This window comes from Entelurus aequoreus, linkage group LG12 (genome assembly GCF_033978785.1).
Source record: "Entelurus aequoreus isolate RoL-2023_Sb linkage group LG12, RoL_Eaeq_v1.1, whole genome shotgun sequence".
NCBI lineage: Eukaryota > Metazoa > Chordata > Actinopteri > Syngnathiformes > Syngnathidae > Entelurus > Entelurus aequoreus.
In genome coordinates, this window is record NC_084742.1 from 30,246,036 (window position 1) to 30,318,124 (window position 72,089).

Sequence of the window (72,089 nt, forward strand, 5' to 3'; positions counted from 1 at the left end):
AACTGCTATGACGCTTCGGCATTAATTGAAAAAGTGACCAAAAAAAAAAAAAAAGATCTTTAGACACTATCTTTGGGGAAAATGTTTGGCGACAATATAAACTTGAATATTACTATCATTTTAAAAATTAAGTAGTAAATCTGTCACAACGTCAGCCTTTGGAACAATGCAAAGTTAGACATGAACCCTATGGGCTTTTGAATGGACATGGCCACGATGCTGCTAAACCAAACTAAAACTACAGTATATCGGGAAAGTATTCACAGCGCTTTCCACATTTTGTAATTTTACAGCCTTATTTCAAAATTAAATACATTCATTTTTGTCTTTAAAATTCTACACACAATACCCCAAAATGACAATGTAAAAAAAGTTTTTTTTGAAATCTTTGCAAATTTGTTAAAAATAAAAAATCACATGTACATAAGTATTTACAGCCTTTACCGTGAAGCTCAAAAGTGAGGTCAGGTGCATCCTGTTTCAACTGATCATCCTTGAGATGTTCCTACAGCTTAATTTGAGTCCACCTGTGGTAAATTCAGTTGGTTGGACATGATTTAGAAATACACACACCTGTCTACATATAATGTCCCACACTTTACAGTGCATGGGAGAACGCAAACCAAGCTTGAAGTCGAAGGAATTGTATCAAAACACGAAGGGTACAGAAAAATATCTGCTGCTTTAAAGGTTCCAATGAGCACAGCGTAAATGGAAGAAGTTTGTAACCACCAGGACTCTTCCCAGAGCTTTACGACCGTCTAAACTGATCAATCGGGAGAGAAGGGCCCTTGCCAGAGAGGTAACCAAGAACCCGATGGTCAATCTTTCAGCGCTACAGCATTCCTCTGTGGAGAGAGGAGAACCTTACAGAAGGACAACCATCCCTGCAGCAATCCACCAATCAGGCCTGAATGGTAGAGTGGCCAGACGGTAGCCATTCCTTTGTACTTTCAGACCATGAGAAACAAAGTTCTATGTTCTGATGAGACAAAGTTTGAATTCTTTGGTGTGAATTACAGGCATCATGTTTGGAGGAAACCAGCCACCGCTCAACACCAGGCCAATACCATCCCTACAGCGAATCATGGTGGTGGCAGCATCATGCCGTGGGGATGGTTTTCAGCGGCAGGAACTGGGAGACTAGTCAGGATAGAGAGAAAGACAAAAGTAGCAATGTACAGAGACATCCTGGATTAAAACCTGTTCAAGAGCAGTCTTGAGCTCAGACTGGGGCCACGGTTCATCTTTTAGCAAGAAAGGACTCAAATCACACAGCCAAGATATCTAAGGAATGGCTTCAGGACAACTCTGTAAATGTTCTTGAGGGGCCCAGCCAGAGCACATATGTAAACAACTGTTTTATGTCGGCACAGGGTTGTCTTCAACAGGATCTTCTCTATCAAAAGTACCGAAATAGTCATTAAGTGTATTTGGAATCAGCGGCAGGAACTGGGAGACTAGTCAGGATAGAGAGAAAGACAAAAGTAGCAATGTACAGAGACATCCTGGATTAAAACCTGTTCAAGAGCAGTCTTGAGCTCAGACTGGGGCCACGGTTCATCTTTTAGCAAGAAAGGACTCAAATCACACAGCCAAGATATCTAAGGAATGGCTTCAGGACAACTCTGTAAATGTTCTTGAGGGGCCCAGCCAGAGCACATATGTAAACAACTGTTTTATGTCGGCACAGGGTTGTCTTCAACAGGATCTTCTCTATCAAAAGTACCGAAATAGTCATTAAGTGTATTTGGAATCAGTAATCTGTGTTTGCGGACATTCTTGCAAGGATTCCCACATGATGTCATAGACTGACCATACCAACAACAGAAAAAGAAGCAAGAACAACAGCTGTGAAATCTTAGAGCAACTTTTATCATTTTCAGTAAACAAAAGAAAATATTCCAGGCACAGCTACAAAGTCAAAACACTGCTTTGATTTGAGTACAGTATGCCAGTGTGTCGTTTACAAACTTCATGAGATAACAAGAAATGCTTTGCTACAGCAACAATGACAGATTATTATAATACAGATCATGCAAACACGTTATTCATTGCACAAGTTAAATTCTTGAAGAACACTCACACAGTTAATGAACTGCACTGTAAAATTACATTTTTTGAAATGTTTGAATAACATACAGTATATTACAACAAAAATGAATACGCAGCCACGCACAGTCTGTCCTTGTGGATGTTCCAGCAGTGATCGCACCACATCCCAGATGACATCCCATGGGTCGAAGGTGAAATTCGGATGCAATCAGATTGATCAGTCAGACCAGCTTCCTAATTCTGAGGAACTTACAGTGCTGCAGCTCTAAAACATTTTCAAAAAAGCACACACATACACATGGATGTTATTCATATTGGTTCCATGTTCATGATGTTTTAGAACTGTTCTTTTCCCAGTATTAGATAACAACACATCTTCAATTGTTGATTGTAAGAGTCAAGAAATTTTGTAATTATTTTTAATTTTCTCTAATCGACAGTAAACATTTTCCTTACATTCTCTAAAACAGTGGTCCCCAACCTTTTTGTAGCTGCGGACCGGTCAACGCTTTAAAATTTGTCCCACGGACCGGGGGGCTGGGGGGGTATGGTATTTTTATTTTTATTTTTTTTTGGTCATTAAGAAATACAATCATGTGTGCTTACGGACTGTATCCCTGCAGACTGTATTGATCTATATTGATATATAATGTATATATTGTGTTTTTTTATGTTGATTTAATTTTAAAAAACATTTTTTTTCTCAGCACAGCACAGTGAAGGTATAGTTTATTTTGAACAACATTCTATGTTGCATTTAGGGATGGTACCAAATTTGGTACTTTTTATAGGTTACATTTACCTCGATTACATTTGTGTATGAAAAAAAATCTTCTCTCCACAAGACCCAGTGGTTAAGACTGTTGACTCAGATTGAAGGGTGCTGGGTTTGAATCCCGGTCAGGTTGACATGTAATTTACAAAACTGGCTGAAGGCTTCAAGGTGACATATATTGTGACTGTGTCACCTCTCCCATGTAGTGTTAAAACAATTATTTAATAAACTTTTTTTTATCCAATTACAATTAACCTATTTTATTTTAATTGTACCCAGAAGAGCTCATTGGTCAACGCTCTTTATTATTAACTTTATACTCCTATTCCCACCCACCTCAGGAATTACACTCACACACTCACACTCACAGGTAACCCCTGAGGTGTCATCATTGACTATTTGACAATTTATTTTTGATTATTATTATCTTTAGTGTTTACTTAATTTTTCAACTATGTTACTCAAACAACTAGCACATAACATTACTCTGTGTGGGGGAGAAAAAACACCCCACAATGTATGTCGTTTTGACGCCATACAACCAAATGACTGATTCCCTGTATGGGGTTTGAACTCAGCACCCCTGTACTAGTAGCCACAGTGTTGACCATTGAGCTATCCTGGGTCCCGTTAAGGCTTGGTTTTTGCACATATACCAATGTTATCAGTGATCTATGATCGAGGCGAAACAAAAAACAAAATCTTCCAAGTTATGGATTTGAACCCACTAATACAGAGTGAAAGGCAGCAGTCTTAACAATTGAGTTATCCCGAGTTCCATCAGCACATGATTTTCGCTCATATACAAATACAATCATTAAACTATGATAGGTTATTCCAAGTTATGGATTTGAACCCAGTTTTACTGACTGAGAGGCAGCAGTCTTAACCATTGAGCTATCCTGAGTATTCTTGTGTGTGTATTCTGGCTCATTCACTAATGTAATCGTGACATCTGTCACAGTAAACTACGATTGAGGTGGTACAAAATTTAGAACATAAGTTACTAATCAAACCAATTGGGATTCAAACCCAGTACTCCTGTATTGGGAGCCCACAGTGTTGACCATTGAGCTATCCCGGGTCCCTTCAAGACATGATTTTCGCTCATATACAAATGCAATCATTAAACAATGATAGAAGTGAAACAAAAACAAGATCTTCCAAGTTATGGATTTGAACCCTGTAATACAGGCTGAGAGGCAGCAGTCTTAACAATTGAGCTACCCTGAGGGCCATCAAGACCTGATTTTCGCTCATATACAAATGCAATCATTAAACTATGATGGATGAAACAAAAAACTACATCTTCCAAGTTACGGATTTGAACCCAGTAATAGAGAGTGAGAGGCAGCAGTCTTAACAATTTAGGCAAGGCAAGGCAAGGCAACTTTATTTGTATAGCGCTTTTCATACACAAGGCAGACTCAAAGTGCTTCACAGACAACAAAGTGAAATGAAAGAAAATAAAAGCAAAATTAAAATGCAGACAATAAAAATAAAAACAGTGCAGACGTTAAAAGTTAAAAGATTAAAAGATTTAGCTGAAAGCTAAGGTGAACATAAAAGTCTTCAGTCTAGTTTTAAAAGTAGTGAGAGTTGGGGAGAGTCTGACATCTTCAGGAAGTTTATTCCAGCTATTTGTTGCATAGTGACTGAATGATGATCTCCCTTGATTTGAGTTTACTCTTGGAACCGCTAACAGATTGGTCTCAGAAGATCTTAGTGATCTAGAGGGCGTATATAGTGGGAGCATATCAGTGATATACTTGGGCCCTAGACCATGTAGTGATTTATATGTGAGCAGGAGGATTTTGAAATCTATTCTCTGATGTACAGGGAGCCAATGTAAGGATTTAAGAATTGGTGTAATGTGCTCACATTTTTTGGTCTTTGTTAGAACTCTAGCAGCAGCGTTCTGAACAAGCTGTAGCTGCCTGACAGTTTTTTTGGGAAGACCTGCAAGGAGACCATTACAATAGTCTAGCCTACTGGTAATAAAGGCATGTACAAGTTTTTCTAAGTCTTGAGCTGACATGAGCCCTCTAAGTCTTTTTACATTTTTGAGGTGATAGTAGGCCGATTTTGTTACTGATTTGATGTGACTGTCGAAATGTAAATCAGAATCTAAAATAACCCCAAGATTTCTGGCTTTATTTGAGGTTTTCAGGGACAGTGATTGAAGGTGTTGGATGACTTTAAACCTTTCTTTTTTAGCACCAAAAACAATTATCTCAGTTTTATCTTCATTTAGTTGTAGGAAGTTTTGGCACATCCAGTGTTTGACTTGCTCAATGCACTGGCACAGAAGATCTATGGGGCGATAGTCATTTGGTGATAGCGCTACATAGATTTGGGTGTCATCGGCATAGCAATGATGGTCAATGTTATTATTTTGCATGATTTGTTCTAGTGGGAGCATATAGATGTTAAATAAAGTCGGCCCCAAGATTGAACCTTGGGGGACTCCACACGTTACGTTGGTTGGTTCTGATACAAAGTCACCAATGGAAACAAAATAGTTCCTATCTTGTAGATATGACTTGAACCAGCTTAAAACTGTGCCTGAGATCCCCACCCAGTTTTCCAACCTGTCCAAAAGTATTGAGTGGTCGACAGTGTCAAATGCAGCACTGAGGTCCAAAAGCATTAATACTGAAGTTTTGCCAGAGTCTGTGTTTAGACGGATGTCATTTATAACTTTAAGAAGGGCCGTCTCTGTGCTATGAAGAGGTCGAAATCCTGACTGGAAGTTGTTGTGGCAGCCAGTAGAAGCCAAGAAGTGATTTAGTTGTTGGAGGACAACTTTCTCAATTATTTTACTTATGAATGGTAGATTTGAAATTGGTCTGTAGTTGTTGATAACAGAGGCATCTAGGCTCTGCTTTTTTAGAAGAGGTTTAATGACTGCAGTTTTGAAAGCCTTCGGGAAATTGCCCGATTTAATAGAATTATTAACTATTTGCAAGATGTCTGTTGATAGGCAGTCAAAAACATTCTTAAAGAAGTTGGTAGGTAAAACATCAAGGCAGCAGGTGGATGACTTTAGAGCTGTCACCGTTTCCACTAGAGTTTTAGAGTCTATGGCATTAAAGCTTGCCATCATTGCTGTGTTACTTTTGCCTAAATGGGGTGGTGATCCAACTTTTTTACTTGAGATATTGATGGTGCGTCTGATGCCTTCAATTTTATCAGTATAAAAGAATGCAAAGTCATTGCATTTCTGCGTGGAATGGAGTTCGGCTGGTATTTGTGTTGGGGGTTTAGTCAGTCTGTCAACGATTGTGAATAGGGTTTTGGCCTTATTTGTGTTGCTGTTTATGATATTGGAGAAGAATGTTTCTCTAGCACTTTTTAAGACTAAATTGTAGGCCTGGAGGCTCTCTTTATAGATGTCATGGTGAATATGAAGTTTTGTATTCCGCCAGATTCGTTCAGCCTTCCTGCACTCTCTTCTCTGGGCTGTTACAGCAGCAGATTTTCTCCAGGGTGCCTTTTGCTTGCCAGAAATCGTTTTAACTGTAACAGGTGCAATGATATCTATGATATTCACAATTTTGGAATTAAAGTTGCTTACAAGATCATCAGCATGACATGGGTTTAGAGGTGGTAGTGAGGAGATGGCGTTTTTAAAGAGGACATTAGCATGTTCATTTATGTACCGCTTTTTGACATTCTTTGATTCTGTTTGTGTGTCCGGAATTACAGAAATATTAAAGAAAACACAGAAATGATCAGACAATGAAGGATCAATCACAAGAACATCAGAAACATTGAGACCTTTTGTGATAATCAGGTCCAGGGTGTGTCCCTTATAATGTGTAGCCTCTTTCACATGTTGAGACAGTTCAAATGTGTCTAAAATAGTAAAAAGTTCTTTTGCGCCCTTGTCATTTAAATCGTCAATATGAAAATTAAAATCACCAGTTATAACCAGGCAGTCAAAGTCAGTGGAGATGCTAGACAATAGTTCAGTAAAATCATCAAAAAAATTTGCAGAATATTTAGGTGGCCTGTAGATAATTAACAAGAGAATTTTGGGAGAGCATTTCAACACAGCACACAGGTATTCAAATGATGTAAACTCACCGAGTGACATCTGTTTCCCCTGAAACATGTTTTTAAATATAGCAGCAACCCCTCCACCTCTTTTCCCCGATCTACATATATCAATGAAGTTATAGTTGGGGGGTGCTGTCTCGATCAGAATGCTTGCACTGTTATTTTGTTCCAGCCATGTTTCAGTTAAAAACATAAAGTCAAGTTTAGAAGTGCTAATAAAATCATTGACTAAAAATGATTTGCTATTCAGAGACCTGACATTGAGCAGACCCATCCTGATGGTGTTATTGACAGGCTTCGATGTTGGCTTTGATTTGGAGATAATAGGAATGAGATTGTTTAGGTTAGCAGGGTGGCTAAGTTTCCCAATGTTTACTCTCTTGGTAGTCACAACAGGGATGTAGAAGGTGCCATGATTTGATGTAGGCAACCTTGGGCCCAGCTGATAATGTGGTCTACTGCTGAACCCTTTTCTGTATCAGAAATATTCAGGACTGCTGTCAGGGCGAGGCGGGGTTTGCCGTAAGGGGGAGGGGGAGTGAGCAGCGTCAGAGCTGGGACGAACTACTGAAGGTGGACGTTGAGGGCGTGTAAGGGGTTGGCGTGAGAAAGGTGAAGTATGGCTGGGGGGTTGTGGAGCACGCCTTCGTGGAGGGGGTGGTGGAGGTGAGCGATGATCTAGGGGGGTAAAAATCTGAGTAGGGTGGGGCGTGAGTGGGGGTAGCTCCCGGAACTCCAAGGGGGAGAAGGGGGGAGAAAGGTCTACTTGAGGGAGGGAGAAAGATGGAGACGTGGATGGCTTGGGGGATGTGGGGGAGGGATCTTCACATGCATTCAGAATGGAGGGAGGGGCGGTAGAGGAGGATAGACACCTCTCCTCTTTGCTCTGGTGTATCTCATGGTCGACGTTCTCCTTTTGCAGTGGCGGTCCTCCTTCGACGTTCCTGATTTAGCTATCTTGAGTCCCATCATCACATGATATTCGCTCATATACAAATGCAATCATTAAACTATGATAGGTGAAACAAAAAACTAGATCTTCCAAGTTATGGATTTGAACCCAGTAATACAGAGTGAATGGCAGCAGTTTTAACAAATTAGCTATCCTGGGTCCAAGCAAGACGTGATTTTTGCTCATATACAAATGCAATCATTAAACTATGATAGAGGTGAAACAAAAAAAACTAGATCTTCCAAGTTATGGATTTGAACCTAGTAGTACTGCGTGAGAGGCAGCAGTCTTAACCATTGATAGGGTCTCTGCAGGTTTCAACATGTCAAATTCAATATATTTTTTTAAGACCATCTACAAAATAATTTAAGACAATTTCACATCCATACGGACAAAAAATACAACAAAGTAAAATCAAGAGGTCCAGAATGAATTTTAAGTATATTAATTAATTCACTGCTCTTTCACATTGGAAAACAAAATGGTTAAACTAACTAAATACACCAGGAGCTTCTCTAGTGTAAACTAAGTGAACATATAAAAAACTTAGCATGTTAATGTTGGCATGCTAGCAGTTAGCATGTGTCACATTCCAAGTTATATGACCCTTAGGTGAATGGTTGTGGAATTAGAGGAAAAAAGTGTCAAATTAGCAAAAAAAAAATTTGCCCTTTAATGTTAGCATGCTAACATTAACATGCTAACAGTTAGCATGTGTCACATACCAAGTCATATGACTCTAAAATGTACGGCTGCGGAATTAGAGAAAAAAGTGTAAAATTAGTAGAAAAAGTTAGCATGCTAATGTGAGCATACTAGCATGCTAACGTTATAAAGCTAGCACCTGACTGGGTAAATGAAATACCAAAATGCAGTATTTGTTGGAGTATGCATAGAAAGTTGCAAAAAAGCTAGCATAAAACGTTAGCATGCTAATATAAGAGAAGCTAAGAAAAAACATTAGTATACTTGTGAGAATGGTCAATCCATTTTGTTTATTTGCTGCTAAACAGAAACTACAAGCTGCAGTCCATCACGATGACTACCGTAATCAAAGCATTGGTAACTGATGATCACTAACACCCTCGCCTTGCTCCTTACCACTGGCCTTTGGCGGCATTGCTCCTCCTCTGTTGTGAGATGTTGTAGATCTCCTGCAGCTGTGCCTTCTGGTCATCACTAAGGGGGGCTGTCAAACACTGGTACCAAGCGGCATCATTACTCTGGACCCCTGAAACAGTCAATAGTATAGTGCAATGTTACACAACATGTGTATTCTCATATACTAGTACTGGGTAAAAATGTAGTATCTTGGAGAACATCCTCATTGGACAGAACTTCAGTTCAATTCTGTTTTTCTCAGCTCACATTGAGGTTTCACCAGAAAAAATGTTGACTTACTGAGCAGCGCAGACGCAAAGAACTGATATTCATCTTCTCCATTGTCGTAATCAATAGGCGTGCTGTACTCTTCTAGAGGTGTTCCCTCAAAGGAATCATCGTCATCGTCATCGTCCCAATAGTCTTCGTCATTATTCCCATCTTCCAGGCCCATTGGCGTACTGGACTGTTGCTGCATCGTGTTGCTGTTCTCATTCGCCTCATCTTCATCACTGGGGATCTCCTCTATACACACACACACACAACATTAAAACTCACTAATGCAATGTTGCCATTCTCAGAATTATTTGTGTTTTCATTCTTCTCACCATTTTTCTCTTCTGCCAAAGTCCTGTTGTGTGCCAGCTGGTCTGGTTTATTGACGTGACGAGAGGTGTAAAGGTGTTTGAGGCCCAAGAAGAGCAGCAATATAGAAGGAATAATCTGGTTGGCGACTCCTTCCAGCACCGCCGGTCGGCTCGGAAGCTCCATCAGGACAGTCAGGCCGATGATGCACATCTTACGGTCATGGAGTCTGGTGAGTGCATCCCAAGGGAATGATAAGCAAATAAAAATGTATCAATAATACAGAAACTGATTTATGCACAGCGCATATTGACTACAATCAATGATTTTTACCTTTTTAACAAAAATCTTTTTTTTTGTTTGAACTAAAATGACCTGTGTGAACTCATCCTGGTACAAGACAATGGCTTTCTCATCCACTTACACAGAAAGCTCCTAACAACTTTTTTTAAGTGCCTTGTTTTATATATATTTGTTGTATATGCACTCTTGTAAAAAAAACATACAATTTGAATGTATTGCAATTGCTCCGCCGCGGTTTCACTTACAGTCACCCATTTTTTAATCACTGTTAATTGGTTCCGGACATGACAGCGATAAATTAACTTCCATGAAGTAGGAATCACTAATTATAAATCAAATATAATACCATAGCTAAAGCTTAAAAACCTGTAAACAATATTTTAAATAAATTTTTCAGCATTATGAGAGCCTTCTAGACATTAAATAACAGTAATTAATTAGTCACCTTTACACTCTTTAAATCAAATATACTAATGCTTGCAGAGGCTGAGCCAATCAGAAGCTACAATACTAAACAGCGTGGTTTAATTGGTTTGGTCTGTAGTATTGATATGTTTAGTTCATTTAGCCATGTTTATTCTTGAAAATGATTCATTTTGGACCAAAGAATGCAGAATATGCTTTAAAAAAAAGTTTTAAAAAAAAAATTTGGTGAAGCCTCAATGTCTGAATCACGTACTGAGGTACTCAATTGTAATACACTTTTCCACCACTTGTGGCAGTAATGAGAACCTCAAACCAGAGTATGCCCAACTCGCTTTCAGGCAATCTCAATGATTTGTCAAAAGGCACTCACGTGGGTGCCATGACTGCTACCAACTTTGAGCTGATGCAATGTGTTTGGGGCTCTTCTTCAGAATCAGAAATACTTCTTCTTTAGTTTTTCGACGTGTGAAAATGCCCTGCTGTGCTTTTACATCACTTTCCCTAACAATCATGAAAGAAAACAAGAATGGTAAGTTAAGGTTCACCATCAACACTGGAGGGCCACTGATTACAGCCTCTTGCGCGAGGTAATCATGTGACACAACGCCTGTGTTTTGTTCAGGAGAGAATACACGGAAGCTATTACAAATAATAACAGAATAAATTGATAAATTAAAGAGATGGTTTGACAAAAAACGACTATCTTTGAATCTCAGTAGAACTAAAATAATACAAAAAAGTAGCGCTAGAAGAGAAAGTCAAACACAAATACAAATAGACAAGACAGTGAAAGAGTAAAAGAAAACCAATTTGGGTGTAATAATTGATGAACATGTTCATTAGAAATCTCATAAAAATATACAACATAAAGTGGCAAGAAATACGTCAATAATGAATAAAGCAAAATATGTGACATGCACGTGGGGATAGGTTCATTGGCAACACTAAATTGTCCCCAGTGTGTGAATGTGAGTGTGAATGTTGTCTATCTGTGTTGGCCCTGTGATGAGGTGGCGACTTGTCCAGGGGGTACCCCACCTACCACTCGAATGCAGCTGGGATAGGCTCCAGTGACCCCGAAAGGGACAAGCGGTAGAAAATGGATGGCTGTTTTGTACCAAAAATCACTCCATATTCTGTACTGCTCGCCAGTGTTAACATATCTGAGTTATTGTACAGAAATATGGGGAAATAACTACAAAAGTACACTTACTCACTTAGCATGTTACAAAAAAGAAAGATCAGTTAGAATAATACATAGAGAGTTCCACATACAGTGATTACAAATACTACTCATAGTCAATACTGATTATTGACTATGAATAAAATCAAGAGTTTACAAATTCAGAGTTATTATTTGAATATAGGCCCAGGACCCCTCTGTAGTGAAAAAGTTAGGCCCCAAGGTCAAAAAGGTTAAGAACTTATGCTTGTGGTTTAACTTATGCGATTGCTCCACATGTGATAGGAGCAGAGAATAGTCTGTTGGCAGAGCTCACCTGTGACACCGTGTCACTGTGACCCTGAACAGGAGAAACAGTAAAAAATAAATGAATGAATATCATGTTATAATAACATGCATTTATATAGTGCCTTTCAAAGGACCCAACAACGCCTTAAACATCTTCATTGTATTGATGTATTAATGCCTGGTGATCTGATGTAGTAATTTAAGATAGTTTTTAAAGGTCCACTTGCATTTATTTTACTTGAAGCATTTTATTTGTTCAAACCAAAGCAATTTTTTTTTAAATGTTGTATATTTGTCGTATCATAAAAGAAAAGAAGTGGTTTAATAACGGTAATCAGATAAAAACTGTCTATGTCTCACCCGATGAAGAATTCTGTGTCGTTCATCCACTGGTTGATGAAGTGGGCGGTGATGGGCTGCGAGTTTTGGGGGAAGTGTGTGTTCTCCAAAGTGTGCATGAGCAGCGCAGGGTTGTAGTAAAGAGCAGCAATAGCTACCTCCAAGCACATGATCCTTAGCTCGTTGGATTTGACGCCTCGCATCAAACGCTCCAGGACTGTCTCCAAAAACAGAGGAATGCACTATAATTGAGAGAGAAACATCTGTGTAAACTTTTTTTTTTTTTAAATACACAGGTGGACAAATGTATTGGTCGCAGAAATAGCTTGACGGTGACAAAAGTAAAAAACCATAGTCTAAAACAATCAAAAAATGCTTGGACAAAAATGATAGCACGTGTAACCCCATTTTAAAAGGGAACTGCATGTTTTTAGGAATTTTGCCTGACATTCACAATCCTTATGAGAGCCATCAAAGAATACTTCGGGATAAATGATGAACCTTATATTTTTGAGCCTGAATATATAGAGACTGAGCTAAACAGATCCAGCTTCAGTGAAACAAGCATCATGTAGCAGTATTGCTAAGTGCTGAACAAGAAATACAAACCACAAAGTACAAACATTATAAAACAATGACTTACTTTACAATATCTGCTCTCACTAGGATGCCAACTGATGGAATGTTTATATTTTTCTGTTTGGATGAAAAATTCATCAACAAAAAAAAAGCTGGCCGCCAACGAGCGTTTAATTTGTGTCTTTCTCGCAATCTCTAGGTCTAAGTTGAATGTCAAAGTTGACAATTTTCTCGGTTTATGGCCACATCCTTCTACTATCCAGGTGAGAGGCATGATTTATCATCTAAAACAGGGCTGTTTAAACTAAGGCCCACGGGCCAGGTCAGCGCCTTCAGTTTGCTTTGACGTGCACACAGCGCAACATTCACTTATATGACCCAATCAAAACACCTCATGACCTCAGACTGGGCCGAAGGTTCACCTTCCAACAAGACAATGATCCTAAGCACACGGCTAAAATAACAAAGGAGTGGCTTCAGAACAACTCTGTGACCATTTCTGACAGACCCAGCAGGAGCCCTGACCTAATCCCAATTAAGCATCTCTGGAAAGACCTGAAAATGGCTGTCCACCAACATTTACCATCCAACTTGACAGAACTGGAGAGGATCTGCAAGGAAGAATTGCAGATGATCCCCAAATCCAGGTGTGTAAAACTTGTTGCATCATTCCCAAGAAGACTCATGACTGTACTTGCTTAAAAATGTGCTTTTATTGCTTCTAGTGCTCTAAATACTAGTTATGACCATGTGATGTTTACATTTTTATTTTTTCAATAATTTTGCAAAAACATTTCTACATTTCGGTTTTTTTCTGTCAAGATGGGGTGCTGAGTGTACATCGATGAGAAAGAAAATGCTAATTGGGGTCATAGTATTCACATGTGTTAGTGTTCAGTCAATAAGCAGCAACAGGAAGTGACATATTGGGAAATGCTCCATTGTGCTGTGTCAAGAGCTGGTTGAGCAGGATTGTCTATCCAAACTATTGTTTCCAAACCCTTTGAGTGGCAATATAAGTAAGTTTATTTTGTACATGAGTGTTAGATTCTGTATTTGTGATTATTATGACAGTTTAAACAAGTACATTAAATTTAAAGTATAACACAAGATGGTCTAATTTGAATTAGTGTTGATGTGTGTATGTCATACATTGCTCTGCTAAGCAAAATATGATTTTGATTGGCGACTGATTGTATTATTTGTATTTACAGTTACACATTTTGTTACATTCAATTCCTCATCCAACAATTCCCGTTCCTTAGACAACGTGATGTAATTAGGAGTTTAGCTGTGAATCCCAATATAGGACACAGGGTCACATTGGGTGTAACAGTACATCCTCCAGACGAGCTGTTAATAAATAGCACCAGGTGTGACATCAGCGGGTTATCTATATATGGTAGAGGATTGCCCAAAGTGCTTTGCGCACTGAAGTCAATAAAATCTCTATCCTGTTGTTGTGGGGCAGACTGGCTCATACATGCTGTTGCCATTTCAAATACAAAGTAATGCGTAGTTCTACCTTATATTGGTCAGGGGACTCCATATAGAAGCGCTAAAAACTAACATGGGTGACGGGGGGAAGCCACAGTCCAAGTGAAATCACATAAATAAGACCACCCACAAAACGGTGCATCCTGGAGAAAAGGTCAAAGCGGCGTGAGGCTACTATCAACCTGACTTACGGAAGCACCAAATGCTCGTTAAGACATTATCTGCATAGTTATACGTGCTTTTATCAGTCCAGATCATGCAAAAAAGTTGCTTTTGAGGAAAAAGAAAAATCACTAAGAGGGTTTGGAAAGTCGCTAGATTTACAAAAAAGTTGCCAAGTTAGCAACACTAGCGCAAGTGGCGGAAAAATGCATAGTCACCAATTGCTACACTAAGGACAAGTTCATTTTTACTCGTTAACTTTTTTCACTTCATTAAGTCTCTGAATCGGGAGGCATACTCTTATGATGGCAGTGCATTACAGTAAAGGATAGTGAAATGTTGACCTAGTTCAAAAAATTTAAAAAATTATGGCCAAGTCGCTAAAATGCTGCAAGCGTCATCAAGGGTCAAGATGGTATCTTTGAACTTTTTTTTATAAATGGTTGATTTATATAGGCCAGTAAGGTAAAGTTTTGTACCTGAAAAGTTTCGGCTACCTTGTTTCTGCAGCCTTCATCTTCAGCTTATCATATCTTTGAACGTTTGAAACATAGGTGACAAATTCAAGGCCCGGGGGCCAGATCTGGCTCACCACATTATTTTATAAGGCCTACGAAAACCTTAAAAATAAAATGCGTCAATAAAGTACTTAATCTTTCTTATAAAATGTATTCATTCTTTCCATTTTGACTGAAAAAAATGTATGTGGTGCTTGAAATTGCATGTTTTAAACTTTAATGTAATCATGCAACAAAATGTATCTACACTGTATTAGTTATCCATCAATTTGTATGTAAAAAAATAATAATCAAATGGATAGGCAATTGTGTAATCTAAGGATTTGCTCCTATAAAATACACCATGATAACTGAGCAGCGTAGTGGGCTCCCAATAAGCCTGTCTCTCCTTCCTAAACAATAAAACAACGGTAAAAAAGTAGAAAATAAATTTTGATAACTGACATTTTCAGCACAGTTTATCGATAAAGTATAAATGATTATTTGTAAAGCAGGCTCTGATTCTGACCTGATCAATTCCCCTGCCTTTGCACTGCAGGATGATGACCTCCAATAGTTTGGCAGCGTGACATTCTGCATCCTCACCTGAATCTGTAATCAGCACCTATAGGACAGATTTGGAAAAAAATGTTGGCAATGAGTCAGGACTAAGCAGCAAAGCTTGAATTCCCACAGGAATAATGACCTTTTTGCACATGCTGTAGATGATCTCCACGTGCTTGGGGTTGGACAGGAAGACATCAGTGTCCACGGTCACATAGTTGTGCAAAAGTGGCAACATGTCTGTAACACAAATTTTACATCACAGATCACAGAAGGCTAATTCATCTATTTGATTAGTGTTTGGGAGAATTCTAACCCCCACAAAATGGTTAAGTTTAATTACACAAAACATACCACCAAGGCTACAAAGAAGGGGCTCAAGAACATCAAGATCATGCAGTGGCCTTAATTAGTCCCATAGCAAATCTTTAGAAGGAGCTGAAACCTGTGAGTCGTAACCCTTAGTGTCTGTCTCAAAAAGATTATTTGTCTTCTTGTTAATTGTGTGAATGCTAAAAAGCATTTTCAGTTTCTTCTAGTCCAAAACGATTTCGATAAAACTGATGGAGTAATTTTACCTCGGCATGTTTTCGACTGTTGTTTGCAGTCTTCCTCAGAAGGGTCACCTGACCACTGTGACGTGTTGCCTCTCAGCTGTTCTTATAGGCCTGGCCAACCAGGTAGACCTGTCAGACCTCCCCAGCCCCTTTTTGTGTGAGGTTTAAATGCCCCCCTACCTTGTCAAAACCTCCCCAAATCTTTGTGCTAAAAAATTGTTTTGTCTGTTATAGTTTTTAAGTTAACGTTTTATGTTAATAACATAATCATTAATCATTATTAATCATAACTAGACCCTCAACTATGTCAAATTCTCCCCAAACTTGTCCCCTTCGTTTGGGCAACATTTGTACTGCAAACATTTTTGTTTGTGCCATTTTGTTTTTTAAGTTATTAAGGTTTCATTGTTATAAATGTGGTATTATTCATAACTATCCCTCCAACCATGTCAAAATCTCCCCAAACATGTCACAATCGTTTGTGCTACGTTTGTGTTGCAAGATTGTTTTGGTCTAACTATTGTAGTTTTTAAGTTAACAAATTATGATCACTGTGGATGTGAATAATAAAAGGTTAATACCACCACAAACAATTGGGACTGGATTGGGGAGATTTTGACATGGTTGGAGGGCTGGTTATGAATAATAAATAATAAATATAATAATAAACGTTAATACGATAAAAACCAGAAAATGCTAAATAAATTTTAAAAAACTAACAGCAAAAATGTAGCACAAACGATGGGGACAAGTTTGGGGAGATTTGGACCAGGTGGTGTTCCCCTTTTTTGATGCTCCAGGTTGGATAGTGTCAGTTTCTTAATGTGTTTCTCCACCCTCTGTTATGATGTTGGCACATTCATAGTGTCCTCACTACTGATAGTTTGTGTGCTGTGGGATGTTCTCATGTGCAGGTGGGAACCAGGTAGATCTAAATGGCCTACCTGGTTGGCCTTGCATATAAGAACAGCTAATCGGTGACGCGTCACAGTTGTCAGACAATAGTCTAAACATGTTTATGTAAAATATTCCATCTATTTACTGAAATGTCGTCTGATTAGAAAAACTAGTGCCTGTTGCCAAGAAATGTCATGAACATCTGTTCTGGCCAACAAGAATATTTCCATCAAATCTTAGAGCCAGTTTTGCACACACTTCAAGAGGAATTTTAATCCGCTCTCTCTGTATATAAGATGTATTCCCCAAATCCTGAGGTTTCTTTTTCGAAGTCGTTACTTGGCAACATTCACAGATTTTCTTTGCTTTTATTTATTTTATTTTTTTTTACTTATAGTCCCTCTGTGGAAACATTTTCCTGATTCACACCCTCTGCCAGAGCTATTTAACTGAGGGGAAAATCCGGCCGAGGAATGACGCCATACCGGCCCCCGAGTTTAGGTTAAACTTTGGAGACATTTTTTGCAGCAAATTCCTAAAAACACTAGAGTGCTATTTTATTGAGAAACTTGGACCAGTGTAAACGCATTCGCAGATCCTTGCAGTGACATTTTAACCTTGCTAACAAACATGGAACACTAAGGTCCAGAGATGTGATTTACATCGACACCCCTTTAAGTCCTCTCCTTTTTAGCAGTTACACATTTGTTTTCCTTCAGATGCAGTCAGTAGTCATTTGTTTAACTTCTTCAGTTGTACTAGTAGTGTTCTGTTTTAGGTCCTCTCTTTTTCATCATTTGGGCTATTTAACCGGTGGCCCGTCAGTTCAGTCAAAAACACTTGACTCAGACTTATATATTTGCAGAAGGTCCTTAAAATCAGCAGAGCCCTCCTATAACCCAGACAAAATACATAGACCAAAACCAGATACAGTATCTACTGTAAACTACGCTGGTTCTTTGCAAAATATAAAATAAGAATAGTGAAGAGAAGTCCAGCTTCCGTGTCCGCCAACCTAACTTTTTGGCAAAGCTTATTGCACGTCCTTGTTGTGTTATTCTACAGTATCTACACCAAAATTCATCCATATTGTTCTTCTTTAGCGCTTTTCGTCCACCTCTAACTCCCAAACCATTCATCCGATTGATCCTGTTCAAGTGTCAAAACGTTCAGCGCATTCAGGACATGCGTCCTTATTCAAAAACATTCCCCAATATTACCGGTTTTAGAGTAAGTCATAACTTTCATGTTTTTTACCCTTTTTTCTTTCGACCACTCCTCCCACATTTTTCCAATTACTATTACACCATTAAAAAATCGTCTTGACTAAGACAATACAACTTGCCGTTTATTTTAACCTAAAAAATTCCCAATTTTTACAGTATTTATGTTTTTCCGAAATATTGGACAATTTAATTGGCACTCATCCCACCATTCTCACTTACGGTTACCATTTTTTCCCCGCCTAAAAATAACCTTGACTCCAAGTAGATATTTCACACAATCAAAAAATAAATTTGTTGTAGTATAAAAACATTAATTTAGTCTGAAATTAGCAAAAAAGCAATACTTTTGCTGAATTTCTCCCTTTAACATTTAAAGTTGGACATGAATTTGACAGATAAGGCAGTTTTGCTGAGAGGATAACACACTTGCCTTTCCTCCCACTGATGTGCGTTCAAACCCCGGATGGGACCAAAAAAACAGATCTTTCTCTAAAAAACGTTTACGTCTATGAGTCATATAAATGAAAAAATATTGATTTATACCCGTAATTAGCCAAAAGACAGTCCTGTCGCACACGTCTTTTTTTAACTAAAGCGGCAAACTGTTTTGAAAGCCTTGCTGTTTAGTACAGAGGTTAATATGATCGACTGTCAAGCAGGAGGACCTAGTTCCAATTCCTGAAAGCATGGACTGACCCACGAGGGTTAATTTAGTAAGTTCATTCTGGGATGCATACTTCCTTGCCTAATTTTGCAGTATGTCTCATAGTTTAATTCCAACTATTATGACATACATTTTTCATTTGTAAATTCATAGTACGCTGCAGTACAGTTTCCTATCTTCAACATTAAAATTTTTACTACAATCACAGTATTTCTACATTCAAACCATATCACAGTTTAACTGTTTCCACCTTTTCATATACATTGCTCTCGCATTTAAACAAGTATTCTTCAATATTCAAACCATTCTTACTGTACATTCAAACAAATTATTACAATACTCTTCATTCCTTCTGCATTTCAGTTCAGCTCCAGCATTGGGCATTCACACACAATTCCTGCCGGAATTGTATTTCCTACTTAAATATGTACCAGGCTTACGCTTACTCGCTCTCCCTGTAACTGTTCACATCCACAGAGAATGTTGTTCTTTCTGTTATTGTTTACATCCAAATGTAAGTCACTGTATATGAATGTATATAGTAACATGTGCGGGTGATATTATCGGACAGAAATGGTGAGACAAAAATCATTATGTTTATGAAAGGAAGTACCGGTAAACAGCAAATACAAATCGGCACGGGATCATATAATTTTTTTCCCACAGTAAAGTTAGACCAACCAGTGAAGTAGTCAAAGCAGTCATGCTGAAAGACTTCATACAAGACACTCAGGAGCTGCCACATCTGGGGGGAGATGGTTTGGCATGTAAGTCCGAATGCCAGAGACAGGATCTCCTCATAGAACTCTGCGGATGACAGCAAACTTATAAATATAACTGCAGGATTTCCCAAAATGCTCACAGCTGCAGTCATGTTGTTTTATCCAAAAACAACAAAGCAATTTGTTTTAAAAGGAGTCAATAATCCTGTGAGAGTTATTTATTAATATGAAGGGAATGTCACTGCAAGTGTGTGCACTTCTTTTAGTGGACAATCTTACACATGATTGGACCACCAGCGCCAGCAAAAACCAAATGCAGTGGGGAAAAAATGCTTAATTTGCTCTCAGGCAAAATACATCCTGTTAAGCTTTTAATGGCCCACTAGTCAAAAATGTGTGGGTGCTCAAAAATATCAATTCACATCCATATCGCCCTTTCTATCTATTCCAATTATAAATCGATTCATAATTTTCAAGGAATCCATTTCTTTTATTATTTAGAATACATTTTAGGATTTGTTCTTACTTTTTATTAAGAATAAATATTTTGATTAAAAACATTAAACAACTATTACTGATATAATAATTATTGTTATTATAATTGCAACTGTAGCTTCTAAAAAAAATTGTTTTCCTTTTTTTAGTATGGTATTTGTACGTCTTCTCAATTCAAATTTCTATCATAAGTATATTGTAAAGCTGGGAGTGGGTTGGAGTTGCTCTATTTTCTTTTATTAGATTGATTAACATTATGTGATTTTTGTAAATAAAAACAACAAGTTTTTGAAAATAAGTGTTTTAGGCAAACACTTTTTGTGTAAGTCGTACGTCAGCAGCCAAGAAGAGCTTTTGTAAAATGTAACCGGTTTTGAATGGTTTTCTTATCATTTATTTACTAAATAATATATCACGAGAATCGTATTGAATCGAGTATCGATTCTGAATCGAATAGTAAGATGCTTAAAGATTTCTAACGCCTGGTTTAGATGTTGAAAAACAAATCTCTAGTTCTTCAGCTTCCAGAAATAAAATAAAATAAAAATCATATTTCGATATATTTAGTGTAGAAAATGTATCAATCATTTAGTATATTTCACATTGTTTCAAAAACCTCTGGTACAAAAAGCAGCCCATTTTTTTTACATTCTGTATTTAGATATTCAAAAGTCAGAAAATAACTAAAAACGGAAAGGTCTGAATAAGAGAAACTGGGGGTTTACCAAAAGGCTGCCTATGCACACACACACCTGCCATACCTATGATTGGCTTCTGCAACACCAGACCGATCACCTGCAAACAGATCCCCTCCAGCTGTTGAGTGACCTGAGGAGGAAGATATCACAGTGTAGTTTTAGTAAAACGATATAGATTTTTTTTCATACTAACTTGGCTTCAGCGATAGACTTATGTGAGTACAGTATTTCTTGACTTACCTCTTTGTGATCCTCCATTACTGTAAGAATGGTGTCGATGGTGCTAAGGACACCAAGGGCCATGACAGTCTTGTCTTCATTCTCCTCATATTCCTCACTCTGAAGGACTCTGGCAAAGATCTCTGCCTGTGAAGTACACTACAAGGTTAAACACACCTGGATGTAGATCCTCCTTAGGACCAGTGTCCTCTGCAGTAGACATTTGTTTGGTTTGCTAAACAAAAATGTTCACTGTGGTCAGGAGGATGTTTTCATATTGTGTCCATACAGCGTATATCTTTATTGCTCACCAGGCTCTGTGTCATGTCAACAGCAATTGCTGCAACTTCTTCATTGTACTCGCAGATCATCTTTTGAATGACATTTGTCAAATCGTCGTTTTCAGTCTCTTTGACCACATGCAGCAGCTCTTGCATAACCGGTCGGATGAACGGCCGGATATACAGCTTTGCTACACACACAAGCACAAATGAAGAAAATCATTCATTAACGAAAGGGAATCTCTAGGAATTGTGTGTGAATGCTGAAGAGTTGAGAAGTGGGAGTCCATGCAGTGTGGAAAATTGTCAGTTTGAATGTTTTGATGGCACAGTGGTTTAAATCGGTTAAAATATGAAAAAATTATATTAATTCAATTAGGGAATTTTTGAAAGAAATAGTGGAATACCAGGATTTTTTTTAATGTTGCAAATAAACTTAGGGTTCGGACGGCAGACCGGTTTGAGTCAGTTGTGAAATGTGAAACGTGAACGCCCACTTTTATCTCCAAAATATAAGCAGGCCTGTGTTGTACCGAAATCTGTTAACCATCGGAATTTGTAACTCCAGGGAGCGATGTTCCCATGGCGTTTGTTTGATGGTTAAACGGCAAGCCCAAGGAGGAGGAGAAGAAGAATGCTTGCGTAAATGGCGTAAACTATCCTTGATGCTGAAACGTCAGTTGTCAGAATTTCAGCATTAATAAATTACACATAAAGGATAGTTTACGCCATTTACGCAAGCGCTCTTCTTCTCCTCCTCTTTGGGCTTGCCGTTTAACCATCAAACAAACGCCATGGGAACATCGCCCCCTGGAGTTACAAATTCCGATGGGTATCAGATTTCGGTACAACACCTGCATCAGCATGCTGACGTCAACTACAGAAGACTGGAGGCAATTTCATATTGGGTAATATGTAGAGATGTCCGATAATATCGGACATTTAAAATGTAATATCAGAAATTATCGGTATCCTTTTTTTTTTTTATCGGTATCGTTTTTTGTTTTTTTTTATTAAATCAACATAAAAAACACAAGATACACTTACAACTAGTGCACCAACCCAAAAAACCTCCCTCCCCCATTTACACTCATTCACACAAAAGGGTTGTTTCTTTCTGTTATTAATATTCTGGTTCCTACATTATTTATCAATATTTATCAATACAGTCTGCAAGGGATACAGTCTGTAAGCACACATGATTGTGCATGCTGCTGGTCCACTAATAGTACTAACCTTTAACAGTTAATTTTACTCATTTTCATTAATTACTAGTTTCTATGTAACTGTTTTTGTATTGTTTTACTTTCTTTTTTGTTCAAGAAAATGTTTTTAATTTATTTATCTTATTTTATTAATTTTTTTTAAAAAGGACCTCATCTTCACCATACCTGGTTGTCCAAATTAGGCATAATAATGTGTTAATTCCACGACTGTATATATCGGTATTGGTTGATATCGGTATCTGTAATTAAGAGTTGGACAATATCGGATATCGGCAAAAAAGCCATTATCGGACATCCCTAGTAATATGTGTTTTGGTAGCATCTTCATCCCGAATCATGTTATTTTCACACATCATTTGCAGGAATGATCAAGTATTCTGCCAGATGCATTAAAGACAGGGTAAGCCCGCATTCATTTCCAAATGATTGGAATATGAGTAAAGTATGGACCTCTCCAGTCAAATTGACTCACGCAAAATGGGACTGACCAAGCGAGAAGTGAGTAATTTGCAGCCATCATTTTGGTCAGAGTTTGGATGAAAACAAATTTAATGACTCAAGCCCAAAAATTAATAGCACCCTAGAAGAGACAAAAAATGAGTCAGAACCTGTGGAAAAACTAAGAAAAGAAGAGCAGACTCAGTGATCAAAAACAAGGTAAGCCACTAGTAATCCGTTTTCAATGCACATCCTGCACACGCGAGACATTTAAAAAATATATAATATATTGTATCGTCTTTATGTTGATGATACACAGATCTATGTCCCTCTGAAAAGGAAAAGTGATACGTGTTTACAATCACTTTTAAATTGTTTTGAGGACATAAAAGCATGGTTGGTGGTAAATTTCATAAATTTAAATTAAATAAGACCAAGACTGAAATTATTTTATTTGACTCAAAAGTAAACCAGAATGCTGACCCCAGTGGCCTGGACACCCTGATGCGTGCTTTTCAGAATCAGAATCAGAATAGTTTTATTGCCATTGTTTGAGAACGGGTTCACAAACTAGGAATTTTTCTTGGTGCAAACGTGCGACATAAAACACATATAACACATATTTGGTAATAAAAAGAGCTGTAACTGATAGGCCAGTGACAATGCCCCTCAAAATTTGAGATACCCCTACCGGAGGTAGAACAAAATCTAACAATGTTTTTCCTCATCTCTAAGGTCTCCCATATATGAAATAGGTTCTTAGGTTAAAATATTTTACTGCAAACATTGTTAAATTGATACATATTGTCATACACCCCAAACTTAAAAAAGAACAAAAATACAGCCTGGCCGTATGGGAGTTAAGCCATATAAACTTATGTAGATTAATAACACAAGCTCTGACAGCTTTGAAACTTGGCATAATTGTGGTCAGGAAGTTGCTTTACCTATTAGAAAAAACTGGATGTGAATATCTTGATGTGTGTAACATATAGAGACCTATGAACACTTGCCTAAAATAAGCGGACATACAAAAAATGAATATGTATGCAGAATATTCTCATTTACTTTGTATTTGCTTTGACAGGGATTGTCATAAACACACACATCATGGCTTTTTGGAAAGATGGGGCTGTGCTGAATCCAGTGATACCAAATATATGAATATAGCATGTATAGTCAGTGTGTTACATCACTGAGTGTATGAGGTCTCCCAAATGAAAGAAAGTGAAACATTGACACATGGTTGTGATGAATCCAGCAATGCCAAATATGTAAATAGTATGCATAACCATTCATCACTAAATATATAAACTGTCCCAAATAAAAGAATATGTTGCATTGCATAACAATATATTGTACTGTACCGTTTGACATCACCGGGGGATGAGGCACACAGCTCAGCAATAGCACACAAAGGAGACAGGTGACAGGATTGTAGTTTGGATGATCTTTTTATAACTATAACTTAACTTCACACAGTACAAATTAAATTACTGTTTCAAATCAAACAAATGTTCATCAAACAAAACACTCTGAGGAGGAATGAGCCCTCTCCTCACGTTAAATCAAACAAATGTTCATCAAACAAAACAATCTGAGGAGGAATGAGCCCTCTCCTCACGTTAAACTCCCCAGCTCTTTGGCTGGTGTTCTTCATGGGCTGTTTTTGGTAGCCATCCCTGTCACTCATCCACATTATCATCAGTGACAAAGTGGGTCATATTTGGGCACTCTGGGAAAGAGCAAGAGCAAAACTCAGTGCAAGTCAAGCCCACTGAAAGACACTGGCATTTGCTGGTTTCATTGCATTTTCCATCTTTACAGTACAGGTGGGTGATGTCTCGAACTTCTTTAGGTGCTGGTGCCTTCTGAAACATGATAGGTTCAATGGACCATCCTGTCTGAGCCTCCATCCTCTACCAACTGGGTTCCAGAGATGAGGCTTGGCCTGATGGCTGTGACGCCAAACTGCTGTTTGGTATAAGGCTTTGAACACATGTTGCTCAAAGGCGTCTTCTGTTGGGGGTAGATTTGCTGCTGAAGAATCTGTGGTAGATGCTAGTGTGTACCTCAGCTCATCTAGGTTGGTACAAGGACAGCCATTCTCCTTTTTCTTTTGGCCATACAGGAGGAGGGCATATTTTCTTGCCATAGGCAAAAGCTTCGTCTAGATTTCCAGACAGTCCAAACTTGGCCATTTCCTTTACGTCAGTCAGATGGGTCTTCAGTCTTGTGAAAGCAGTGGTCTTTCCAATTCTGTACAAGCTGCTTGTACTATCGCAACCCGTGAGGGCGTGGCATGCAGGTAAACACTCACAAAGAGCTGCTCCAAGACTCTGAGCAATTGAACAAACTGGGACAAATCTTTCCTTTAGGCCATGTCCAGAATGCATGAAGACTTGTGAGGATCCAAACATCCCTTTGCTTGCATAGTACACAAGCAGAACCAGTACATCTGTATCGTCACATTTGACAATGCGACGAGAATAGGACTCCACAAGGTGTATTGCATGTAACACCAGCCTTGTGTCAGCCTCCTCCTGGTCACTGTAAAGATCTTTCAAACAGTCAACACCTCACTTCCTAACCCTCTTCACCTCCTCACCATTGTCAAAGCCACCTGCCAATATGACTGTGTTCTCTGACGAGATTCTCTCTGGCCCAGCCTTCATTATGTAATTGCTGACAAAGCTACATAAAGCAGCCTTGTTCCCACTGATCCTCAGGAATTTCCTGTAGTTTGGAACGCGTGCTTGTCCTGTGATAATATGTGTCCTGCTGGTTTGGATGGTACCTCTTCTTTGTCTTTCAAGGTCTTTGACCGAGTGTTGATGATCATATCTGTCAAACACTAAAACAACACAGCTGATGCCTTCCTTTCCCATTAACATTTTGATCTTATTCCAGATACATTCACCAAGATCGTTGAAGGTCTGGAAGCTTGGATCATGGAGACTCTGCAGAAGAGCCATGCCATCGATGAGATATGCTGATGGTTCTTTAACACTGGGCAGCTGCTGTGTCTCTTCAACGACAGACTCCAGTTTCTTAGCAAGGTCAGCTTTTGTGGTCTTCCTCATGCTTCCATCATCATAAAACAAAGATGGTGGGACAGCAGCAAGTTCGTGAGACATCACAGTCTCCATGGACACCTCTCTTTGTTTGGAAACAGCAAGTAACCTTCGAAAGAGCACATCTGAGTCCATGTGAACCTGTCTAGATACACTAACTCCAGCTGATGTTTTCATGTCCTTGAAGGTTGCACATTGGTTTTCTTTTCTTTTTCTTTTCTTTTTCTCTTTGTTCTTTTTGATTTTGTCAGACGTTGTTCAATAAAGACAGCATTCTGCTTTGCACCATCTTGGAGGAAGTTTGAGAGTTTGAGAGAGAGGTCCTTTTCACATGACATAGTATTTGCAATAACCTGTCAGGTTAGGAAAATATACATGAAGACAATGATGTAGATAGCTACAGCTGGATCCACCCAGGAGGAGTAGCCTAGCCAGTTCACTGTAGACCACTGTAGAACACCACCAAGGGAGTGAAGTAAGCAGTGCAGGCAATACTGCCCTCTACTGGTTTGGACAACTAACACTATTATGTTCCATTATGCAGTAATGACTTGACCAAAAATAAATTCAAGTGGTTGTAGATATTTTTTTAAGGTGTTCTATTTAAATTTAAACTGATTCTACTGGATATTTTTTTCCATATTAACTGTATATGGTATCATGTGAAATATACTATTATTTAATGCATCATAAATAAAGAGTAGCGCTTACCTCTAGTGACTTACTTTGCAGTAACACTGAATCGGTCAACATTCTTGTCACCATTGATAATGGGCTGTGGAGACTTGATTATGTTGAGTATGAGCTGTGTGCCCCATCCCCCGGTGATGTCAAACGGTACAGTACAATACATTGTTATGCAATGCAACATATTCTTTTATTTGGGACAGTTTATATATTTAGTGATAAATGATAATGCATAGTATTTACATATTTGGCATTGCTGGATTCATCACAACCATGTGTCAATGTTTCACTTTCTTTCATTTGGGAGACCTCATACACTTAGTGATGTAACACACTGACTATACATGCTATATTCATATATTTGGTATCACTGGATTCAGCACAGCCCCATCTTTCCAAAAAGCCATGATGTGTGTGTTTATGACAATCCCTGGCAAAGCAACTACAAAGTAAATGAGAATATTCTGCATAGATATTCATTTTTTGTATGTCCGCTTATTTTAGGCAAGTGTTCAAAGGTCTCTATATGTTACACACATCAAGATATTCACATCCAGTTTTTTCTAATAGGTAAAGCAACTTCCTGACCACACAATTATGTCAAGTTTCAAAGCTGTCAGAGCTTGTGTTATTAATCTACATGAGTTTATATGGCTTAACTCCCATACGGCCAGGCTGTATTTTTGTTCTTTTTTAAGTTTGGGGTGTATGACAATATGTATCAATTTAACAATGTTTGCAGTAAAATATTTTAACCTAAGAACCCATTTCATATATGGGAGACCTTAGAGATGAGGAAAAACATTGTTAGATCTTGTTCTACCTCCGGTAGGGGTATCTCAAAAACTAAAGCCCTTTTTGACAGTTAGTCACTAGCCTATGAGCTATCAGATAGACTTAGAAGGAATTTAAGGAATTCAAGGAGCTGCTGTTAGGAGTTATTGTTCATTTGCCTGATGGCCGAGGGGAAAAAACTGTTCAGGTGGCGGGAGGTGTGGGTCTGGATGGAGCGTAGTCTCCTGCCTGAGGGGAGAGGGGAGAATAGTGTGTGTCCAGGGTGAGAAGAGTCAGCTGTGATCCGACCCCCACGCCTCCTGGTCCTGGAGGAGAACAAGTCCTGGAGGGATGGGAGCTTGCAGCCAATCACCTTCTCAGCAGCATGTACGATGCGCTGCAGTCTATTCTTATCCTGGACTGTGGCGCCGGACTGTGGCGCCGGGGAACCACACTCTGATGGAGGAGGTCAGGATGGACTCTATGATGGCTGAGTAAAACTGCACCAGCATCTCGGTCGGCACCTTAAGTTTCCTCAGCTGCCGCAGGAAGTACATCCTCTGCTGGGCCTTCTTGATGAGGGAGCTGATGGTCAGCTCCCACTTGAGGTCTTGGGTGATGGTGGTGCCCAAGAAACGGAAGGAGTCCACAATGGGGACGGGGGTGGGAGAGTCAATCAGGGTGAGGGGGGATGGTGGGGCTGTGACTTTCCTGAAGTCCATGATCATCTCTACTGTTTTCTGGGCGTTCAGCTCCAGGTTGTTGAGGCTGCACCAGGACGTCAGCCGGTCCACCTCTCTCCTGTAGGCGGACTCATCGCCATTCGAAATGAGCCCGATAAAGGTGGTGTCATCCGCAAACTTGAGCAGTTTTACGGATTGGTGACTGGAGGTGCAGCAGTTTGTATACAGGGAGAAGAGCCAGGGGAGAGTAAACAGCCCTGAGGAGTACCAGTGTTTGTGGTTCGACTGTCCGAGACAATCTTCCCCAGCCGTACGTGCTGTCTTCGGTCTGACTTTTAAAGCTATAGTCTCAAACCTCGGTTTTAAGTTTGACACTGATTTTAAATTGGAACAGCAGATTAACGCTGTTGTTTGATCCAGTTTTAATCATCGGAGACTTTTAGCAAAAATTAAATCAGTTTTATCTTTTAATGACTTTGAGCACGTAACCCCTGCTTTTATTTCATCAGGTTCGGACTACTGCAACTTACTCTATGTTGGAATGAACCAGGCCTCAGTTACTCAATTGCAGCTAGTCCAAAATACTGCTGCTTGCCTTTTAACTGGCCCAAATAAAACATGAGCACATTCCCCCCATTTTAGCATCCCTTCACTGGCTCCGAGTTCATTTTAGAATTAATTTTAAAATGGTATTGTTAATTTTTACATCCCTTAACGCACCAAAATATATGTTAGACGTTTTAAAAATCTACACCCCCACGAGGTCTTTTAGGTCAGCTGATCAATTTCTCCTTGTTGTCCCAAAAACCTGGTTAAAATCCAGAGGGGATCGTGCATTTTCTGCTGTGGCTCCAAAACTCTTGCTGTACGGACGGCTCCCTCTTTAATGAAATTTAAATCACGTTTTAAAACGTATTTTTACTTCTTGTCTTTTAAACCAGGATGAGAGTTGTGTGATTTTAGTCTATTTTCGTTTCTTTTATGTATTTATTCTCTGTCCTTAGTTTCATCTTGCTTCTAAATGTGTGTTAACTCCTGTGCAGCATTTTGTGAAACTTTTGTTTTTTTAAATGTGCCATATAAATTAAGTAGATTGGATTAGATAAGCTATTTTGCATCCTCTTCTACTGATGATTTCCTCAAAATGCTTGAGGAAATGTTGAAAGAGCATGGGGAAACACAAGCAGAGGAGATGGAAGAGCAGGGAAGTCTGGAAATGGCATTTATGTTATACTTTTTTGCTCATAATATTAACTACATCCGTTTTGAAGTAATCGTGGATCAGGGTACCAAAAAGTTATCAAAATAATATGCCTTCAAATGTGCTCTACTTATGTAGATTATGTCTGCGCATATCAAGTCTGCAGATGGAAAGGGGGCGTTCCAAGTAGATATGTCCGATAATGGCTTTTTTACCGATATCCGATATTCCGATATTGTCCAACTCTTAATTGCAGATACCGATATCAACCGATACCGATATATACAGTCGTGGGATTAATACATTATTATGCCTAATTTTGTTGTGATGCCCCGCTGGATGCATTAAACAATGCAAAAAGGATTTCCAAAATAAATCAACTTAAGTTATGGAAAAAAATGCCAACATGGCACTGCCATATTTATTATTGAAGCCACAAAGTGCATTATTTTTTTTAACATGCCTCAAAACAGCAGCTTGGAATTTGGGACATGTTCTCCCTGAGAGAGACTATGTGGAGGTTGAGGTGGGCGTGGTTGGGGGCGGGGGGTATATTGTAGCGTCCCGGAAGAGTTAGTGCTGCAAGGGGTTCTGGGTATTTGTTCTGTTGTGTTTATGTTGTGTTACGGTGCGGATGTTCTCCCGAAATGTGTTTGTCATTCTTGTTTGGTGTGGATTCACAGTGTGGCGCATATTTGTAACAGTGTTAAAGTTGTTTATACAGTCACCATCAGTGTGACTTGTATGGCTGTTGAACAAGTATGCCTTGCATTAACTTGTGAATGTGAAAAGCCGTAGATATTATGTGACTGGGCCGGCACACAAAGGAAGTGCCTTTAAGGTTTATTAACGCTCTGTACCTCTCCCTACGTCCGTGTGCACAGCGGAGTTTTGAAAGTCGTACATTTTACTTTTTGAAACCGATACCGATAATTATGAAACCGATACCGATAATTTCCGATATTACATTTTAAAGCATTTATCGGCCGATAATATCGGCAGTCCGATATTATCGGACATCCCTAGTTCCAAGTACAGTTAGTTATCTACACATCACTCAAAAACAAATTTCTATTATATGAAAAGGACTACCAGATTCACTTTCAGGATGTAAATAAAGTAATAATACATAATGAGAACTTACTGAAACTTTGGTCATCTGGACGCTATGGGTCCTTTAAGATCAAAGGACATTTGTGTCTGCAAAACGTGGAATTTACATAAAAGTGGGAATTTGTGAGTGTGGAAAATGAATAGCCCAAATAAGTTAAAGGTTTGGACTTTGTAATAGTTTGAATCGGTTTAGAAAATTTAGTAGTAAGAATACTCCAAACCAAGGAATATTCTAGGAAAAGTGAGCGTATTAGTGATGTTGACAATTATAAAGAATGAGCTGAATGTTTTCAATGTTGGATTATTTTCATGGGTTGAGAAATGTGTGAAATGTGAAACTTTCAAAAATTGTCCATTCATTTTCCATGTGGATTTTGATGCGCTAAATGTAAAATTATGGGAAAAGCAGCAAAAAATGTAATAATATGTGTGAATGTTTGTCAATATTCACACAATTTGACTGCAGAGCTACAAGATCCCTAGAAGTCATTCTTGTTAAGTGCCTGAAGAAGACGTGTTAACTTTTCCCAACATACCTTCTTTTTGATTGCTGACCAAGGTTTGTAATGCAATGGCTGCCTCCACCTTGACAGGCATCTCATTGTCATCAACCAGGTCTTTTTTCACCAATTCCACCGCATTCCTCAGAGCCATCACGTTGCGGAAAGTGAGCTGGCCGAAGCAGTGCAGGACCCAGCATGACTGACAAAAATAATAATACAAATTAATACACTGATTGGCCTGTTATTACAGTGAACTGAGTACAATTATTCAGGTCCTTCACATCTGTAAAGTGAAATATAACTAAGTACTTGGCACGACCTTTTGTAGTTGGTCACTCGTGTTGCATCTCAGAAGGGATTTTGGTCCACTTTTCCTTAAAAGGACAGTGGAACCTCGATTCACAAACGCCTCTATTTGCGTTCTTTTCAGTTTACGAACGCGCCAAACCTGCCTCTGTGTGCGGACCATGTCTCGGCGTGCGTCTATTTCTTTTTTTCTTAAATTAATTTTATGTTGCTGCTGGAAGCCCTTTGAGGGCTGCCATTTTGATGAGATCACTTCCTTTAACCGCGGGCACAGCCGTTTTGAAGAGGCAGGGGCCCCTACGTCACATCCGGTTTACATCCCATACACACCGGCGTGACCAATTTTGAAGTGCTTTGAACCTAGCGGCACTTCCGGTGGCCATGGATGAAGTGCTGACTGTCCAGAGTCGGGACCCGGGGTGGACCGCTCGCCTGTGCATCGGTTGAGGACATCTCTGCGCTGCTGACCCATCTCCGCTCGGGATGGTTTCCTGCTGGCCCCCCTATGGACTGGACTCTCACTATTATGTTAGATCCACTATGATTGATTGAGCTGTGTGATCAGAAACGCTTCAAATGTGTCCAAACTCTCACAGTCTTGCTGTATTGGTTCGGGTTGCTGGACAACCACTGAGCTAGCATTTTAGCTGCGTAGTTAGCCTGCGGCTTGCGACCCCTTCACTTTGAGGATTTTATCAGCGAAATGGGTTTTGTTCATTAGCAAGTCTTTGATTGCATTGAGAACAAAAAAGATTCCAAAGCAGACCTTTGTTACAGCGAAGGAGAAGGCACTGCCTGGACAAAAGCCGATGAAAGATTGCCTCACAGTGCTAGTTTGTGCTACCATTAGCGGTGACTACAGAAAGCCACTGCTCGTTTATAACTCGGAAACTCCCAGAGTATTCATCAACGCCACACATATTCCCAGACACAAGGTAAAATAATTTTCAATTTTTTTGTATATTGGTTTTTGAGCACACCAACGAGACTTGTGTGTGTGTGTTCGTGTTTAGTGTTGACATTTATGATTGCTGTAATGTTGTGTTTGGATAAAAAAAGAGATGAAGAATTATTCATAATCCTACCACAGGTTAAAAAAAAAAAAGTTTTTAAGTTCACGCAAATGAGTGTCTTTTTGTGTCTTTCTCGCCATCTTCCGGTTCAAGTTGAAAGTCATAGTTGACTAAATTGTCAGTTTATGGCCGCAACCTTCTACTATCTAGGTGAGAGGCATGATTTTTGATCTAATATTAATTTTCACTAAGTCAGAGGCGATGCAGGTGCAGCTCAGAATGTCAATAGCTGCATAAGCTAGTGATCACGGCGCCACTAAAAATAGTTTGTCTGCGTTAGCGCTTATACTAACAATATCACAACTACTTGGTTAAAAGTCAGGTCCCGAGATGTAAATAAAGTATTGTTGGTGTTTTTTGGATGTTTTTTTAGAGGGCTTTATAGTTGCAATAAAGTACTCCAATTAGCTGCATTGTTAGCGACCTTGTACTTGCCATATATTACAAATTAGAATGTACAAAAAAAGAAAAACATGAGTGCTTATCTTACATAGGGATTGTGAATGATAGGCAAAAATCCCCCAAAAAGTGCAGTTACCCTTGAACAAAGAAACTGCCTCAAAGCTAAATATTTCCACCTCCCCATTAGATGGAGAGGGTGGTGATCCTGGGGTCATAGTCAGCATTTGTCCAGTTGATGCAAAAAAGCTCTATTTTGGCCAGGTCTAACCACGTCACATTCTTCTCTGAACATACAGTAAAGCATTCTTGTGAAGTCTTACGCTAATAAAACTTCAAATCTGACATTCTTCATTGCGGTCTGCCCAAGCTGATAATTGCATTCATGAATCACAACTTTGGTGTGGGAAGGGACCATGTTTCATAGTGATATATTTGTTTTGTACAGTGGAGTTTGTAACGTCTTCTTACCCTCGCTCGCAAGTAACCCAACGGAGAGTTGAGCAAAGGGAAGACAAAGTTTTGAAGCAGCAACTCCATCTGCTCCACGTAAATCTGCTTCTGTAAAACACACACAGCATCATTGTTGAAAACTTTCCATTTGACTTTCACTGCATAGAACTTAATTATATTATGTCAAGCTACAGAAAAGTGGCTCTAAAAGGAGTACAACTTAAGTAACTAAAGTGACTCGCTTTGGCTCCAAAAAAAAGTTGACATGGACTTTCCTGACATTTGCAACTTGAAAAAAAAAAATTGCTACTTAAAATTTAAATGCTTATTGTTTGAGGCAAACACAGAAAACATCAAGCAACCATAACAATATGACCACTTGGCCAACAGAACTATCAAAGAAATGTGTGGTCATTATCCCATGCTTCAACTAGTACTGTCTAAATGTGCATGTTGCATGTTAAAATGTTGCTGTTTTCAATTAAATTCAATAGGAGACATTGATTTGATATACAAGTGTTTTGAGTTAAGAGCTCCATCACAGAACCAGTTAAGCCTAGAGCTGAAGTACTACTGTACAAACATATTGCCTATATAATAGGAATACTACTAATAATAGTACAGTTGACATTATTTCTTCTTGCATACAGTGGGGAAACAATTGTTTGAACCCCTGCTTATAAGTTTACCTCCTTACAAAAACATGAACAGGTCATAATTTTTTTTAAATGGATAAAACTTCATAAGCATTTGATTCCAATGCAAAAATGAATCAGTACATTGTAGAGAAACTCTTGTTGGCAGACGTTTATTGTGGTTGGTGCAGATTTGCACAAATCTCAGGACGGATTTTTTTTTTAGATACTTTGGAAATTCTGAAGGTTTTAAAGCAGTGCAGTTGCTTTACTTGAAATTTGAAGTTTCAACTCCCTCTGCGGATGTTCGTTTTGTCCCACAAGTCCTATTTTTCCTCCTTTATTGAAAAAATTACTTTATATTGTTGGGTCACAAGTTGTTGTTTGCTCTGTTTTTTATTAAAGCAGTTCAAAGTGTATCAGATTTGTGAATATACGGTATTTGTGATTTTAAAAGATGTTCTTTGTAACCTCCGTTATGTATCATCCTATCTGCCTTATTTATTACCCAGTCGGTTATTCTTTCCTCCATAGTTCCACAATATAAATCAGGTATGCTACACCAGTAACCAGTGGAGTATGATGTAATTATTGGTTTATTCAGTATTCAAGTGTTTCTTGTGACTTAATGTTTTGAACAGACGGCAGCAACCAGCATGTGCCTCCTTGCTGTGGCTCCCTTTGAACAAGAGACTCTAGAGTGGCGGAAATGTCAATTTTTTGAAGAGTTGTATCATTTCCGACTGTCTGTGAGGTAATGAATGTGTCCTGACTGGACAAGCCGACATTTAAACCTATTTTATGATAACTATTTTATTATAACTGTCGCTATAATGCTTGTGTTTTTATCTATTTTTAAATCGTATTGTGCTGTTGTGTCAATCGGTTTTCATGTTGAGGGTCTGTGGATGGAAATAATATAATCCGGCATATTTAATCAACATCCAATGTCTTATTGTGTTCAGCCACGTGCATTGTCCCTTTAAATAGATAAATAAATGAACAAATTGGATTGTCGCCAGGAAGGATTTTGTGTGGGCTGAGAGAAGTCTTCTTAAGTGTGCGAACTCAGCGATAAACAAACCATGAATACATAGAGAGTTGAATTCTGCATGGACTGATTCCCTTAACTGTAAAATTGAGAGAAGATTCAAATTTTTAAAAGTGTATATACTGTGTTGTTTTGTGGCTCCAGACACTTTTTTAATGTTTCTTTTGGCAGTTAAGGTTGCCGGTCCTTGGTCTATCTATGACACCTACACATGAGTTTTGATGCACGTTGTCAAAGTCTACACCAGCGGTCTTCAAACGGGGTCCGCAAAATTCTTGGTTGATTTTTTAAAAATATATTTCTTGCTATTTCCCCCCACTTTTTTTCCACGAATATAAATGTATTTAAATACACATGAACAACGAGCCAACACACTGTAATGTAGTTGAATGTGAATAAAACAATTTTGCATGAATAAATGGCTATATTATTATATTCATGTCAGCATTTAAGATAGCTTGCGATTAGAGTTCTAGTTGCCAGCTGGCAAATAGCGCTTTAGCTGTCAGCTTTCAACTTGCATTCTAGTTGTCAGCTTGCGATTTGCGCTTTATTTGCCAGCTTGCAATTAGCGCTTTAGCTGTCAGCTTGCGATTAGCGCTTTAGCTGTCAGCTTGCGATTAGCACTCTAGTTGTCAGCTTGCAACTTGCGCTTTAGTTGCCAGCTTGCAATTAGCGCTTTAGCTGTCATCTTGCAATTTGCACTCTAGTTGTCATCTTGCAATTTGCGCTCTAGTTGTCAGCCAACAATTTGCACTTTAGTTGCCAGCTAGCAATTAGTGCTTTAGTTGCCGGCTAGCAATTAGCGCACTAGTTGTCAGCTAGCGATTAACGTTCTTGTTGCCAGCTAGCGATTGACGTGCTAGTTGCCAGCTACAGATTAGCATGTTACCTGTCAACTAGTGATTAGCACTGTTAGTTGCCAGCTAAAAATTAGAATGCTAGTCGCTAGCTAGAGATTAGGACGCTAGTTGCCAGCTGGCAATTAGCTGCACAATACGGTTACTATTTGAATATTGTTAGTATTGCACAATAAGAAGATACCTTTAGGACCAGTTTAATGTAAAATACAACCATAAATTAATTCAAGATATATAGATAAGGGGTCCCTGCTCCTTCTCTCCATTGAGGGTCCTTGGCCTGAAAATATCTTTGAAGACCACTGGTCTACACCAACTATAAGTACAGTATTTGAGTATCTTTTCTACAACTTGCCAGTTAGCAATATTTTATTTAATTTTCAGTTTCTTTTTCAATACCGTTGTTTTTACATGTTAAATGCAAGCTGTAAAATCATTTGTCCACAAAAAGCCAACACTTTACAGGTGTGTATACACTTATGCCTCCGTAATATACCTTAAGCAGTAGCTCAGCCAGTGCACCAATGCAATGCAATGCCCCATCCTTCCTGTGAGAGTCACATGTGGGATCCATCAGTATTTGATGACAGAACTCCATCATTTGGGGCATAACCTTGGGAGAGAAAAGCTTATTAAAGGTTACGTACTATATATGTTTTTATCAAACAATCCATTGTGTATCATTTATAATCCAAATAAACAGGCTTATATTAAATGCATCGGCAAGGCAACTGCCATAGCTACAATAGAGCAAGGGCGTTCAAAGTGCGGCACGCAGCTAATTTTTTATTGGCTCGCAACACTTTCTACAAAATAAACAGGTGCTGGATTAGAACTTTACACAAAAATAAACAAAGAAAAAACAAAACAAAATAAACTATAAATAATGAGACAGTTCCTGCAAAGTGTAATGTAAAAAAAAAAACACTAATTGCACTTATCGATTCCTCACCCCCTTTCTCTTCCGTGCAGCATTACACAAAAGGCTCTGGGCAGCGGTGGTTGGAAGGGCGTGATCGTCATAGAGGTCTGTAACAAAATGTGTAAAAAAATTAAATTAAATTTGATAAAATAAAAAATCATATAAAAACAACCAAAGAAAAATTGGATCATTGGACATACATACTGAAAGGGGAACTGGAATGTTGCCTATAATTCAAAATCCTTATGAGAGACAAGAACACATATGTCTTTTTTTTATGCATTCTAATTTGTAAATAAATGTCCTTTGGAGCCAATGGGAGCCATGACCTCACTGCGTCTATTGCGTTTATTCCCAGCATGAAACCCAATTAAAAAAACTATCTAAAAAGCGCCAACATATAATAATACCCAAATATTAGCAATATTGTTCTTATAAGCGCTAACGTTAAGGACCTATAATTAGCGGCACATAGATCAGAGAGAGGCAACTTCCTTATGCAGCTATGTAGACATCATGAGCTGGTGAGTTGCTATGCCGAGAAATTAACGCGGGTTTACACTATCCCTTTTTTTTAACCCTCCACGAGGATTATGAGTCATTCTTTAACTGAACGGTAATATCCTAACAGTCGGCATCCTAGTGACAGCAGATGTTGTTGGTAAATTATGTAAATATTACATCTTGTAATGAGTGAGTGTGAGTGAATTATATTCATATAGCGCTTTTCTCGAGACTCAAAGCGCTTTACATTGTGAAACCCATTATCTACATCTTTAAACTACATTTAAACCAGTGTGGGTGGCACTGGGAGCAGGTGGGTAAAGTGTCTTGCCCAAGGACACAAAGGCAGTGAGTAGGATGGGGAAAGCGGGGATCGAACCTGGAACCCTCAATTTGCTGGCACAGTCGCTCAACCAACCGAGCCACGTTGCCCCCAAATATGAATGTGCCTGTTACTACATTACATATATAATTACAGCATTTATATAAAATCTTAATGGAGGTGTTTGGATGTTTTTTAAGGGCTTCATAGGCAGAATAGAGCTACTACCATATAGGCTCATTTGTAAGCGGAGTTATGCTCACATTTATTTACTAGTTAAAATGAAAAACATATGTTCAGTTCACCAACTATAGGCCTATTTCTCTACTCTCGCAATTTTCAAAAGTCCTTGAAAAATTATTTGTGTCAAGATTAGACAGTTTTATTGATAAGCATCACTTGCTAAGTGAACACCAATACGGTTTTCGATCAAACAAGTCCACTTCCATGGCAGTGATGGAACTAGTTGAGGAGGTAACCACTGCAATTGATAAGAGGGAGTTTGCTGTTGGCGTTTTTATTGACCTGAGCAAGGCCTCTGACACCATCGATCACACATTACTTTTAAACAAAATGCAGAGGTATGGTGTCAGAGGTCTTGCTCATGATTGGTTGAAAAGTTATCTTGGTGGCAGAGAACAGTATGTGCATATGAACAATGTAGATTCAGATAAAAAGATTATAACACATGGAGTACCCCAAGGTTCTGTACTGGGACCAAAATTGTTTTATTGTATATTACTGATATCTGTAAAATCTTTAAAAAACTCAACTGTATTCTCTTTGCTGATGATACAAGTCTGTACTGTTCTGGGCAAGACCTTGGCCAACTCTTAGAGACTGCAAGGAGTGAACTCCACATACTAAAGCAATGGTTTGATGCCAATAAACTGTCAACCAACCTAAATAAAACAAAATATATAATTTTTGGAAATAGGAAAAATACAGTGTCATATAAGAATTGATGATATGGAGATAGAAAGGGTGTATTCAACAACATTTTTGGGAATCTATATAGATGATACATTAAATTGGAAACTGTACATAAATATACTTAAGACAATGATGGCAAAAATTATTGCTATGTTACATAAAATTAAAAACTCTGTAAATCAAAAGGCTCTTAACATGTTATATAATTATTTCGTACTCCCATATCTTAATTATTGTGTTGAAATCTGGGGTAACAATTACAAATCAAACATCAACTCTATGTTCTTGCTTCAAAAGAAAGCGATTAGAATTGTAAATTATGCGGATTATCATGACCATACCAATGCTCTGTTTATTAAATTAAAAACATTAAAACTGCACGATCTTGTTGACCTCAACACTGCTATTGTGACGTACAAAGCTCATAACCACATGCTGCCTCTGTGTCTACAGGAGAGGTTCAAACCCAGAGAGAGTACCTATGACCTCAGAGGTTCAGCTGTCTTTCAGCTTAAAAAGTAGATGTGTTTCTGTCAGGGGGGTTCAACTGTGGAACAGCTTGGATGATTCCTTAAAATGTTCCAGTTCCATTCACACATTTAAAAAACACTTTAAGACCAATGTCTTGAAAAAATATTAATATATCACTCTTGACTCAATACTGTAGTTAATACTATGATTAATGTTAATTGTAAGGAAGGGATAGTAGTTCTTTTAGAGTTGGGACCCGATGGACAGATTCCGGCCAGAGAATCCTTTAATCATCTTTATTGCTGAAAGGTAGATGTGAATGTGTGTGGTTTTGTGTGTGTGTGTGTGTGTGGTCTAAACAAATAAAGAAAAGAGGAAAAATTACAATCCAATTATATACTCATGGATATGCATACATAATATAACATAATATAATATAATATAAAGGTGTGCATAACAACAACATATATACTGCATTTAACTATGTATGAACTTCCAACAAGTTTCTAAGCTTCAGAGCCATACATGGCGATTATGTGGTCTCTGTCGCCATCTAAAGGCCAAACTCCGCCACCGCAGTTGCAATGACGTTAAATAAACTACACGTGAATGTAAACGCCGTCAACGAGACTAATTATCTCTCAATCGACCCAAAAACAACTGATCTTAGCATACAATGCACCAAACATTTGCAGAAGTAGCAAGTAGTGATGGGTCCGGCAACACCGATGCATCGGCGCATGCGTCGAGCTCATAGAGCGATACCCTGTGTCGGTGCGCGTATCGCTTTTAGAAAGTCACGTGACCGAACACGAGCTGTTTTGGTCACGTGACCGCTCATGAGCTGTTCTGGTCACGTGACCGCTCATGAACTGTATCGCACTGACGCCTGCGCACCAAACTGTGTTTATTAGGAAGCGGCGCAATGCGTGTTGTTGACGAACACCGTTAGGGCCGCTTGTTGTCACTGTCACTCAAAGTTGCATTTCAAAATTACACAGAATAAATGTGTTTATTTTGTTTAGAATTCAGATGGGTTTGATTTGGTGCGCGGCATATATTGGCTGTGCCGCGCACGGTGTGCGCGGAGGACGCTTGAGCACTGCGCAATTGCGCAGGCGCGCACCTTAGAGGGAACGTTGCTCACAGGGCACAGAGGAGGCGTCAGTGCGATACAGTTCGCGTATCGGTCACGTGACCAAAGCAGCTCATGATCGGTCACGTGACTTTCTAAAAGCGGTACGCGCACCGAAACAGGGTTTCGCTCTACGAGCTCGACGCATGCGCCGATGCATCTGTGTTGTAGGACCCATCACTACTGTTACTAGAGAAGATACAGGAATGACGGCATGGCGAAGTTGGTAGAGTGGCCGTGCCAGCAATCGGAGGGTTGCTGGTTACTGGGGTTCAATCCCCACCTTCTGCCATCCTAGTCACGATACATGTTCACATTATTTGACTGTATCTAAAAAAGATAAAAATATATTTTTATTTAAATGAAGATATGAAATAATCCTAAATGAAATACAATGACTTGGTTTATATTATTGTATATACTAAGTCATAAAATCAGTGTCAGTTGAGTCGGTCCATAGGTTGCCTGTAGGGATTTTTAATGTCCAGCAGATGTCAGTATTTAGTGACACAGTATCGACACAGTATCAATACAGTTTTGCAATGTGTCGAAATGCTTCATGAGGCCTCATCAACCCAACACTAGTAGCAAGGCACGACATTCAGTTCAAATGCTGTAACAGTATGTGACAAAACTTACATTTAGTCGTCAACGCACACAAGGCCGGCTGCCACCACTGATTGAAACCGGCTATTCTGACAAAGACGTGCTTTAAAGGGGAAATGACGTCACAGATTGACCTATCAACTTAAAGGCATAGGAACATTACAAAACTGGTTAAAGGCACACAATAGGCTTTCGTACATTAATTAAAAACTAAATGTAGGATATAAATAATAATGGAAGTATAATTGTTTGTATGTAGTATATAATTGGTGCAAAGGTTTAACATGTGTACGAGGATATTTCACATGCCTTTACTGTGTATATAATTGAACTGTGTTCAGGTTGTGTATAATGTGTATTTATAATATGTTGTACAAAGGACATTTCATAATTTTCGGAAGTTCATCTTGTACTTGACATTGTTTATAGGGTTAGGCGCAATAAGTGTTCAACTTCAGCCTAAACCCTTTCAGTCTGCAACATTTTCATTTTCAATCTATGAATGTACAACTGTTTGTTTATTTTGTTGACCATTGACCGAAGAATAATAAACTAAACTAAAACAAACATATGTGTGCTTGTTTTACATAAATATTGTGAATGATAGGCAGAATTCCCCAAAAAATGCAGTTCCCCTTTAAAGGTGCCATGTGTAATAATTTCATGTCAAGTCATCATTAAATGGCCCTGATGTGTCAAAAGGCATTAATAAATCATGTTCTTTTCGAATACCTTTATAACTGATAACGGTAGTTCAGCTGGGATATGCTCATTTCAAAATTAGATTTACATGTCCGAAATATTGTTATTGTTTTCATTTCGATGGCTTCGGATTCGGCTGCGTATCTGGCAACCTCAGTCATGGAGAGTGGGAGGGGACTACAAAATTTTGACGGTGAGTGCGGTACCATTTCTAGCCACATTACTACATATGGCACCTTTAGATCCTGTCAGGTAAAATTTGAATAGTTTTGTAAACATTGCCCTTACTTTTCCCCTTTGTGCTTGGGAATAATTCAAGCAATGATCTCAACTGTTTTCTTGATGACGAGAACCGGTAGACATCGAACACTAATGAAAAGTACTGGTATGTGCAGTACACGTCATATATAGGAGGACTATTTGATTTAAGTACTTACTAAACTTCATGTGGATGTATTCAAATGGGTCTTCCTGCCACAGCCTCTCATCCTCTTCTTTGTAACACATGAGAGGGAAGATCACCTCCTGACAAATAGTCTGTCAGAGATGAAAGACTTCATGAAATAACTAACAAATAAATGCCCTTACTGAAATCTATACTTGATTGTCCTAAATGGAGTATACATGTGCGAATAAATGCATTGGATACAGTTCAATGTTAAACGTCACACATCCTGGAGTACCTGCATGTGCGGCTTCATTTGTTTCCACGTCAGTGAGTGAGAGATGCCCTGGTTGAGATAGTTGAGACACTGCTGCAGAACGCGAGGAGCAACGTACTGCTTCTGTCGGTGTTGGTCGACCACCTTCAGCAAGACCTGGACAAGGGGTAACAACCGGGATGTAAACAAAATCATTAGTCAAAGCAACAAATACTGTAAGTACATTTTAAACCAAGGGAAATACGTACTTGCTGTATACCCACTGCATAAGTCTTCAAGAAGTAGTCTGCAAACTCAGTATACTCCTTTGTGACATTGCCAGGGCTTCCATACCTAGGAGAATGTACCAAGAAGCATTACCACGTATGTATGATTTTTTAATGTTACCACCTTACAAAGATATTAACAGTCCAGGAAATTGATTGAAGTTTTGTTGTAACAGAAACACAGAAGACCTAATCTACTAAAATCCAAATAACACTTGCTAAAAAGCATGTGCATACTATAAAAGTGTGTGTACTATTAATGGGCATGTTGAGGGTGATCTACTAATACTAAGACTAGGAAGTACAAAAGTGGTGTAGACCGCCCTGTTTGAATGAGGATTTTGCGTGTATTACCAGCTGTCACCACGGAGACACTCATTTTCCTCATATGTCAAGCTTTTTAACATGTAGTGTTTTGCTATGTTGTTGAACATGCAGTACACAAAAATAATCTGTACCGCCCTTTTTGCAATACAGAATCTAAATTTTGGCACAACACTGGCAATAACTGCGATGGTGCACTGGAATAATCTAAAAGCAAGAAAACAGATATTGCAAGTTTTTTTTATATGGGAGATATATTAGTAATACTGGATATGTATTAACAAAATATCTCCTATATTTAAATATAAAACGCCAGCAGACATTGTTTTGGTGTTTTGTCCCCAAATCAGCCCTTAAATCATTTATCAGCTCAAAGATGGAATTGCTGCACAGATCATATGTCTAATTACAGTAGGCCTTATGATGGCATTGTGTTTATATTTATGAGTGCACATGTGTACCTTGTTTAAGTGTTAAAAATGAAATTGTGTTTAGTAGCTACTAGTGAAAAAGCTAAGCGTACAGCACTGTTGCGCTAACAAATTCTCACCCAATTGCTTGTTAATGGTCTTGTCCTCCAGTCCAGTCTTGTGCAGGTTTACAATTGTGTCTCTGAGGACAGCTTAATGTGTGTGAAACATTAATATATTGTTTTTCTATTTTAAGTAGGCTGTTAATGATTGTTGTTTTTATTGTATATAGTTTGCTGCTGGTGATCTACATCTTGCCTATGGACTATGGTTGGAAACTAGCTTAGTAGCTCAAACTTGCACATTTACAACAATGTTGATTGATGTGCCTGGTCCCTGTTGAAATAAACTAACAAAATGAAAAAACCTTCATATCTGCTTGTCACCTTGACTTGTGTTGTCGAAACAGGTTTTCCATCGGTTTGTTGGTAAACAATGATAATAATCAAATGAAGGAGCAAGTGTTGAATGTCATGAGGCGATTACATTCTACATTTGTATGGTTTTACAGTATTATATATGTTTCGCAGTTACAAGCAGCCCTCTGAAGTTTGATACTCAATATGTCATATTGAGTATATTGCAGATAATCAACATAATGCTTGCTGGTATGTGGCAGCTCAAATACTTATATCCTCAATCAAAATAAATATAAATTAATTCATAATCCTAATTGAATTTTTTTAATTTGTTTTTTTAACACACAGTGAACCAAGTTTAAACATGCAAAAGTTAGAGTGTGAATGAACTATCAGTAAAAGACAGATTAAATATTGGTATAAGCTTTGCTTCTTCCTACTCCTTTTCAGATATGTTGAAATGTGCAAATGTAACCGCATGAAGTCCCTTAATGAAACTTGTAACAAATAAATCATAACCATAACCATCCAGTCTCTTTATGATAAACGTTCTGGACTGTTCATATATTTGTATGGAATCAAATACCTAACTGCTAAAAATGTTCACGGTGTTGAAAAAAAAATACTAAGTCTCACCTCTTGAACAGTCGTGTGATGACACGCAATGCCCATTTCTTACACTTCCACCATGGTAACACAGGACGGTCATCTTCATCCACGTTCAAAGTCTGCAAACAAATGCAAAGATTGCGTCATTAAACCAGACTTGTCCTGGCAAGTGTACCTTGCTTAAGTATGGCATTAAGATCTTGCACTCGTCAAAACTTTTGGACTGTATGTGTGTCTACGTGCCCTGGTACACTGCACGGACTATCAATAAAAACTCATAGGGCCTGATTTACTAAAGGTTGCGTGTACTAAAACACGTGCAAACCTGATGGCACATGCACAGTTGATCTACTAAACGTGTGCAAAGTGCATTGCATCTGTAAAGTAATCAGAATTAGGCATGCAATACATTTTGCGTCTCTGTCTTCATTAATATGCAAAATACATGCTGATCATAAAAACACCCACAATACTGGGAGGAGAAAATGCAGCTATAATTATTTAGCACATGCAATGCGACTTATCAACACTCATCACTATTGTGGGGGCACTATTTTGTGTTTTATTTAGCACGTTTGAAAAGGACGTGTAAACTGACATAGTTCCACACACGGCTGCAGGTTCAGTGCTCGTGCTGCACAGACAGACGATGTACAGATGATAATCCCCTGTCCTACGTGTGTGTGTGTGTGTGTGTGTGTGTGTGTGTGTGTGTGTGTGTGTGTGTGTGTGTGTGTGTGTGTGTGTGTGTGTGTGTGTGTGTGTGTGTGTGTGTGTGTGTGTGTGTGTGTGTGTGTGTGTGTGTGTGTGTGTGTGTGTGTGTGTGTGTGTGTGAACATTTTGGATAGTCAGAAATTAAAAATAGACATATCGTCAGTCAATTTTGTACAAACCCTGTTTCCATATGAGTTGGGAAATTGTGTTAGATGTAAATACCTGTATAAACGGAATACAATGATTTGCAAATCCATTTCAACCCATATTCAATTGAATGCACTACAAAGACAAGATATTTGATGTTCAAACTCATAAACTTTTTTTTTTTTTTTTGCAAATAATAATTAACTTAGAATTTCATGGCTGCAACACGTGCCAAAGTACAGTAGTTGGGAAAGGGCATGTTCACCACTGTGTTACATGGCCTTTACACTAAGTAAACGTTTGGGAACTGAGGAGATACATTTTTTAAGCTTCTCAGGTGGAATTCTTTCCCATTCTTGCTTGATGTACAGCTTCAGTTGTTCAACAGTCCGGGGGTCTCCGTTGCGGTATTTTAGGCTTCATAATGCGCCACACAATTTCAATGGGAGACAGGTCTGGACTACAGGCAGGCCAGTCTAGTACCCGCACTCTTTTACTATGAAGCCACGTTGATGTAACACGTGGCTTGGCATTGTCTTGCTGAAATAAGCAGGGGCGTCCATGGTAACGTTGCTTGGATGGCAACATATGTTGCTCCAAAACCTGTATGTACCTTTCAGCATTAATGACGCCTTCACAGATGTGTAAGTTACCCATGTCTTGGGAACTAATACACCCCATAACATCACAGATGCTGGCTTTTCAACTTTGCGCCTATAACAATCCGGATGGTTCTTTTCCTCTTTGGTCCGGAGTACACAACGTCCACAGTTTCCAAAAACAATTTGAAATGTGGACTCGTCAGACCACAGAACACTTTTCCACTTTGTATCAGTCCATCTTAGATGAGCTCAGGCCCAGCAAAGCCTACGCTGTTTCTGGGTGTTGTTGATAAACGGTTTTCGCCTTGCATAGGAGAGTTTTAACTTGCACTTACAGATGTAGCGACCAACTGTAGTTACTTACAGTGGGTTTCTGAAGTGTTCCTGAGCCCATGTGGTGATATCCTTTACACACTGATGTCGCTTGTTGATGCAGTACAGCCTGAGGGATCGAAGGTCACGGGCTTAGCTGCTTTCTCCAGATTCTCTGAACCCTTTGATGATATTACAGACCGTAGATGGTGAAATCCCTAAATTCCTTGCAATAGCTGGTAGAGAAAGGTTTTTCTTAAACTGTTCAACAATTTGCTCACGCATTTGTTGACAAAGTGGTGACCCTCGCTCCATCCTTGTTTGTGAATGACTGAGCATTTCATGGAATCTACTTTTATACCCAATCATGGCACTCACCTGTTCCCAATTTGCCTGTTCACCTGTGGGATGTTCCAAATAAGTGTTTGATGAGCATTCCTCAACTTTATCAGTATTTATTGCCACCTTTCCCAAATTCTTTGTCACGTGTTGCTGGCATCAAATTCTAAAGTTAATGATTATTTGCACACAAAAAAAAGTTTAGCAGTTTGAACATCAAATATGTTGTCTTTGTAGCATATTCAACTGAATATGGGTTGAAAATGATTTGCAAATCATTGTATTCCGTTTATATTTACATCTAACACAATTTCCCAACTCATATGGAAACGGGGTTTGTAATTTTATAGCTGCTAAAGGACTTAAGGTGGTGATTAAAACGAATGAGTTTGATGATGTTTGTTTTTCACATACAATATATATTAATAACATATATTTTGTATAATAAAAATTTCTTGAAGTATGCATTTTTTTCATCTTGAACACGTTTACGTGCAGCCTCCCTCCCATGCACCTTCAGCGGTTATAAAAAAAAATACAAAAAAATATATAAAAAATAGTGGTGTCAATGTAGATGCACTGCACGACTGCTACTGAAATGCCTGCTGGTTTGAAAACATAGCAAAGCACTACAAGTAAGAGCATGACAACATGAATGTGCAGTAAATGATTGAATGTCTCTGTGACGAAAGCCTCTTATAATACACACAAAATCCTCATTTGAATAAGGCGGTCTGCACCACTTTTCAATTGCATACGCAGTGTTAGTAGATCGCACGCAATACGCCCACTAATAGTACACTCTATTTTTTAGATTACACACACTGTTTAGCGTATGTTACTTAGAGCTTAGTAAATCAGGCCCGTAGTATGTTAACATTAACTTATTTTAAAAAATACTTTTCAGTCATTCCAAGTTGTATGTATGGGGTATTCAAAGATGTTGCCAACATCGGTGAAAACAATGATTTACACAAGACTTTAGCAAGAATTATGAGTGTAGGTGTGATAGTGTGTATGTGTTCTTACAGCAGGAACATCTTTGTCCATTATGGCTCGTAGTATTTCCATCCACTGAGTCATCACAGTGTTGTTGATCAACTGGAGCGGCAGTGAATACTGCAAGTACAGCCCAGAATAAGATAACTATTATCATTATTACAGTTCTCTTTTCATCATCTTTTCCTACTGGACACACAAGGAGTTACCAATCCCGAGGGCTCTGACCTGGCCCAGGCAAAGTTGGTGCTCATGTGGGTATTTTGATGCTCTAAAACATGGATTCTTAAACTGTGGTACAGGGCTCTATCAAGTGGTACACCAAATAATCACTTGATTAAAGCAGTGTTTTTTCCCTATATTCAAAGACATTGTTACTATTCAATCTGTGTGTACTATTGCAGTGATAAAAAATATTAAATATACTTGTTAAATAAAACCTCTGCTTTGTTTTTAATGACTACTTAGGCCTACTATGCTACTGTATTTTGATGTTGGTTATTATGGTGGTACTTGAAGAGACAAGTTTTTTCTGAGGTGGTACTTGGTGAAAAAAGTTTGAAAACCACTGCGTAAAAGTACATATTTGAAGACTTAATTAATTTATTGATATTCTGATAACATAATAGTTAGAATGACAACTGTGAATTTATTTAGTAAACAAACAAACATACCTGTACAAGAGAATGGAAGATTTTAACAATCTGTTTTTGGATGAGGACAGAGAAGATTGTGGCATCTGACAGCAGCTGTATGATGAGTTGCTGAATCCTGGGCAAAAAGATTTGCATGGCTGCAAGCAACGGTTCCCTCTCATCTGCCTTCCTGTACCTGAAGTACACACACTATCTGATAAATCCCACTGGAAAGAATCATCTTCGGTTAGATGAAGAAAAACTCTATTCTGCATAAATATAACTACAATAATGTCAACCTATTTTTCCACAAAAAAGACTTGCTTATTCACCCGCTAAGCAGTCATCTCAAAATGTGCGTTGTAGGAGTGTAACTGTACACCATAATCGGTTCATTTGGGTATAGTATTGGAACTAAATGGATAAAATAGTAATGCTTTTCGTTTCGTTCTCGCCAGTTCCAGGTTCTAAATGGCTATCAGACTGTTCCAATTTGTCGGATTATATTCCCAGCCATCTACTTTTCAGGTGAGATGCATGATTTATGAATCTACAATAAACTTACAGGTAGCAGGGAAACAAGAAAGCAGCAGAACATTTGATGATGTAAACATAGGCACACAGGAAGTGATCACGGCGCCGCCATTAATAGTTTGTCTGTGTTAGCGTTTCTAAGAATAATATCACTAATACTTGGTTAATATTCAAGCCATGAAATATAAATGGAGTATTGTTGGTGCTTTTTGGATGGTTATTTATTGGATTTTATGGGCAGAATAGAGGACCTTCCATTGGCTGTGCTGTAAGCGGACTTTTATTTACGTTTATTTAATATTTAGAATGCAATAAAAAAAATACACCCGTCGTCATGTCTTTCATAATGATGTGATGAGGAAAGATGTTAATGTGTCTTGTATTCATGTTAGCACTTAAACTAGTGAGCGATTAGTGGCGCGAGTAATTAGCGGTGCAAGTGATTAATGGCGCAAACTACTAGCTAGCGATTAACAGCACCAGCTGATAACTCGTGATAAGCTGCAGTAGTTGCTAGCTAGTGATAAGCGGTTTTACGGTCATTTAAATGTAAAACATTAATACTAATTGTCTGGCATTTTACCGCAGTTTATCATTGATACCGTTAATTGTTACTTCCCTAGTATGTGGTTAGTCAGCCTGACAAGAGACTGTTGATGAATGAATGGGTTTATGGCCCTTGAAGGAGCCATTCAAAAAATATAAATACAAACAAAAGTACTCACTCATAGGTTTTGACCAGCTGATAGAGAGACAACAGGCTGCCGTACCAGCTGCCACTGTTGTTGGACTGCAAGTACAAACTTAACTTGTCCACTATGGCCGTCCAACGTCCTGGGAAGTCATGTTTGATGATCGTTCGAAGACATATGGTCAACTGGGCGCTGCAAACAGAGCAAAGCCATGTGATGTTGTTACTGAGGATGATTTTAGATTGTAACACAATGGAACTCATCCATCCATCCATCCATCCATTTTCTACCGCTTGTCCCTTTTGGGGTCGCGGGGGGTGCTGGAGCCTATCTCAGCTGCATTCGGGCGGAAGGCGGGGTACACCCTGGACAAGTCGCCACAACCTCCAAAGTAAATGTCTCATAAGGTATACACGATATTGTTTGAAAAATCTAGAGAAGATATTTTCATGCACATATTTTGGAACATTTTATAGAAGATATTGTTTATTTTTTATGTTCGTATTGTTGCCGTTTTGAAAGATGGTGTTTGTTTTGGATGTTAAGTTTTGTATCGAATTGTGGCTAAATAAATGTTATACACAGTTTAGAAATCAACCCTAAAAAGAGATAAATGAATAAATTAAACAAACATTTTTAAACATTTTTAAAAAACAGTTCAACCACATTTAAAAAAAAATATATGACGCAAAAGTCATACAAAACCTGGCATAATCACCAAGCATTCCATCATGCTAGACACTAGCGAAATTGTCAGCTCTAAAGCAGGCGTGCCCAAATTGTGGCAAAAAAACCCCGAAATGACATATAATGTAATGCAGGATAGAATCTGGCTGCCCAGTGGAATATGAGCAATACATTTAATTAAATATCAAAGTATTGGTCCAACTTTATTGCCTGTAACAGCTGAACCCCTTTCCACTGTGGCTGTTTTAGAACAGGTTGTGAGGAAGTTCCCATGGTTCTGGCAGATATTTTGTTTTTTAGTGTCAAGGCACCACAGGTGTGCCGAGCTGGAGCTGGCTCCAAAAGCTCAAAAACAAGTAATGCAGTATTACATAATATTTGTTATTTACTTGAATAGTAATAGCTGTAGCTCCACGAACAATAAGAAATCGTCAAAATAAAAGCTTGAGTGCAGGGGTGCCTAAGGGGTGCCCGTGCAAATTTGGCTTGCAAAGACAGAATCAAGAGGGCTTCCCAAATGTAATATATATTTAAACTGTCCTCTTTCAAACTCACATGATCATTGATCGCAAGGCTAATTAGTTGCCATCTTTGCAACGTGAAGATCTCAACTACAGTGGTACCTCAACTTAACGGGGCCCTATTATGCAAAACCAACTTTTCTTACCTATTGGTACCTGCTATCGTGAGTTTTCAGGATCTGCATTAATCCCGAAAATTTGAAATCAGACCGTGGAAGCATTGCCGAGCTATTTATAAAACAATATTGCCTACCTTCATACTTCGTCTAAACAAACCGTTTGGGAATTTGCTCTGTCCTGTGACGTTTTTCACACAGGTGACCTCAGCGGATTATTCCATATATGGTATAAATTTACACAAAGTGGTTTGCGCGAGTCTGCCATTGTAGTCCGCGTTGAAGTCAATAAGCTCCATATTTTTCTCTATCCTCTTGTTGTGGGGCAGACTGGCTTGTACATTCACATGGATCCGCCACTGTTGTTATTTCTGATATAAAGTAGCGTATAGGTCAAACTTAATCTGTCACCAGACTCGCTATGGAAGCCCTAAAAACGACAACATGGCTAAAAGTGAAGAAAGTGAAGTGGGCAGAAGAAGTGGATGGTATTCAATGAATAATAAAAAAAATCATCAAAAACATGACAGAGCATGTCGCCAACTTGGTGAAGCAGTTTGAGCGATTCACTGCTAGTCTGCACCAAACTGAAACAGAATGTGTTTAACACCAGCCAGAATTTTTAAGTAATAGCTACTGTATAAAGTGGACATTTATCCATGAAAATATGGAAAAGCTGCTAATGGTGTGTGTGACGGAGAAACAGCTTGAAGGAGACATGTCTTCTCTACAGGGTAAATGCTGTACATTATCAGAATGAGAAACAAATTTATTGGCCAAGTATGTTTAACACACAAGGAATTTGACTTGGTAGACTGTGCTCTCTTTGTTCTCTGACCTTGCTTCATAAAACTACTGTAGTTGTTATAACTACATTCTATTGACAATGTTTCTTATCTAAACCTTTGTTTTTATTTTTGAAAGCATGTCATGTGTTAAAATTCTGCTGTTTTGAGGGGGCACGGCACCAATTAAATTGATTTTAATTCATTCCAACGGCCGGTGTTAGTTTTAGATACAAGTGTTTTGAGTTAAGAGCTCTGTCACAGAACCAATTAAGCTGAATATAGATAAAATAGGATCAAGTTAAATTTGTTTTACAATCTGGAAAGAGAAGTGATGTGATAAGTCCATAAATTACACAATGATGTGCTTGACCAAGGCTGAACAATAAAAAAGTATCACTCATCCTTATTTGATAGCATCCATCAGTGATTGATAAACTGATTAAACCAATACTGAACTTACACAACTTAAACATCATAACTACGTTGTATTCATAATACAGCTTACAGTAATTGCACAGAATTCCCAATATCAGTTAAAGTAATGGAGTAAATACAACAAGAGTGAGAATATATGTACCGGACGGTCTCAGGACAGCGGATGATAGCTTCCACAATGTGGTCTCTGATCTGCTGACGGTCGTTTTCATGAATGTTGAAAGGGAACACGCCTTTTCCCAAAGACGGCTCCCTGTCCTGCCAGTACTGGCTTATCATGTTCTTCAGATAAATGGCCGCTGCAAACAAGCAATCAGATAAACAATCATTTCTTGTTGGTTCATATTTCAACCAATTTCACAGACTTATCGGTCGGTAAAATTATCAATAAAACAATAAACAAATATATAAGCAGCAATTGTATGAATACTGAAGAGCTAAAGCTGTATGGAAAATGTGAAATTATAGTAAGAGTGGGAAATTGTTAGATGGAATGTTCCATTGATTCCAACTGGAATTTGTTGGCTGGAATATGTGAAAATCCAGGAAAACAGAATAATTCATTATAATAATTGAAATTAGGTGCATGTTTTGATGGAATGGTTTGAATCACCATCCACCACCTCGGGGGGGGGGGGGGGGGGGGGGCAGTGCACTGTCAACACCGTGTATGGTGAGGATGGTGTGCTGCTGACCTCTACTGCGGCTGTTGTGGATCGGTGGAGGGAATACTTCGAAGACCTCCTCAATCCCACCAACACATCCTCCTATGAGGAAGCAGTGCCTGGGTAATCTGTGGTGGGCTCTCCTATTTCTGGGGCTGAGGTTGCCGAGGTAGTTAAAAAGCTCCTCTGTGGCAAGGCCCCGGGGGTGGATGAGATCCGCCCGGAGTTCCTTAAGGCTCTGGACACTGTGGGGCTGTCTTGGTTGACAAGACTCTGCAACATCGCGTGGACATCGGGGGCGGTACCTCTGGATTGGCAGACCGGGCTGGTGGTTCCTCTCTTTAAGAAGGGGAACCGGAGTGTGTGTTCCAACTATCGTGGGATCACACTCCTCAGCCTTCCTGGTAAGGTCTATTCAGGTGTACCAGAGAAGAGGCTACGCCGGATAGTTGAACCTCGGATCCAGGAAGAATAGTGTGGTTTTCGTCATGGTCGTGGAACGGTAGACCAGCTATACTCTCTGCAGGGTTCTTGAGGATGCATGGGAGTTTGCCCAACCAGTCTACATGTGCTTTGTGGACTTGGAGAAGGCATTCGACCGTGTCCCCCGGGAAGTCCTGTGGGGAGTGCTCAGAGAGTATGGGATATCGGACTGTCTGATTGTGGTGGTCCGCTCCCTGTATGATCAGTGTCAGAGCTTGGTCCGCATTGCCGGCAGTAAGTCGGACCTGTTTCCAGTGAGGGTCGGACTCCGCCAAGGCTGCCCTTTGTAACCAGTTCTGTTCATAACTTTTATGGACAGAATTTCTAGGCGCAGTCAGGGCATTGAGGGGATCCGGTTTGGTGGCTGCAGGATTAGGTCTCTGCTTTTTGCAGATGATGTGGTCCTGATGGCTTCAACTGGCCAGGATCTTCAGCTCTCACTGGATCGGTTCGCAGCCGAGTGTGAAGCGACTGGGATGAGAATCAGCACCTCCAAGTCCGAGTCCATGGTTCTTGACCAGGAAAGGGTGGAGTGCCATCTCCAAGTTGGGGAGGAGATCTTGCCCCAGGTGGAGGAGTTCAAGTACCTAGGACTCTTGCTCACGAGTGGGGGAAGAGTAGATCGTGATATCGACAGGCGGATCGGTGCGGCGTCTTCAGTAATGCGGACGCTGTATCGATCCATTGTGGTGAAGAAGGAGCTGAGCCGGAAGGCAAAGTTTTCAATTTACCGGTCGATCTACGTTCCCATCCTCACCTATGGTCATGAGCTTTGGGTTATGACCGAAAGGACAAGATCCCGGGTACAAGCGGCCGAAATGAGTTTCCTCCGCCGGGTGGTGGGTCTCTCCCTTAGAGATAGGGTGAGAAGCTCTGTCATCCGGGAGGAGCTTAAAGTAAAGCCGCTGCTCCTCCACATCGAGAGGAGCCAGATGAGGTGGTTCGGGCATCTGCTCAGGACGCCACCCGAACGCCTCCCTAGGAAGGTGTTTGGGGCACGTCCGACCGGCATGAGGTCAAGGGGAAGACCCAGGACACGTTGGGAAGACTATGTCTCCCGGCTGGCCTGGGAACGCCTCGGGATCCCCCGGGAGGAGCTGGACGAAGTGGCTGGGGAGAGGGAAGTCTGGGCTTCCCTGCTTAGGCTGCTGCCCCCGCAACCCGACCTCGGATAAGCGGAAGAAAATGGATGGATGGTTTGAATCAGTTAAGTAAGAATTCTCAAGTTCAATGACAATTTGTTTAAGGTAAAAGTGGGTATTTTCAGGTTGTGGAAAATTGTTAGTCCAAATTTCCTAAACGAGCTGAATGCTTTGATGTTGGAGTGTTTGGGAAATATGAGAGAAGTAGAACTTGTAAAAGCTTATTGTCAAAAAGAAAAAAAAAGGATATGACAGAATTGAATGGAAGCAAAGTGAGCTTGACACTAAAGGCTACAGATTTATTTGGACCATTACAGTTAAATGTTTTATCTTTATACAGAATTCCAACAAATCAATATTTGATAAAAATCAAGCTACTGAGTGCCTCTATAGAAGACTATCAAGCATTCCGCAGCACAGCAGACGGCAACTGGAGAGATGTCCCGAAATGGCCACTACAATGGATACATTCATTTGTCATATCCATATTTGCCATACCTGCCTGGCAAACAGGAAACTCCACCTGCTCTGATGCAATTATTTGGAGCAGAGTTGGTGCAAAGTTGATGATCTTGTAGGACTAAAACACACCAAAGAAGACAGAAAATTGAGAGAAGACAGAAAATTGAGAAAGTAATTATTGGATGTATGGGAGTTTAACCCGTACAATGATATTAACAGTTCACAATTTTTTATGTTAGGTTTAATTTAATAGACAGCAACAAATTGTAAAAAAAACTCAAATGTAATACAAATTGTTGGAAAAAAAAAACGAATACAAGTTAATGAATTATTTTTTGATTGCATTACAGTATAGTAAAAAATGATGGTTACTAAACTAAATTGACCTGAAAAAAGTAATTAACACACATAATATTACCAACTACTAAACAAAGTTACAGGATAGTTCATTCATATTTCTATACATTGTTTATATTGAAACCACAAAAGTCCATGAGTTATGGCAAATTATGCACGTCATTTCTCAAACCAGTAAATTCGGCGGATGCAGACGCCCAGATGAAAGTCGGCAGAATGAAATAGATTTTTCTTTATATCTTGGTTGTAAAAATCGGGTGCACTATAATACATTGAAATGTCATGTCATTAGGTTTTTAAGGATGAATAACCCTCAGATCCAGCGCCCCTGATAACCTGGCTTACTTCTGTTTTGTTGGTTGGTTGTGTGTGTGTGTGTGTGTGTGTGTGTGTGTGTGTGTGTGTGTGTGTGTGTGTGTGTGTGTGTGTGTGTGTGTGTGTGTGTGTGTGTGTGTGTGTGTGTGTGTGTGTGTGTGTGTGTGTGTGTGTGTGTGTGTGTGTTTGAGCTTTGGCAGCATTTTTCTTTTGCACTTTTTTTTAACCCTACAGTTCAGTTCAATTCATGTTCAGTTTCAGTTTATTTTCGAACATGCATACGATACAATGTAAGCGTTTATATGATTGCAGCAATTTTAATTTACAACATGTTCCAGTCAGTTGTAGGCGTTTTAGTTTCAGTTACCATGAATTGATTAACGTGGACCCCGACTTAAACAAGTTGAAAAACGTATTCGGGTGTTACCATTTAGTGGTCAATTGTACGGAATATGTACTGTACTGTGCAATCTACTAATACAAGTTTCAATCGATCAATCAATCAATTTTATGGTGCCTTATCGGTTTTGAATCATTTCTTGTCTGGAGTGTTTGGCCTCTGTCAGCCGCCGTACATGTAATAGCAAACAAACCCTGCAGCAGCCTAATAAAGCAAGCTACATGCAAAATTGGAATGCATACAGTCCATTTACATTACTCTACTTTACGTTGTGATAATAGCAGATTTGATAGTAGTGTTTCTAGCTGCATGTGCTTAAAACAACAACGTAAACACACTCTTAAAGTCAAAACACAGATCGTAATGACTACAGCTAGTAAACAACTCACTGCTTTGGACAGCACCCACCTGATTGAGTTCATCTTCTGCCGATCTTCTCAGTTTAGGATCGATAGTTCCCCTCAGAGCCTGGATTATTCGGTTGGGATCCATGCCTTCACTTAGATAAACGGGTCTAGTGCACGAAATTAAAACTAGCGAGACCCTTCCTTTTAATTCAAAAGGCCGTTGTGTAATTGCAATAAATGTCGCCCGAATAGTAAATTAATTCGACACTCGGACGGAACGTCCACGTACCATGTTTATTGGGTACTACTATTGTTTGTCTAACTTCACAAATAATGCAGAAAGAGTTCTCTCAGTGAAATTCCATAAAGCTTATTAGGACAAAACTGCCGCCAAGCAGCAGTTTGTGGACGTAAAAGTAAACTCAACACACGCTTTACGGCTTATTCTTCTTCTTCGTCTGCACGAGAGCGCATGTGTCTGCTGCCATCTTGAGTTTACTGCCAGCACTCGTTGTTTGGTTTAATTCATTAAAAAATGTAACCTAAATGTAGCACCACAGATTTAACAATTTCGACAAGGTACACATTTTCATTTTCGCAAGTATGTTTTTAGAATTTTAATCAAAGAATATCTTTTTTTTTTTTATTGAACCAAGTTGCTGTTTCAATAGTTTACAACAGGTTCAGCAATTTACATAATAAGTCAAATTAAATACAATCTTCATACACACAAAACATGTTAAACCATGTAAAAGTGGATGTAAGAGAATACAAATTAGATTCAATCAATCAATGTTTACTTATGTAGCCCTAAATCACGAGTGTTCAAAGGGCTGCACAAGCCACAACGACATCCTTGGCTCAGATCCCACATCAGGGCAAGAAAAAACTCAACCCAATGGGATGACAATGAGAAACCTTTGAGGGGACCGCAGATGTGGGGACCCCTCCCCCTGGGCGACCGGTGCAATGGACGTCGAGTGGATCTAGCATAATATTGTGAGAGTCCAATCCATAGTGGATCTAACATAACAGTGAGAGTCCAGTCCATAGTGGGGCCAGCAGGAGATCATCTCGAGCGGAGACAGGTTAGCAGCGCAGAGACGTCCCCAACTAATGCACAGATGAGTGGTCCACCCTGGGTCCCGACTTTGGACAGCTCACGCTCATCTGTGGTCACCGAATCTGTGCCCCCCCCTCTCCACGAAGGAGAGGGGGGCAGAGCAGAAAAGAAACGGCAGATCAACTGGTCTAAAAGGGGGGGTCTATTTAAAGGCTAGAGTATACAAATGAGTTTTAAGATGGGACTTAAATGCTTCTACTGAGGTAGCATCTCTAACTGTTACCAGGAGGGCATTCCATAGTACTGGAGCCCGAATAGAAAACACTCTATAGCCCGCAGACTTTTCTTGGGCTCTGGGAATCACTAATAAGCCGGATTTCTTTGAACGCAGATTTCTTGCCGGGACATATGGTACAATACAATCAGCAAGATAGGATGGAGCTAGACCGTGTAGTATTTTATACGTAAGTAGTAAAACCTCAAAGTCACATCTTAAGTGCACAGGAAGCCAGTGCAGGTGAGCCAGTAGGCCTAATATGATCAAACTTTCTTGTTCTTGTCAAAAGTCTAGCAGCCGTATTTTGTACCAACTGTAATCTTTTAATGCTAGACATAGGAAAAATAATACATTACAGTAATCGAGACGAGACATAACGAATGCATGAATAATGATCTCAGCATCGGTGGTGGACAAAATGGAACGAATTTTAGCGATATTACGGAGAAGAAAGAAGGCCGTTTTAGTAACACTCTTAATGTGTGACTCAAACGAGAGAGTTGGGTCGAAGATAATACCCAGATTCTTTACCGAGTCGCCTTGTGTAATTGTTTGGTTGTAAAATGTTAATGTGGTATTATCAAATAGGTGTCGGTGTCTAGCAGGACCGATAATCAGCATTTCCGTTTTCTTAGCGTTGAGTTGCAAAAAGTTAGCGGACATCCATTGTTTAATTTCATTAAGACACGCCTCCAGCTGACTACAATCCGGCGTGTCGGTCAGCTTTAGGGGCACGTAGAGTTGGGTGTCATCAGCATAACAGTGAAAGGTAACACCGTATTTGCGTATGATGTCGCCTAGCGGCAGCATGTAGATGCTAAAGAGTGCAGGGCCAAGAACCGAACCATGGGGAACTCCACACGTTACCTTAACATACTCTGAGGTCACATTGTTATGGGAGACGCACTGCATCCTGTCAGTAAGATAGGAGTTAAACCAAGACAAGGCTAAGTCTGACATACCAATACGTGTTTTGATACGCTCTAATAAAATATTATGATCAACTGTATCGAAAGCAGCGCTACCCACACAGCAAAAACACTCCGCGGCGGATCCCCCGCGGAGGTATCGCGCTTTCCGGAATAGCACGGCGAAAAAATGAGCGTCGTTGTGTGGGTTTTTTGACGAATAACACTCTTTTCCACTTTTCTTCGCTCGGGCCTCACCTACCGCGTGCAGCCATTTCGAATTTTCTGAAAACGTGACGTCAGACGCACGTCCCCATGCAAAGCATTCTGGGAGGCGGCGCTGGAAATAAAATAGCCTTTTTTTACAGAATATAAAGTTTTACTGCTAGTCCTAATATCAAACAACGTCATTACAATCATACATAAATGATGATGGAAACACAAAGGCCGATCTTTACTGCGAATGTAGCAATAAATCAATAAATCTATACTTACGTTCGTGTTCCAGCAAAGAAAGTCCAGAAATGATGATCTTGGCTCATGTACACGCTAGTAGGCGCGTCCACGTCTGCGAGTGCAGACATTGGTCGGCTCAGCGCGCGTAGGCGGAGCCTATAACTCTAGGCGGCGCGCGCAGGTTTAGTTTGTCGCGTCCGCGTATGCGAATCAGACACGGGTCCGCTCAGGATCAGCTGTCTGACCGTACAATTTTCAGAGGCGGAGCTGTATCCTCTAGGCGCAGCCAAAACGAATGTGACAGTAACGCGGGTTGGGCGACTTGAAGGCGGATCCGTATAGGAGTCTTCTGTTGTATGGGTAAGATCAAGAAGCAGCAACATGGATGACGCATCAGCATCCATCGTTAACAGTAGATCATTAGTCATTTTTGTGAGGGCTGTCTCCGTAGAGTGATTTGCCCTGAAACCGGATTGAAAGGGTTCACAGAGATTGTTAGACGCTAAGTGTTCTTTTAGCTGCTGTGCAACAATTTTTTTCAAGGATTTTCGAAATAAACGGAAAGTGGGACACCGGCCAGTAGTTTACCATGAGGTCAGGATCGAGGTTAGGTCTTTTGAGCAGAGGATGAATAACCGCTTTTTTGAATGCTAGGGGAACAGTGCCAGAGGAAAGTGATACGTTTATAATATTTAGCACTGATGGTCCTAGTATTACAAACAGTTCCTTGATAAGTTTCCCAGGAAGTGGGTCAAGTAAAAATGGTGTTTGTTTTATCACATTTACATGCCGTAGGAGTTCCTCTAATGTTATTTCATCAAAAAGAGAGAGACTATTTTGGAGGGTAATATCCGTCGTATATACAGTCGTATCTGTGTTAATAAAACCCAGTGGTAGCTGGGATGCGTTGTCTTTAATATCCTTTCTAATGAGTTCAATTTTCTTATTAAAGAAATTTCATAAAGGAGTCCCTTGTTGGGTTAGCGATGCTACTGTACTGAACAAATATTTAGGATCGTTTTTGTTGAGGCGGATGAGATTTGAGTAGTATTTAGCTTTAGCTAAGGTAAGCATGCGTTTATAAATAAGTAAACTATTACTCCATGCTTGATGGAAAACCTCAAGTTTAGTCACGTGCCATTTGCGTTCCAGCTTTCTACATGATAATTTAAGCGATCTAGTTTCTTCTGTAAACCATGGGGTACGCCTTTTAGGGGCCCTTTTTAGCTTTAGCGGTGCTATAGATTAATATATATATATATATATATATATATATATATATATATATATATATATATATATATATATATATATATATATATATATATATATATATATATATATATATATATATATATATATATATATAGAGATAGATAGATAGATAGATAGATAGATAGATAGATAGATAGATAGATAGATAGATAGATAGATAGATAGATAGATAGATAGATAGATAGATGGATGGATGGATGGATGGATAGATAGATAGATAGATAGATAGATAGATAGATAGATAGATAGATAGATAGATAGATAGATAGATAGATAGATAGATAGATAGATAGATAGATAGATAGATAGATAGATAGATAGATAGATAGATAGATAGATAGATAGATAGATAGATAGATAGATAGATAGATAGATAGATAGATAGATAGATATTAAAAAAAAATAATAATAATAATTGGACTTATCTAAAACAATTTAAATTCCTATAATAAAGGCAACATTTTAAGGGCTTTTCTACTTTTAATAATTTTCCAAGATTGTATTAATCATTTGAAATCATTGAACCAATGTGAGAATTTGGGTTTTGCTTTCAGAAATAGACTTTAATGTATGAACAATTTAGCTTGCAACATAACATTAACAAGCATTTCTAGGTTGCTGTCTTTAATTAAAATACCAAATTGAATATCTGAAATAAATAACTGACTGAAATCAGACAGTTTGACTGGTAATGAGTTTACATAAAGGTCACAACGCAACAGAAAATGTATACCATACATTTTCTGTCGGCGTTTGGAACCATATACAATAGTGAATGTAAATTAATGAGATGTTTTTTCTAACCATTTTAACTTTAAAACTCCATTCATTACATTAAAGTCAATCATATTTAAACCACACTCTTTAACACCTGTCACATATCTTATTTTCTTATATAATGACATGAATGTTTCCAAATTAATTTTAGATTCACGTCATTAACCGCAAAATGACCTTGAAAGTTGTTGTGCGTCGTATATATTCACATTTGTACAATGGTATTACAAAAATTCCACAATGTACGATCATTTTACAATTTACACCTTCAATATATGGCTAGTTTATCTTCCCAAAATTAAAGACATACAATTTAAAAATTTTAATGGTATATACCCTTCAAAGGATTTCTTGAAACTTAAATTTAACATGGAGGTTGATGGCTATTATATATGTGGAGCTGTAGAGCAGTGTTTTTCAACCTTTTTCAAGCCAAGGCACAATTTTTTCATTGAAAAAATCTGGAGGCACACCACCAGCAGAAATCATTAAAAAATGAAACTCAGCAGCCGATATTGACAGTAAAAAGTCGTTGTCGCAATTGTTGGGTATGACTTTAAACCATAACCAACCATGCATCAATATAGCTCTTGACTTAAAGGGCTGTCACCACTTTTTTGGCCTTTTCCTGTGTGTAGTGTTTTAGTTCTTGTGTTGCGCTCCAATTTTGGTGACTTTTCCTGTTTTGTTGGTATTTTCCTGTAGCAGTTTCATGTCTTCCTTGAGCGCTATTCCCCGCATCTGCTTTGGTTTAGCAATCAAGAATATTTAAGTTGTTGCTATCCTTCTTTGTGGGGACATTGTTGATTGTCATGTCATGTTCGGATGTACTTTGTGGACACCATCTTTGCTCAACACGCTGTAAGTCTTTGCTGTCGTCCAGCATTCTGTTTTTGTTTACTTTGTAGCCAGTTCAGTTTTAGTTTTGTTCCCTAAGCTTCAATGCCTTTTCTTAGGGGCACTCACCTTTTGTTTATTTTTGGTTTTAGCATTAGATACCTTTTCACCTGCATGCTGCCTCACACTGTCATCTGCATATTGTGATCACGACAAACCATGTTCCGACATCTACAAAGCAATTATCTACCTGCTGCCACCTACTGATATTGAAGAGTATAACATTGTTACGCTGCCGAGCTCTAGACAGCACCGACACTCAACAACGGCACATTATTTGCAGACTATAATTACTTGTTTGCAAAAAATATTTTTACCCCAAATAGGTGAAATTACATAATCTCCCACGGCACACCAGACTGTATCTCACGGCACACTAGTGTGCCGCGGCACAGTGGTTGAAAAACACTGCTGTAGAGGATGTCAATCATCTGTTTGTGGAATGTGAGAGTGCACATGTGTTTTGGGAGGAGATCAGAGATTGGCTGAGAAACAAGGGTGTGGAAATGTCCCCATTCACTATAGAAGAGATCAAATTTGGTATTTTTATAAACGACTGTAACATAGAAATGTTTGTCAACATTATTACACTCCAGGCAAAAAAATGTCTACATAAATGTCGATTTATGAAAGTAAGACCTACATTTTCTAATTGGCTTAATGGGTTACAATTATTAATCAATTCTTCGAGAATGATTAAAAGTACAAAAGCCCTTAATTTGATATCCTTGTTAAAAAAAAATTAAAGTTATTTAGGTAGCCATTTTTGTCTTTTTTTTTTAGTCTTTTTTTTTAGTATTATTACTCTATCTGTATTTGCTTTTGTTTTCTTTCCTTGATGTTGAAAGTGCCTTGACTTTTGTGTGAATGATAAATGTCTGTTTGTTGTTCAATAATAAAAAATAAAATATATGGCTAGTCTGAGATCGGTAGGTTGTGAGTTCAAACCCCGGCTGAGTCATACCAAAGACTATACAAATGGGACCCATCACCTCCCTGCTTGACACTCAGCATCAAGGGTTGGAATTGGGGGTTAAATCACCAAAAATTATTCCCGGGCGCGGCCACCGCTGCTGCTCACTGCTCCTCTCTCCTCCTAGGGCAGACCTGGGCAAATTAAGGCCCCGGGGCCACATGCGGCCCGTTAAGCTTTTCAATCTGGCCCGCCGGACATTCCCAAATAATTTTTTTAGATCTCTAAGATGGAAACTGTATGATGTGCAGTGATGTTTTCCAATGACTGTAAGTCTTGAACTATACAAAGTATTTCAATGCTTGGAATCTGTGCTTATGACTGATATACCAGTTACTATGGTAATCTAATTAGTTACTATGGTCATCTAATTAGTTACTATGGTCATCTAATTAGTTACTATGTTAATCTACGTCACAGCAGCTCAGACGAGGCACCAAGCAGTGTGGGCGGGAAGCGTTTCCACAGACGCGGAAGGAGATTTTCACAACAAAGTTCTAAAGCTTAGTGATATATCAGATGTATCAGATTATAGGTGGGTTTATTGTGTACCCATCACGTTCATATTTCACTGTACGTTGCATTTTTGTTGCGTTTCCCTTGATTGTAAAATATGTCGATCGAAAGGGGGTGTGACATTCATATTTTGTCAATATTCAGTGTTTTATCTTTCATAGAAAAATGTAAAATTCTATTACGTTTTTTTAAGGCGGTCTGTCATAACGTTTTTAGCATTCAATCAGACATTATTGTGAGGTTTTGTATTAGTGTTCCTAAAAATAGATATACCGGTCCCCGGACACATTTTTTTCTCCAAATGTGGCCCCCGGGTCAAAATAATTGCCCAGGCCTGTCCTAGGGGGTGATCAAGGGTGATGGGTCAAATGCAGAGAATAATTTCGCCACACCTAGTGTGTGTGTGACAATCATTGGCGTTTTTACAGCCAAGTAGGGGCGCTGTTCTGTCGGTGGCAGCCGTCTGTTAGTTTATTTAAAGATAGAAAATAACTCATACGCTTTATTACATACGGTTTGTCTTTGTATTGTAGCAGATTGTATCGAGAAACGTCTAAAAATTGGCAATTTTAAGCTTCTGGTTCTATAATTTGTCATTTTTAATTTGGAAACACTGCCACGGAGGACCATCGAATAAGAACATTATACCAACGAAGAAGAGTCGACCAACGACTGTGTACACGCAATCACGTCAACGTCATCAATTGCGGAAGTCAACATGGAGTGGACGGTTCAAGTCAACGGAGTACCGATGAATTCATCTTTAAACGACGGTAAAACTACTTCATAAACCACCTCGGGTGTTTCAGGCTGGGCTGTCGTGTGTTGTTTAACAATTTTACAACGTATTGAGAAAAAAATGTCAATTGAAAACGTTTATAAATGATGTTTACAAAACGTACGTGTTACTGTGTTTGCAGAGTTGTACATAGATTTCCTCTCAGAGGGGTTTGATGTAAAGACATACACTGCTCAAGCTATCCACCATGCTGTCATTGCTGAGCAGCTGGCCAAGCTGGCGCAAGGAATCAGTCAACTTGATAAAGAGCTTCATAGCCAGGTAAGTACGCCATACACTGCACAACCAGACAGACAATCACACCATAAATCTGGATTTGGTTCCTGTTTGCACCATCATAAACATACAGTATTGCAGATCTCGGACACAGTTTAAGCACAATCTGATTTGACCATTACGAGTCAATCACTGTGTTACACTTCCTTGTGTTTGCAATGCTTCTAATGGGAAAGTCTTGAGAAATGCCAGCTTAACGTTAAGTAAATTAATATAAAGTGCACTCTTTTCAATTAGACTTAGACTTAGACTAACTTTAATGATCCACAGGGGAAATTGTTCCATACAGTAGCTCAATTACAATGATGGAAAGTGTAAGGATGGAAAGGACGATGCAGGTATAAATAGACTAAATATAGTGATATCAAATATAACATATATATGTAATATTTACATAATATATGTACAGTATATTATATATACTGATATATTATGTCTATATCATATATACAATATATAGCAATTACCATGTACAATATTACAGTATATGTGACAGCTTCAGCACAAAATAGAGAGTAAATCCAGCAGAAAATAGACATTAAAAACAAAGAGAAGTAGCTAACATAGAAGGTGTCAGGTAATAGACAGATATCATCTATTGCTGTATGGCGAGTAATTATAAAGCTGGATGGAGTGCGGAATGAAGGATTAGATAGTATGTTTGTTTTTTCAGGTGGTTGCCAGACATGAAGATTTATTGGCACAGGCAACTGGGATAGAATCTCTAGAAGGTACTTACTGACATAAGAAACCACATGAGGTTGTCAGCAATCACACTGAATTGAGTTAAATTGTTGTTTTCAGGGGTTCTTCAGATGATGCAGACAAGGATCAGTGCACTACAGGCAACTGTTGAAAGGTAAACATGTGCCCAGAGTGCAGCACAGGGGATATTCGGAGCACGTTGCTCATTTTTTATATCGACACACCCAAATAATACGGTTACTAAAATGAAATAAGAACAACAATGATATTAGTCCATTTACAAATACTTTTATTTTATTGGCTCAGAGTTCTTGACTTTGTAAAGTGTAGAACCACAAACACACACATGCGCAAACACTCACACAAACAAGTTAGCTGGCTGTATTGCAATCGCTTCTTTACAGTTAAAGTTCACAAACTTTCATAATAGAAATGAATAGAAATACAGAGTTAGCTTAGGTAGTTCAGGTTTTCACCCAGTTTACCAATATCAGGATTTTTCCCAGCTTGAGATGTGCATGTGGTGTTGGGGGCGTGGTTAATGTGACATCATCATATACTTTGCATAATTGTTGATGATACACATATATATTTTAATGCTAAAATAATACATTTCATACATTTAAAAATAAGTCTGTGTAATTAGTATTAACATTTTAGTTATATCGTTTTGCTTTATTTTTATAATTGTTTATGGTCCTGGTTTCGATCCTGGGCTCGGGATCTTTCTATGTGGAGTTTGCATGTTCTCCCCGTGACTGCGTGGGTTCCCTCCGGGTACTGCGGCTTCCTCCCACCTCCAAAGACATGCACCTGGGGATAGGTTGATTGGCAACACTAAATTGGCCCTAGTGAATGAATGAGAGTGTGAATGTTGTCTGTCTATCTGTGTTGGCCCTGCGATGGGGTGGTGACTTGTCCAGGGTGTATCCCGCATTCCGCCCGAATGCAGCTGAGATAGGCCCAGCACCCCCAGCAACCTCGAAAGGGACAAGCGGTAGAAAATGGATGGATGGATGGATTATTGGCCAATGTAACACGGGTTGTAAGTGGCAGCTGCTGGTCTTTCAAGTAGGGAAAGCTAATTTTCAGCTACTCTTTAAGCATGAGTACAGTCTCCAATAACAGATAGTTTATAAACATGCTAGATTTTACAATGGAAACTTAATTAAAAAATATATAAATATTTCTATATCAACAGGAACAACGGAATAAAAGTTAAAAAATGCTTTGGCAGTGTTTTATATTTCAAGATTGCTGATTCGCTCATTTTGCTGTCAATTAAAAAGGGATTCAGCCCAGACAGGTCATCCAATCGTCATGTGGAAGCCCGGCAACCCACTTTCGATCACTTTTATTCATTCGTTCACCGTCCCTGGGTGGGAAAAAGTCGAGTATTTATCCAATGATTGTCTAGTTTGGCTGCAGCACTGTGACGCTACCACAGCCGCCGGAGCAAAGATGCGGCCGAGCGGGTGGCTCCTCGTCTTACCGCCGAGGCTCCAGACACTCGCGTGCGTTTTGTTTACGGTTGATCAAAGTTATTCAGTGGCCACAATTTGTACGCATCACTAGTCATCCATCCATCCATTTCCTACCGCCTGTCCCTCTCTGGGTCGCTGGAGTCTATCCCAGCTGCATTCGGGCGAAAGGCGGGGTGCACACTGGACAAGTCACCAGCTCATCGCATGGCCAACACAGATAGACAGACAGCATTCACACTCACATTCACACACTAGGGCCAATTTAATGTTGCCGATCAACCTATCTAATCGTGCTTAAATAATATAGGCTATATATCCATTCATACAATATATTAATTAATTGGTCTCCACGTAAAAAAAAAAAAAATCCTAATTTTTAAGGTATACTGGCTTCAACTTAGCCATGGCGCCGCACCAGCGCTACGCTTAGATACATATAGGGAAAACCTTGAATATACTTGTGGCGATGAGAGCATGGTCAGAATGACGTCATCATATTATTTGCATAAATGGCGATGATGCATATATTTGATTTAAAAAGGCTAAAAAAATTATATACATTTAAAAACAAATCTGTCATTAGTAGTTAGTATTAACATACATACTTCTGTGTACATACATATACCATCAGTTATGTAGAGGAAACCCTTTAGTTAACTTTGTTCTGTTTAATTAGTTCACAAAATCAAAATGAAAAACGTGTCAATAAGTTAATGTGCTTGCTCCTCCGCAGATGATAAACTGTAAACTTGACCATGTAAAGAGAAATTACATGCTGTTGTATAAATAAGATAAGGCTATTTGCTTTTTTTGAAAATTTAAATAATAATGTATAAACCTTTTCTATATGAAATGTATTTTTAAATGCGTCTGACGCTATATTATTTATACAATTAAGTTGACACTTTGGAGGCGAGGGCTGGACGACTCCCTAATATAATGGTAGGGAAACACAGAATTTTATATTGGAGTCGTTGAATTGATGTGCTGTCATTGCTTGGTACAATGCAGGAACTGAAACTGATTTACAATCATGTCCGCTTACTAACTAAATAGGTCAATATATGACACACTGCGAGGATAAAGTGTGTCCCTACTTTCTGTAAGTCATATATATATATTTTTTTAAAAATATCAGCCTGTGCATGTGTTTGCAGGATAAGGACTAAAATTGTGGACCCATACAACAAGATTGTGGCCAGGATCACTCAGCTGGGCAGACTACAGGTAAATGCCCCATAAATCTTATGAATAAATTATTATGCATTTCATCATTCTACATCACCCTACTTTTATTTATTTAACAATTTAAAAACCTGACAGCCTTGACTGAAAAAACCACACATGAGAAGAGAGATAGCTGAAGCAAACAGTGGTCAACTTTAACGTAATATCATCTTTCCTTTTTTTGGTCCAGGTTGCCTGTGACCTTTTGCGCAGGATTATTCGTATCTTGCATTTAAGCAAGAGGCTTCAGGTTCAGCTTCAGGGTGGCAGTCGGGAGATAACGAAAGCTGCGCATAGTCTCAACGAACTTGGTAAGCCCAAACTTTTTTATACTAAAGTGCCGCAAACTGAAAAATCAAAGAATTCAATTTTCATGGAAAAACAAAGTATACACCAGGATTACAATTTTGTTAAAAAATAGCTGTTATAACAGTAGTCAATGGAGCTGAAAGAACTCTTATGAGAACGTGTAAAAAAAATAAAAAAATTATATATACAGTATATATATATATATATATATATATATATATATATATATATATATATATATATATATATATATATATATATATATATATATATATATATATATATATATATATATATATATATATATATATGTAGAATAAATATTATTCTACCAATGTTAAAATCAAAAACACAATGCAATTAAAAAAAAACACCTTGAAATTTTTGACTGCTAACCTTCAAACTGAACAATCATATCACATAAGGAACTCATGTAAAGCTGTTTTTGGGTCCTAATACGATGACTACTTGCCGTTGGAACACACTCAAAATACTAAGTGTAAGTGTGGAATTGCGTAGATTGAAACACAGTCTTTGATTTGTTTTAAAAGCGGATTGGAATGAGGGAAATTAAATATCAATGTTTAAAGTGAAGGTAATTTGAATGTGGGTGTGAGTCATTTAGCATTATCACAAGCATATTCTCCAGTAATACACTGCCTCCAGAAAATGCTAATGACCACTGTGCCAAATTGTTTTTATAGCTTGTGGTGTACACAACATGTGTGGTGGTTTTCTCTTTAAATATTCACTGTTCTTTCATTAATTATCTTTTAAACACTGACATATTTTTGTTAGTGTATATTGGATGTCCAATGTGAAATGTTTAATCAGTCAACAATATTTGTTAACTTGGTTCCTTTTTCTTCAAATACTTTCCAGATTATCTGTCTCATGGAGTCAATTTGAATGGCATTGAGGTGATTGAGAATGACCTGCTACTGATCAGTCGAGCAAGACTGGAGGTGGAAAACCAGGCTAAACGATTATTAGAGCAGGGTACAGAAATTCAGGTAAAAAAAAGTGAAAAAAGTTTTGAAGTTAGTCTTTTTTATGTGTTTATTTGGAGTTGGTCTAACTAAGGGTTAGAGTGATATTTTTAAATATTTTCATTTAATTGTATTTGCTGTATGAACTGAAATTCGGTTTAATAGAGTTGTGAAATGTTCAAATATCAATATTGAAAGGTTTTCGCTAATGGTGACTTAAGTAGTGCTGACTTTAAGGTTTTTAATGTCAAAATTGCATTTGCTGAATAATGTGATAATATTATGATGCATGTGTGACATAACACACTTTTCCTATAATAAGTTGTCTACTCTGTTCCTGAGAGCGCACTTTTTGTGCTAACCCAAATCCATAACCGTCTTGTGCACTTACCGGATATTATTACAAAATGATAACTTCTTCTTTTTATGTTCACTGCTTTCCACTGCTACGTGTTGCTCATAAACCACCATTATTTCTAGTTAGACCCCACCCCTTCTGATATGGAGTTGAGATGGCAACTAGTGAGGGTGTCCATCACTGCGCACTTATCATTTGGGCTATTTTGACAGAGCACTGCATTGTTCCATACTTGTCAGTGTGAGTGTGGAAGTATGGAGGATTGGAGGGACGAATTTGAAATAATGAAGGATGAAAAGCAACCTGTAGCAACTGGAAAGTAGTGAACAAATAGTAACAATGTCAATCTGTTTGGGCACGATACTATCAAAATTCGCAAACTAAGTAAACACTTTTTGAAGTGTACTCAGGGAGGTACTCCATTTTGAAATACAGCCTACGTCTTTTCTTTTGTACCCCTTGTCTGTCAGAATCCGACCCAGGTTGGTACAGCCTTGCAAGTCTTCTACAACCTTGGTAATCTGAGAGAGACTATCAGCTCTGTTTTGGCGGCCTACCAGACCACCATACAGGACAGTATCATCAGCGCTCTGGACATTAAGAGCTTAACACAGCCAGCCAACCCCAGAGGTAAATGCATATCAAGAAGTTTATCTTACATTACTAACAGTTATTACGTAGACCTCTTCCAACCATGGATTTGTTGATGGTTTTGTCATGTTCATTGTATTGTATCACTTGTGTACACATTGGCAGTGCCTAATTGAGTGGACAATAAAAGGAGAAATTGTATTAATCTGTAGTCATAGAAATATTTCACTGAATGTTTCCGTTTAGGTGCCCCAGGAAGAGCAGTGCTCCCAACACCTGGCAGCACAGCAGCTTTCCGTGCTGCTCTTTGGACAAACCTGGAAAAACTAATGGACCAGATATGTGCTGCGTGCAAACAAGTAAGGAACTATACATCTATTTTCTATGCCGCTTCTCCTCATTAAGATTTTGGTGAGAGACGGGCTCTACCTTGGACTCCAATGATGCCCAGTCAATAACACATGCTCTATAGCAGTGGTCAACAACCTTTTCGAGCCCAAGATCCCTGGTCTCGGCCAAAAACCAAAGCAAGAACTCCCCCTGCGTCAACAATGTTTTTATATATACATAGGATAAAATCAGGTGGTGATCTGCACCCTCCTTTTAGAGCCTCCTATCATGAAAATAATTACGTGGAAATAGAATGTGCAAACTCCCAACTGGAATTTGAACCGGTATCTTTTGACTGTGAGGCTGATATGCTAACTGGTAATCACCAATCCACTGTGTTGCCTAGAAACTGTGATTTTTGGAGAGAATGAATAAGCCTTTTTCAACACATTATGTTTCTATATTTGTAGGTGCAGCATCTTCAGAAGGTTCTGATGAAGAAGCGAGACCCTGTCACTCACAGGTGTTTCATTGATGAGATTATTAAGGTGAGTGTCACCTCAGTTATCAACATGAAGCATCAATCTACCATACAGGTAAAAGCCAGTAAATTAGAATATTTTGAAAAACTTGATTTATTTCAGTAATTGCATTCAAAAGGTGTAACTTGTACATTATATTTATTCATTGCACACAGACTGATGCATTCAAATGTTTATTTCATTTAATTTTGATGATTTGAAGTGGCAACAAATGAAAATCCAAAATTCTGTGTGTCACAAAATTAGAATATTACTTAAGGCTAATACAAAAAAGGGATTTTTAGAGATGTTGGCCAACTGAAAAGTATGAAAATGAAAAATATGAGCATGTACAATACTCAATACTTGGTTGGAGCTCCTTTTGCCTCAATTACTGCGTTAATGCGGCGTGGCATGGAGTCGATGAGTTTCTGGCACTGCTCAAGTGTTTTGAGAGCCCAGGTTGATCTGATAGTGGCCTTCAACTCTTCTGCGTTTTTGGGTCTGGCATTCTGCATCTTCCTTTTCACAATACCCCACAGATTTTCTATGGGGCTAAGGTCAGGGGAGTTGGCGGGCCAATTTAGAACAGAAATACCATGGTCCATAAACCAGGCACGGGTAGATTTTGCTCTGTGTGCAGGCGCCAAGTCCTGTTGGAACTTGAAATCTCCATCTCCATAGAGCAGGTCAGCAGCAGGAAGCATGAAGTGCTCTAAAACTTGCTGGTAGACGGCTGCGTTGACCCTGGATCTCAGGAAACAGAGTGGACCGACACCAGCAGATGACATGGCACCCCAAACCATCACTGATGGTGGAAACGAAAGCAAATTTTGCATTTCCTTTGGAAATCGAGGTCCCAGAGTCTGGAGGAAGACAGGAGAGGCACAGGATCCACGTTGCCTGAAGTCTAGTGTAATGTTTCCACCATCAGTGATGGTTTGGGGTGCCATGTCATCTGCTGGTGTCGGTCCACTCTGTATCCTGAGATCCAGGGTCAACGCAGCCGTCTACCAGCAAGTTTTAGAGCACTTCATGCTTCCTGCTGCTGACCTGCTCTATGGAGATGGAGATTTCAAGTTCCAACAGGACTTGGCGCCTGCACACAGCGCAAAATCTACCCGTGCCTGGTTTACGGACCATGGTATTTCTGTTCTAAATTGGCCCGCCAACTCCCGTGACCTTAGCCCCATAGAAAATCTGTGGGGTATTGTGAAAAGGAAGATGCAGAATGCCAGACCCAAAAACGCAGAAGAGTTGAAGGCCACTATCAGAGCAACCTGGGCTCTCATAACACCTGAGCAGTGCCAGAAACTCATCGACTCCATGCCACGCCGCATTAACGCAGTAATTGAGGCAAAAGAAGCTCCAACCAAGTATTGAGTATTGTACATGCTCATATTTTTCATTTTCATACTTTTCAGTTGGCCAACATTTCTAAAAATCCCTTTTTTGTATTAGCCTTAAGTAATATTCTAATTTTGTGACACACGGAATTTTGGATTTTCATTTGTTGCCACTTCAAATCATCAAAATTAAATGAAATAAACATTTGAATGCATCAGTCTGTGTGCAATGAATAAATATAATGTACAAGTTATACCTTTTGAATGCAATTACTGAAATAAATCAAGTTTTTCAAAATATTCTAATTTACTGGCTTTTACCTGTACTTCTAAGGCATTTAAAAAAAGAAGAAAAAACAATTAAAAAAATCAGGAATGATATGTAGTGCATTCAGAAGTAAATGTTGCACCTGAATTTGTTTTGATCCTACC

General features: G+C 38.9%; 2 protein-coding genes across 5 annotated transcripts in view; one reads left to right on the forward strand and one right to left on the reverse strand.

The window, feature by feature from the left end:
* Positions 1-1,854: 1,854 nt before the first annotated feature.
* ipo8 (importin 8) lies at positions 1,855-56,018 on the reverse strand. Of its 3 annotated transcripts, none has more exons than XM_062065610.1 (25): positions 55,642-56,018; positions 54,198-54,279; positions 51,552-51,708; positions 48,896-49,054; positions 47,676-47,832; positions 47,032-47,121; positions 43,916-44,007; positions 42,109-42,193; positions 41,882-42,016; positions 41,636-41,735; positions 36,556-36,632; positions 36,100-36,216; positions 33,076-33,165; positions 30,860-31,025; positions 21,158-21,318; positions 20,868-20,993; positions 20,691-20,757; positions 19,394-19,519; positions 15,511-15,608; positions 15,334-15,429; positions 12,091-12,311; positions 9,554-9,759; positions 9,246-9,470; positions 8,946-9,075; positions 1,855-2,320 (listed from the first exon to the last, which is right to left on the reverse strand). In XM_062065610.1, coding segments are annotated over exons 1-25 (3,048 nt in total). In that variant the 5' UTR covers positions 55,726-56,018; the 3' UTR covers positions 1,855-2,319. The 3 variants fall into 3 exon arrangements, with proteins under 3 accessions (XP_061921594.1, XP_061921593.1, XP_061921595.1); XM_062065609.1 differs by having other exon boundaries at positions 20,682-20,757; XM_062065611.1 differs by having other exon boundaries at positions 20,682-20,757; positions 54,202-54,279; positions 55,642-55,682.
* Positions 56,019-63,135: 7,117 nt separating this feature from the next.
* cog5 (component of oligomeric golgi complex 5) overlaps positions 63,136-72,089 on the forward strand; it is an 18,956-nt gene continuing 10,002 nt past the window's right edge. For both annotated transcript variants that reach the window (XR_009828048.1, XM_062065614.1), the window contains exons 1-10: positions 63,136-63,495; positions 63,643-63,782; positions 64,471-64,528; positions 64,602-64,656; positions 67,144-67,213; positions 67,404-67,524; positions 68,405-68,535; positions 69,340-69,499; positions 69,707-69,819; positions 70,261-70,338. Coding sequence is in view for 1 of the 2 variants with exons in the window: in XM_062065614.1 (XP_061921598.1) it covers positions 63,441-63,495; positions 63,643-63,782; positions 64,471-64,528; positions 64,602-64,656; positions 67,144-67,213; positions 67,404-67,524; positions 68,405-68,535; positions 69,340-69,499; positions 69,707-69,819; positions 70,261-70,338 (981 nt within the window). In the remaining variant the exon portion in view is untranslated. The remainder of the gene's footprint in view (positions 63,496-63,642; positions 63,783-64,470; positions 64,529-64,601; positions 64,657-67,143; positions 67,214-67,403; positions 67,525-68,404; positions 68,536-69,339; positions 69,500-69,706; positions 69,820-70,260; positions 70,339-72,089) is intronic.

What these genes read in the sequence shown, in the direction of transcription:
- ipo8 (XM_062065609.1), bottom strand. Translation starts at nt 55,725, where the DNA reads ATGGATCCCAACCGAATAATCCAGGCTCTGAGGGGAACTATCGATCCT. An exon ending in ATACATCCACATGAAGTTTA is followed by an intron (nt 36,633 to 41,635) that starts GTAAGTACTTAA and finishes ATTTTGTTACAG; the next exon opens with ACCTCTATGACGATCACGCC. An exon ending in TTTGGCAGAAGAGAAAAATG is followed by an intron (nt 9,471 to 9,553) that starts GTGAGAAGAATG and finishes GTGTGTGTATAG; the next exon opens with AGGAGATCCCCAGTGATGAA.